Source organism: Myripristis murdjan, chromosome 10 (assembly GCF_902150065.1).
Source record: "Myripristis murdjan chromosome 10, fMyrMur1.1, whole genome shotgun sequence".
NCBI classification, from domain to species: Eukaryota; Metazoa; Chordata; class Actinopteri; order Holocentriformes; family Holocentridae; genus Myripristis; species Myripristis murdjan.
The window spans coordinates 10,715,213-10,770,648 of NC_043989.1; the positions used below are offsets into that span (position 1 = coordinate 10,715,213).

At 41.1% G+C, this 55,436-nt stretch overlaps 6 protein-coding genes and 1 non-coding gene across 9 annotated transcripts; 6 read left to right on the forward strand and 1 right to left on the reverse strand.

The window, feature by feature from the left end:
* The first annotated feature begins 276 nt into the window (after window positions 1–276).
* Window positions 277–11,157, forward strand: mcm7 (minichromosome maintenance complex component 7). Its single transcript, XM_030062571.1, has 15 exons — window positions 277–470; window positions 2,889–2,968; window positions 3,674–3,838; window positions 4,378–4,502; window positions 4,774–4,954; window positions 5,070–5,207; window positions 5,588–5,737; window positions 5,972–6,086; window positions 6,230–6,361; window positions 6,825–6,908; window positions 7,137–7,348; window positions 7,898–8,163; window positions 8,328–8,496; window positions 9,745–9,854; window positions 10,534–11,157. The coding sequence occupies exons 1-15, from the start codon at window positions 440–442 to the stop codon at window positions 10,757–10,759; spliced, it is 2,184 nt and encodes a 727-aa protein (XP_029918431.1). The 5' UTR covers window positions 277–439; the 3' UTR covers window positions 10,760–11,157.
* Window positions 11,158–12,164: 1,007 nt separating this feature from the next.
* and4 (actinodin4) lies at window positions 12,165–14,333 on the forward strand. Its single transcript, XM_030062502.1, has 5 exons — window positions 12,165–12,171; window positions 12,601–12,664; window positions 12,780–12,824; window positions 13,132–13,292; window positions 13,536–14,333. The coding sequence occupies exons 2-5, from the start codon at window positions 12,610–12,612 to the stop codon at window positions 14,331–14,333; spliced, it is 1,059 nt and encodes a 352-aa protein (XP_029918362.1). The 5' UTR covers window positions 12,165–12,171; window positions 12,601–12,609.
* Window positions 14,334–15,222: 889 nt separating this feature from the next.
* On the reverse strand, window positions 15,223–20,773 carry cops6 (COP9 signalosome subunit 6). The gene is made up of 10 exons (XM_030062064.1): window positions 20,665–20,773; window positions 19,976–20,101; window positions 18,884–19,015; window positions 18,262–18,350; window positions 18,006–18,068; window positions 17,851–17,898; window positions 17,416–17,530; window positions 16,279–16,371; window positions 15,937–16,037; window positions 15,223–15,715 (listed from the first exon to the last, which is right to left on the reverse strand). Exons 1-10 carry the CDS (start codon window positions 20,705–20,707, stop codon window positions 15,575–15,577), a joined length of 951 nt encoding a protein of 316 aa, XP_029917924.1. The 5' UTR covers window positions 20,708–20,773; the 3' UTR covers window positions 15,223–15,574.
* Window positions 20,774–20,826: 53 nt separating this feature from the next.
* Window positions 20,827–24,111, forward strand: LOC115366555 (F-box/LRR-repeat protein 12). The gene is made up of 3 exons (XM_030062063.1): window positions 20,827–21,168; window positions 21,300–21,375; window positions 22,338–24,111. The coding sequence occupies exons 1-3, from the start codon at window positions 21,068–21,070 to the stop codon at window positions 23,415–23,417; spliced, it is 1,257 nt and encodes a 418-aa protein (XP_029917923.1). The 5' UTR covers window positions 20,827–21,067; the 3' UTR covers window positions 23,418–24,111.
* A 1,052-nt stretch (window positions 24,112–25,163) lies between these two features.
* aurkb (aurora kinase B) lies at window positions 25,164–30,412 on the forward strand. The gene is made up of 9 exons (XM_030061267.1): window positions 25,164–25,297; window positions 25,816–25,854; window positions 26,667–26,751; window positions 26,847–26,895; window positions 27,169–27,357; window positions 27,818–27,956; window positions 28,202–28,350; window positions 28,712–28,886; window positions 29,629–30,412. The coding sequence occupies exons 1-9, from the start codon at window positions 25,289–25,291 to the stop codon at window positions 29,800–29,802; spliced, it is 1,008 nt and encodes a 335-aa protein (XP_029917127.1). The 5' UTR covers window positions 25,164–25,288; the 3' UTR covers window positions 29,803–30,412.
* Window positions 30,413–31,240: 828 nt separating this feature from the next.
* Window positions 31,241–31,322, forward strand: trnal-aag (transfer RNA leucine (anticodon AAG)). Its single transcript has one exon. It is a non-coding gene; the product is annotated as a tRNA-Leu (tRNA).
* Window positions 31,323–32,623: 1,301 nt separating this feature from the next.
* On the forward strand, window positions 32,624–47,735 carry bod1l1 (biorientation of chromosomes in cell division 1-like 1). 3 transcript variants are annotated; one of them, XM_030061952.1, is made up of 30 exons: window positions 32,624–32,854; window positions 33,216–33,340; window positions 33,494–33,684; window positions 33,828–34,316; window positions 35,052–35,201; window positions 35,730–35,890; window positions 36,314–36,410; window positions 36,600–36,726; window positions 36,831–36,891; window positions 37,004–38,873; window positions 38,978–39,048; window positions 39,257–39,380; window positions 39,614–39,727; window positions 39,813–39,856; window positions 39,974–40,031; window positions 40,223–40,287; window positions 40,474–40,555; window positions 40,906–40,964; window positions 41,205–41,280; window positions 41,766–41,812; window positions 42,014–42,182; window positions 42,698–42,783; window positions 42,945–43,071; window positions 43,575–43,627; window positions 43,803–43,881; window positions 44,109–44,188; window positions 44,394–44,493; window positions 45,110–45,242; window positions 45,928–45,999; window positions 46,563–47,735. In XM_030061952.1, exons 1-30 carry the CDS (start codon window positions 32,738–32,740, stop codon window positions 46,684–46,686), a joined length of 5,151 nt encoding a protein of 1,716 aa, XP_029917812.1. In that variant the 5' UTR covers window positions 32,624–32,737; the 3' UTR covers window positions 46,687–47,735. The 3 variants fall into 3 exon arrangements, with proteins under 3 accessions (XP_029917812.1, XP_029917813.1, XP_029917814.1); XM_030061953.1 differs by having other exon boundaries at window positions 39,977–40,031; XM_030061954.1 differs by having other exon boundaries at window positions 39,635–39,727.
* The last annotated feature ends 7,701 nt before the right edge of the window (window positions 47,736–55,436 follow it).

A 55,436-nucleotide genomic window follows, 5' to 3' on the forward strand; every position in this document is an offset into this window, starting at 1 on the left:
TGTATGGATTTAAATCATAACACATTTTACATGACAGATGGTTGAACTTCATGGTCAGCCTGTAAACTCCGGGTCTCTGCACTGTGTTTGGGTTCAGGTTCGGGTCACTCACTGATACGAAACCCAATCACAGCTTTTCGCGCCAGTCCTGCTAAACAGGGCGGAAGTTTCTTGGGTCACATGGCCACGCCATTGCCGCAACTTTCGCGCCACAGCGAAGGCCCGCCTCTCGCGGCAGCAGAACGGGCTGTGATTGGCTGCTGAAGACGTCAGACTCGCGCCAGTTTTTGCACCGGGACCGGAGATCTCCAGCAGTAAGTTTTCTCGTCTTCAGCGGTAGTGAGGGGACAAAAACGTCTATTTTAAAGTTGTATTTGACTCACAGTTCACCTGGGCTTTTGGATTCAGCTACTTGATCCGCCTGTCAACATTTGCGGCCATGGCTCCTAAGGATTATGCGGCTGAAAAAGGTAACGACTTGAGTTTCATAAAACACCTTAACTAACTGCATGGCAGCGGCAGTGAAACCTAAGTTACTACACTTAGCACCGGAATACGTGCTCGAAAATGTTCTGTGAAACACTAGTCAAGGTATATATTTACATGGCACAACATGGAGTGCATAAAGTCAAGCAGCTAAAACATAAATGAGAAACTGTGTCCTTTTTGCAGTGAAAGGTGGGTAATGTAACGTTACTCTGAAATGTCACTGGTACATCTCGTGTTCTTTTCTTCCTTTGCACCATTCATTTGACTTGGATCACAAGCTAAGTGAAACACCTAAAGTGTGCTGCGGTATTTTTGCTGTGTATATTCAACACTTTGTACCAGGGAGCCGATGCCCCGTGTGAGTTGCATGAACTTAGTGCAAACTAGTGGCAGCCCTGCAGCATTGTCGTGTGGACTTGTGACGACAAGTGACCCGGATGGATCTGCTTAAACAAAGGACAAGGCGCCAGTGTGCCAGCACATGGCCAATGCCCAAAACTAACTAGCATTTTAGTAGTGTTAGTAAACTGGAGCAGCTGTTTTCTGCAGACACATAGCCTTAGATTGCTCACTGCTTCTCCGCCAACAGTTGACACCGGCAGTTATAGCAGCAGGAGACAAGTCCTCGCCATTTAAACATTAACTTTACACACACTAGTCGTAAAGTAACTTTCTTAGTAATGGTAACCAAATGTGACTATGTGCATGGTTAGCAGGTTCCTGGGGCTCGATTCAGGACAAACTTCGCCATTAACTAACACGCCGAAATAAGCAATTGTGTGCTTGACAAAATAATGTACATTGATGTTAGCTCTAATAACAAGATACACGATAAGGCACCAGGAAGTTGTTTCCCCCAAATTTAAAACTCCGTTTGTAAAACCGAAAACGCTAACACTATATTAAATGCCCCATGCGTGTAAGGATATATATATTAGTCATTTTAGGACCTACAGACCACCCCTGCCATTTACTAACCTCTTTTGTCCATCTTTTGGCTGTTAACTTGCTGTCTCGCAAGCTAACGTTAGCCCGCTAGCTAGTTAGCCAACTGCCATGCTACTGTTCCGTTTTCATTGTAGTCGTCTGGCAGGTGTCGGCTCGGTGCCTTGCTCAAGGGCACTTCTAAAGCACACACGAAGCTGTTTACGGACTGGACGCCATCTGCGGCGGTCGAACCCGAAACCGCTCGTGTTGCAAAACAAGTCTGCCTCACCACTAGTTTGGTGGCCTGCAAGCCAGCAGACCGTTTTCAAACAGGCTTGATCCTGTTAACTTCACATCCTCAAATAAACGGCCACTTGTTCATTTAAATATCCATCGGCAGCCAACACCGAACAATTTAGGATGACTGTATTTTATAAACTTCACGTTATTGTTGTCTCGTCCAACAAAATTGTTATGATGTTCTTTTTACTTCGTTTTTGACATATTAACTTTACAAGGTTGATGTTTAAACCCATTTGACTTTAAGTGTACCAGCCGTTGGAACTATTGCTTTGTTAAATAATGTCTTTCCAGCACTTGGTTATTTGGTGGTGTTGTTATTTTTAATTATTACTAACAAAAGTATTATTTTTCGTGGTAGTGTAAAAACACAGCATAACTTGGGGTGGCTGGTTTTTATCTGAAAACAACAGCCGGGACTATTTTAACAGCGCAGGGATCGCGGAGGGTTCTCGGGAGTGTTGAGGCACAAAAGCCATGTGCTGCTTTGTTTACAATAACATCCTCGAACAGAGAAATAATCTACCAGGGATGCAGATTTTTTGGCGTACGGTCAAAGTAAGTCGCGGTCTTTTGTGTTTGTGCAAGGGCTATTTTCTTTTCAACTAGCGTGGAATTAAATATAGACAGTAGTTGTGGTTCTTTCGAGAAGTGGGGGATATTTTCTCTAAAAATGGACACTGAACTGAGCGCGCCTGTTGTGTATTTACATTCTCACCCCTTCGCTATATGCTGCATAACGCCACTTATTTCTGTACAAAACTACGGCATTTTTCCACTCCTGTCGAAGGAATCTGGATGCCTACAGCACATCAGCTGCAGTTAGTGCTTTACTGTAAGCTATAGTGACTCATCGAGATTACAGGATGCCATGTTACTCAACAAAGGGGGTCGTCGCAGGACAACAAATTAGCTCCCAGTCTCTAGGCCCACTGGTGGTGAAATTGTTGTTGTTAATCAACACTTTGAGCAGCTAATAAACTTGAAGAGGCTTTTCTGTTAGGATTAATAAATGGAAAGGTAAGATAGATTAACAAAGATTTCTTTATATATAGCTAACATAATGGAGAAACACTCTCCCACATAGTCTATGCTAGATGTGGCCTGTTGTTGTTTGTTTTTGGGTGTGCTGACTTAGTGCTTTTTTTTCCTTTCTTCATTTTTTTAAACAGAAAAATGCAAGAGGTTCCTGCAGGAGTTTTACACGGAAGATGACTTTGGGAAGAAAGTGTTCAAATATGGAGCTCAACTTGTGAGTATAAGAACCAAATAGTAAATAGGCTTAGGTCTCAGCTAGTTGCCACAAATAACATGTTCAACCTCAAGCCCTGACTTGAAGGTTGCCAGAGTGATAGATGATATCAACCTATTCTATTAAGAGAGTGAATGAATCACAGGAAACTGGGGTGATCTATGGAGGGACAATGAGTGGCAAGTACCAGTGTCATATTACTTAATTTAAAAAGATGGATCAACCAATTGAGAGATGGCAATTGTAGATTATGCCCTTTGGACAGTCATTTGTTCCTGTTACTTTTCCTCAACCAAGATGGATTTTGGCAAGTGGAATCATTTGATTAAGGACATGTTTTTAAAATATTGCAAAGGAATCCTCAGTGATATATGCAATACTTGAATTTATAAAATTTATTTATTGATTTATTTAATTTACCAGTTGAATGTTCTTATTTCTTTAGAATTCCAAAAAATAGAATATTGCTAAAATCTGCATTTTGGTTTATTTTGGACTTAAACATGAGAGAAAAGATCTTCCCTTGATAATAAATATTTTGCTCTGTTGCACAAGCTTTATATCACATTGATGCACTTCAGGAGCTTGCCAAGTATTACAGAGAAGTCTGAATGTGTCTTTGTTCTGTTGCTCAGCAGTGTCTGTAGAGACCCAATCCTGTAATTGTTCAATGGCCCAACTAATGGCTCATCTGGGTGTGTACAGGTGGCGCTGGCTCACAGGGAGCAGGTGGGTCTCCACGTGGACCTGGATGATGTGGCTGAAGAAGACCCAGAGTTGGTTGAAAGCATCTGTGAGAATGCCAAGCGCTACACAGGCCTGTTCGCTGATGCCATCCATGAGCTGCTGCCAGAGTACAGAGAGAGAGATGTATGTCGGGCACATTGTTATAATTTTAATTTCCACAGATAATGCAGTGTTGTCTATCAAACATTTACTTCATTTAGAATGTCCTCTGTTGTTCAGTGGTCAAGATGCTGATGTTGGATGCAATATATGAATTAAAATGTTATGAAATCAAGACTAATAATTGTGATGACAGCATTTAACAAAAAACTGGGATTATCATTTCATACATTCATCATTAAGTGGTAGCTGTAAAACATTATGTCATCTGTGTATTTGGATTCTGTTTTTGTTTCTTGTATGTCTGAGGACTCCACTATCTGCCCTTTTACCTCTCCTCCCAGTTGTGTATTTTGCCCTCTCTCAAATCATAACCGTTTTAGGTGAAGTTCTCATGGCATGGAAAAATTTATTTGCCTGTAATTTTGGAAATACTGAAATTGAATTATCCCATGGAAACTCAGTGCAAAATCTGAATAAGAATGTTGGCTATGTATCTGCAAAGAGGGGAAAAACAAGGTTTATGTACACTCCAAATAAACATACACTTCGGTCAAACTCAGGTTGTGGCCAAGGATTCCCTGGATGTGTACATTGAGCACAGGCTGATGATGGAACAGAGGGGTCGCGACCCAGCCGAGACCCGGGACCCTCGTAACCAGTACCCACCTGAACTCATGAGGAGATTGTAAGTTGAATCTGACTGCCTGTTGTATGCAGCTCTTACAGCTCACTGCTTCAGATACACTATTTTAATACTAATTGTACAATGTTTTATTTTCTGTACCATTCTGTTGGACTAAAGCATATCTTTATGAAAGTGTGTATTTTTTGTTAAGGTTACACATCACTCTTTTGCTAAAGAAAATAAAGATTTTCTTGATCACAAAAGAGTGTGAAATGGTCATGAAGCATTTGACCCCTGACAACTTACTCATAAATTTTGTTTTCCTTCACAGTGAGATCTACTTTAAATCTCCTACCACCTCTAAACCCAAAGTGGTGCGTGACGTGCGTGCCGACAGCATTGGGCAGCTGGTGGCAGTGAGGGGCATCGTAACTCGCGCCACTGAGGTCAAACCGATGATGGTTGTTGCTACTTATACCTGTGACCAGTGTGGTGCTGAGACATACCAGCCAGTAAGATTACTTAAACTCCTGTAAATAGCAAAGACATTTTTAGGCTGTCTTTGTCTTAAAGTTGTTGTTAAATACATAAGTTTAAAAAAATCACCTCCTCCGCTTTTTCTTTCAGATCCAGTCCCCATCTTTCATGCCCCTCATCATGTGTCCGAGCCAAGAGTGTGTCACCAACAAATCTGGAGGTCGCCTCTACCTGCAGACCAGAGGCTCCAAATTCATGAAATTCCAGGAGCTTCGTATTCAGGAACATGTATGCAGTCTTAGAATAAGATATCTCCTCAGTGTTGAAGTTGCCATATTTGACAAAAGACATTGTCCTTGCCAGTTGCACTTGCAGCCCTCTTATAAAAGTTGGGCATTGAAGAATGTTTTATTTGGTATGAAAAAGGCTGACACTTCATAGACAGTTGATTTTACCACTTTTAGTAATTCAGGCTCAGTTTGTAATTGTAAGTATATCTGGCATCAGACAAAACATTCAGTCCTTCATTAGGAAGGAATAGGAAGTTTGCATAATTTCATATCTTTCAGGGAATGAAACCGCTTGTCACCACACAAGTTGTGCCAAAATGTTTTGTTTCAAATGAAATACTACTTACTATTAATTAATCACTTTTCTGTCATCCACAGAGCGACCAGGTGCCCATTGGGAACATTCCAAGGAGTATGACTGTGTACGCCCGCGGAGAAAACACGCGTCTGGCCCAGCCGGGAGATCACGTAGCAATCACAGGAGTCTTCCTGCCTCTGCTGCGCACAGGCTTCAGACAGGCTGTCCAAGTAAGTGGCTGTTAGCTCATGACTGGCCGGTTGCAGGAATTGCTCTCATGGTGCTCTGCATCACCAGTGAAGAGCCCTTTAACTGGCCACTGAACCCAAACTCATCCAGTTCACTGCAGAAAACCCTGACTTCAGACAAATTCTGTTGTGTCAAGTTTAGAATTTTAATTACAACTTTGACCCATAGCACTTTGCTTTCTCTTGGAGTGTTCTAATTGGTTCTGGTCCCTCAAGGGTCTTCTGTCAGAGACTTACTTGGAAGCCCACTGCATCACACTCATGAACAAAACTGAGGATGACGAGCTCGGTGCTGAAGAGCTCAGTGAGGAGGAGCTGCGCAGCATCACAGGTAGGGTCTGAGTGAGTGACTGTTCAACATGAGGGCAGTGAAATTACATAACCTGGTATAGATGCCCACACCTGGCCATGCCATGGCGTACTTTATTCAATTTGTCAGCAAATTACTGTAAGTGATTGTGTCCTCTCTTACAGATGAAGGTTTTTATGAGAAACTAGCAGGCTCTATTGCACCGGAGATCTTTGGACACGAAGATGTGAAGAAGGCTCTGCTCCTGCTGCTGGTGGGAGGAGTACAGCAGGCCCCAAAGGGCATGAAAATCAGAGGTAAGCACCCTAGTAGCTCACCTGGTAGAGCGTTTACCACTTGTCACGTCCTTACAGCGGTAACTCGGGTTCGATTCTGAGCCAAGCCCTTTGGTGCATGTCACACTGTCCCCTGCCCTTCGTGTCTCTCTGCTGTCACTATCGAATAAAGCAGAAATGCAAAAGAAGCTAAGCTAAGTGCAGACAGATATCTGAGACTTAGTTTCTGTTTGTTTGTTTTTGCTTTTACCAGAGAATGGCAGTTGGGTGCTTTCTTCATCCCAAAGAGAATTTCAGTTTTCACAGCAGGAACACACTTGACTCAAACGAATAAACAAAATGCTACAATACCACTAAAAGTATGCTGTCTCTCATGGGACACACTTGGTTTCATATCAGTCATTTTAATTGTGTTGTGCTTCTCCAAACTGTAACTTTATTTATGGAAGTAACAGAAGATTCTTGCTGGCTCTTTCCTCTTCAGGCAACATAAACATCTGCCTGATGGGAGACCCAGGAGTGGCCAAATCTCAGCTGCTGTCATACATTGACCGCCTGGCTCCTCGAAGTGAGTATATTTCTGTAAATGCAAATAAACCCCCTGTATGTGGTTTAATATTGTATCACATTCTCTTTCCATGGACACAAATGCCAAAACATTGACTAGAAGTGAGCAGAATATCAGTTGTAATACTTGCTGTCTTTTGTTACTTGATAGAGATTGAAACAAAGGATCATCATTACTGTTTGATCCAGGTTGGATTAAAACTTTCCTTTTTTGCCCTGTTGTCCTCAGGCCAGTACACAACAGGCCGTGGCTCGTCTGGCGTCGGTCTCACTGCAGCAGTGATGCGCGACCCCCTGACTGGAGAAATGACCCTGGAAGGCGGTGCCTTGGTGTTGGCTGACCTGGGCGTCTGCTGCATTGATGAGTTTGACAAGATGGCCGAGGCCGACCGCACAGCCATCCATGAAGTGATGGAACAGCAGACCATCTCCATCGCCAAGGTACGAGAACCATGGTGGTGTATAAATGCAATCAGACACTGGGCTTTCATTGAAATGAAGTAAAATATCAAAAAGATTTGTAAGATGTCTAGATAACAAGGTGACAAGGGGGAAAAAACTGTCAAAACGTTTGTTATGCATTTGAACTGATGATTCCTCATCACACTGTAAATATTTACTGTTCTGACTGCAACATTAGAGTGGCAGCTAGTTGGCTAGAAAATGTAGCCCATTAGTGCAATCGGGGAGTCATGGATTTTTTTTTTTTTTTTTTAAGTCGGGTACAGGCAGGTAAAGTTAAGGATTTAAATATTTTTTAGGATAAATCATGGGATGTCTTGAAATTTTGTCAGGGGGATTTTTTTTATTTAATTGAGGCGAAGACATATGTAGAACTAGTTGATGTAGTTCAGTAATTCATGCATGGTGGAAGTGGAAAACGCAAGACAGGTTAACACTGTATACCTTTATCCAAACTGGCGGTAAAAGCATTGTTCCATTTGTCACCAAAGCGCATCCGTCCTAATCCCGGTTTCTGTTTCTCCCTAGGCGGGCATCATGACGTCACTCAACGCCCGTTGTTCTATTCTAGCAGCCGCCAACCCCGCCTATGGCCGCTACAACCCCCGGAAGAGCATTGAGCAGAATATTCAGCTTCCTGCCGCTCTGCTCTCCCGTTTCGACCTGCTGTGGCTGATCCAGGATAAACCGGATGCCGACGCTGACCTGCGGCTCGCCCAGCACATCACCTACGTCCACCAGCACTGCCGCCAGCCACCCACACACTTCACCCCGATTGACATGAAGCTCATGAGGTTTGCACTACATTTACTGGATTTTAATCGTTATTTTTTTAACTGTTGTTGAACCAGAATAATCCCAAGGCAGTTCAATGACATTTCCCCTCATGGTGACATATGTAATGGTACGCCTACTGATGGTTACTTACCTGTTGTGTGTCATACCCGATTCCCTCCAGACGTTACATCTCCCTGTGTAAGAAGCGGCAGCCTGTTGTGCCTGAGTCGCTGGCTGATTACATCACCGCCGCCTATGTCGAGATGAGGAAAGAAGCCCGTGTTAGCAAGGACACCACCTTTACCTCCGCTCGTACCCTCCTGTCCATCCTGCGCCTGTCCACTGCACTGGTGAGACTTGCATCACAAATCTGTTCAGCTGTAGAGCTGAGGCATTTATTGGAAATTTTCAGTGTCCCCTACTGTTACTAGAAACTCAATACTTGACCTCAGTAATTATGCTTAATGTTACTACTTCTAAATAGAATCTGACTACTGATTCCATACATTTCGAAGATGACAGATCAGTACAATATTGAAGTGAGAGTGTATTGTGAAGCTGTTAATGGAGTTTGGCTGTGGTATTGCTAAGACTTCCTGGTTCCTGCCTTGACTTGCCTTCGTTAGTGCAGTCCAGTGTGCGCTAAAGTGCTTACAGTGCAGGTAGTGGTGATTCCTGGCCTACCGCAGTGTGAGCACTTCTTTCACACGCTGGACACAAGCTCTTCAGTGTCTTAACAGTGGTATTGGAAATGCATAATTGTTTTTCTGCTTTTGAGTCTCAAAACTTCACACAGTTAGTTACAAATTATTTGTAAACACAGTTTTTTTTCCCCCACAAATAACACCTTGCCTTTCAATTGAATGTGTTGTGGTAGGTTGTCCCTCTGGCCTCTGGGTGTCAAAAGTGCTGTTTGTGCAGGTAGCAGTCATCTACCCTACTGCAAAACCAGCACTTCAGGCAGACAGGCAGGCAATGTGCTGCATGTGTATGCCCAGCAGGGGGCAGACTGTTGGCCAGTGCCAATACAGAAGAAATTCAAGACTACCAAAGAGTAAGGTGATAATGTTATGAGCACCCATCATGAAAGTATTAATTTTCCTCATAGTGACCATCAGCTGGATTTGTTGTGATGCTGCAAATACTATAAGACCTTCATAACCACACAACAGTGGACTGCCAGGGAAGGTTCTTCTGATCATGGCCAGCTTTGCAGGGTGGGCAGTCAGCCTGTGTGCGTAGGAGCAGCTGTGCAAACCCATGCAAAACTGACCACGGTTGGAGCCAGTCATCAGCATGCTCTATGTTAGAACTTAATCTGCATAGCATCCTTGTTCATTCTTGGTCTTTTGTTCAGTATTTCATCTCAACCTATAGAGACTAGCTGGTGTTGAGAGGCGGAGACTTGGGCAATTGCCGGCCATCCCAGAGGGCATTGCACTTGTCTCGGTCTGACAGTGCCGGCACAGCGCAGCCTGCTTCATCTAGTTGACACAATCTGCAGATTTGTTGTGAAACTAATTCTATCTGGTCTGAATGTAGTTTGACCAATCCTAACTTGGATCCATTTCCAACCCACCTCCTGTCCCCCTCTGCAGGCTCGCCTTCGCATGGTTGAGACTGTGGAGAAGGAGGATGTCAACGAGGCCATGAGACTGATGGAGATGTCGAAGGACTCCCTGCAAGCTGACAAGTCAAATACCACAAGGTTAGTGTTAACACCCGGACCAGCCATAATGATAGCATTGCATCAGGTCAAACTCCAAATAACATAAGTGACCGGATGTCTGTATGTACAGGTTTTATGTTATGACAAGTTGAGCATTTGGCCCAGCATCCCCTTTATGGGGCTTCTCATGCCCTATAATAGTAGTTGCCGCATAGCCTGGAGGAAGTTGTAAACCTCATGAATTTTTATAGTGCTGCTCTGTTCACACGGCAGTGTGTTCGCTGAAGCAGGCATCAGCAGTGGCAGTGTGTTAACTGTTAAGTGCTTCACCATATGCTGCTTCACTCTTAGCCCTGTCGCCGTCGACTTCCTGAAAGACCGGCTCTAACAATTGGCAGGGGTCATATTGTACAGAAAATTAAGCGTGGCACATAGTAACAAAATTGTATTTATACTGCAAATTTTCCTTCATGCCTATTTGGTTCAGAAAAAAATCACTGGCTCCCCACCACTCCCTTCCACAGCAGTTTAGTACATAAGGGCAACTGTAAAATAAGCTTAAATTTATAAATCACAAACATTTAAAGCTAATAATAATACCTGTTGGAGTAAATATTGGTCAAGAATATTGTGTCCCTAAGATAGAGAGTGTATGACAAATTGGCAGAGACGAAAGTTTGTACAAGTTCTCAATTTGTATTGAATATCCCTTATCCAGGACCCAGCGGCCGGCCGACGTGATCTTCTCCCTGCTGCGGGAGCTTGCCACAGAGGGCGTGGCGGGCCGCGGTGGAGCTGGCGGTGTGGTGCGCATGGCCGAGGCGGAGCAGCGCTGCATCTCGCGTGGCTTCACCCCCGCCCAGTTCCAGGAAGCCTTGGAGGAGTATGAGGAGCTGAACGTGTGGCAGATCAACCAGGCCCGCACCCGCATCACTTTTGTATGAGGGGGCGCTGGTACTAGCCTCACTCATGGGACACTTATTAATAAATGCTTTGTTGTAGCCACCTGAGGCGAACTCTTCATACAGGCTTCTGTCAGACTCTGTTTTTCCTCTTTCAGCCTATTACAACATTTATAAGTCAGGCAGAGTCTGGACATTTTTAGCATGACCATTTTGCAATTAGGAATAATGCCTGCTGTTGCAGATTCCTAGCTGTGCTTTTTTGTTAAAGGTTTATTTGATAAATGCTTGTAAATATGTATTTTGTAAGCAATCTGTTGGATGTGGTATTTGCAGTACCATCTGCAGTGTAGGCTTCCAGTTGAGTTTCTCTGACACTCTGAGCATTCCTGTACATTTTCTATATGCAGTTGCTAGTTAATAAACTGATGGTCCATCACTTCTTGCTTCTTTTTTGCCTCATTTATAAGAATTGGTGATAAAATTCTAGTATACCATACAGCGCTGTGAGTGTGTGTCACTGTTCAACAGCCTTTTTTTTTTTCTCTTTTTTAAGACTGGAAGTGTGTCACTATCATCAGAACACCTGGTTTGTTACTGCAGCAGCCTTGCTGTGTGGACAGTAATTGCTGCTTTCAATTGCACCGTTTTATATGTCTTGCTTGTAAAGGCTGCTAACATTTGTCAAACTACAGGGAAAACTGTTGCTTTAATGGTGAAGTTCCACAACACCAAAAACAGATACTTGTATAGTCTGAGGCTACTCCAATGTATAGACCAGGTATCATTACCACTTCAAATTATACCCCTATTAGAGATGTAGTTTTTTCTCCTGGTATGTCATCGGAATCCTAACATTTGGCTTGGGGAAAAATTAAATGACTTGTTGAGGCAAATGGTAACTCATTTTTTACACTTCTCACTTCTATAGTGAGCAAGCAAAGGCAAAAAGACCTTGCTATTTAGACAGTGTACTGCCTTGTGGTCACAGAACTGTCTTAGAAAAGCAGGTGTTCATGAGTAAAAACTGCCATCTGACCAGATTATTGTAGAAATTTGATATCTTAAAAAAACACTCAAAGGATTTTTTTAGGTGGGGCAGTTTTTCCTTATGTTTTTGGCTGTAATTCTGCGAGAAGGCTACATTTTCCCCACGGATGCAGTTCTATTCCTTATCTCAGCAGGTGATGCTTTCCTTCCAAAGTTAATGGGGACTTTCCATTTGAAGTCTGTGGTCTTTATGGCTTTTGCTCCTCAAGTCCAGGGGCTTTTATTCTTAATTGGCGCCAGAGGCCCCATATTAAAATGTATTAAAAGAGAGGAGGGGCCAAGATTATGGTCAGAATTTCTGAAATCCTATTGGTTAAGAGGTTACGTGTCGGAGTGCCTGACACACAGACCTGTATTTAAGCCACCTGACTGTTAGCAGGGTGAAGACAGCATCCCATGCCCAGGTGAGTAATGCATGTTATTTTGGTGCTTTTTGTTGATAAGGCATTCACAAGGCTAGATAATCTAAACTAGAAAAAAGGATTTTCTCAGCTACATTGTTGCTATTTTTGGTAGGCATCAGCACATATACATCTAGAACCAATGTAGCTGTTAGACATATTCATTTTAAATGGATATGTCTAACAGTGTAACTAGTGTCTAGTGTAACTAAAAGCATGGCACTAAATGATTTAGTGCCATGCTTTTAGTTACACTAAACAGACAAGCCAGAGTGTACAGGTCTTTTTTTTTTTTTTTTTTTTTTTTTTCTTTCAAACAAGATGTTACCTAATCATCCCTTGTTTGTTTTATCAGCTAAGAGCTGATGTCACTTCTTTCAAATGATGGGTGTCTAATTTTGCCTTGAAAACATTTTTTTATCTGGATTGCAGGAGGCCAAGATGACTTCTACCTTATGGTTGGCAGGGGCACTATGTTGTCTGACATGGGTCCCAGGTCAGCTCTGACTCTTTGATATACAATTGCAAAAATAGACACACAAAAAGAGGAAAAATCATAGAAATCACTGAAAAGATTGCTCACCAAATCATCTCATGGTCTAATTTTCTAGGTCTGCTGGAAGCCAAGTCATTGCTGAGTGTTATGAAGCAGGAAGGTAACTCAGCACACCTTATACATTGAAGCACCGCTGTCCTTTGGACCAGAACCAGAGCTTTATGGCGCTTGATGTTGTTGTTCTCTCCTTAATAGATCTTTGGTTTTGCTGTATAAAAAAATGTACCTCACTTTGGATAAAAGTGTGTGAATTGAATTGAATTATATAACACTTTTTTAGAAGAAATCTCTCTCCTACAGCTTCATATTGCCTTTAAGTAGCATTTCTCAAGGAAACGCACAGTACATTGAGTACAAGTATTTCAGGTTGCTGTCACAATTCTAATATCATTCTCTCATTTTAATAGAGATGGTTCCTGTCAGTGCTGTCAGTATCGACTCTGAGAAAGCCAATGACTTCCTGACTCACTCCAGACCAAAGCGCAATGTGGACCCCAAATGGTACAGGAACCAGCCAGACTTCCAGGCTTACTACCGCTACTACAGCAGCATCGGACACACTGAGGGGGTGAGAGAGAGAGGATGTGTCATAGAATAAGTCACACATTTGGGTGGATCCTTTTATTCACATCACAGTACCATGAGTACATGCATTTTAATATAGGTAGTCCCAGTGGGAATTGAAATCTTCTCTTGGTAATATGAAAACCATGATTAATCTTAACCCATGAGAGTTGAGTGTTGTTGTTTAATGCAGTTTTGAGTGCCTTCCCTTTAACCTCACTATCTTTATTTGTCCCTCATCTCTCAGCTGTATGAGATTGACAAACTGAGGATGCTGTACCAGCAGATGAGGTACCTGGAGCACACATATGGTCCCAATGCCTCTTACTTCCAAAGCAAATTGGGAGTGCCTGTCATCATGTGCGACCCAGCCACAGACAAGAAATGCAAACCGCCTCCCCCTCCTCCCCCTGCCCCGATGAAAGGGGCCCCAAAGCCCACAGAGCCCCCTCCCCCTCCTCCTCCGGCCATCTCCCAGGCTGACGTGCTATACCTCTGCAACAAGAAAGACCCCCTCTGCAAGCCCCATATTGTCTACCTCCCCAGCGGCGCCGTGCCCGTGCTCTGTGACCCCCGCTACCACCCTCACTGCACGCCCCAAAAGGCCCCCGCCCCGGTGGCTGTGCCCCAGCACCCTCCACCTCCTCCACCAAAGAAGGCCGCCCCACCTCCTCCACCAATCCTCATTAAAAAGTCTCACCCACCACCACCACCACCAGCCCCCATCCGCACCTTCAAGGGCATGGAGTACGACTGTGACCCCTACTGGGATCCTGACTGCCTGATCGACCACCCACCCAGGCCGGTCAAGGGGAAGGTGGTACTCCCCCCACCCCCTCCACCTCCAGTGGAAGAGGAGGAGGAGGAGGAGCCCGTGGAGGAGCCAGCTCCTCCTGCACCCATCGCCAAGAAAGTGTCTCTCTACCCCTACCCTTACTACTTCCCCATGCCCTACGACCCCAGGGATGATCTGTATGACCCAGTCCGCTTCCAGTACCCCCAGCCCGCAGCTGCTGCTGATGAACCAGTCCAGGACAGTGAGTAGGACACCCAGGCTGCATCTGGGGGACGAAATGGTTGCCTAATTGTTCTCTAAATCAAAGACTTTTTGACTACAGATAAATTGAAAACATCGAAGATGCACCTCTCCATATTTTGGGGGATTTTGATATGTAGCTTTGTTGCAAATGTGCTGTTAATGCTGATTTTCTAGCAGGTATTCTTACATGTCATTGAAAAAACTGCACCCACACATTGATATGCTTCATTACATGTCGTATATTACCACCAATGTCATAGGATCCAGTGTCTTTTTCATTCAGCATGTAAAAAGTTTTTTCCAACTCAAGCCTGTAATAAAAATGTTTGTAACTGATGGGGAAATAAAATGTCAAAAACAATTTGTCTCTCATCAATGCCTGAATACTTTCACCATTAAGTTTGACTACCCTTTTGAAAAAAAAAAAAAAAAAAAAAAAAAAAAAACAGCAGCATAAGACAATCCCTCATAAAGGAAAGGCAGGCTCCTCCTAGTGCCACATGGCAGGTAAACGCAGACTAGTAAAGTGGAGGTGCCAGCTCACAGGCTGGGGGTCATTAATGTCTAGTTCCGCTGTGTATTTAATAAAATGCTGACTCCTGTTAGACCTGAGACTGCAGCCATAACTTGCCCTTCCCCCTTTTCCTGTTACATACGCCTGTCTATACCTCCAAAGGCAATGAACAGCAGGAACGCAACTTCAAAAGATGAGCTAACTGCAAACATACTCAGCCCCAAACAATAAACCTCCAACTACAGTTTCTCCATGTAGCTGCTCCTCATGGGCTCATTTAAAGCTGCAGGTCTAAACTTTTTGTATTATGTGTATAGTTACTGTATGATCAATCTTTCACAGTATTTTCAGTTAGGCTTTGGAAAAAAAGACAATACCAAGTTCAACAAAAGAAAAATCAGATCATTTATTACATACAGAAACATGAAACAACAACAAAGGGGGTAAAATAACATAACGGTTCATGTACATTGGATTCATCGATGTGCATACCCATGACAAACTGTCAACTTGAGTGACTTTGTACATAGTTGTCCTTCCATTTACACTGTTGACTGGCTGGTGTAATGAATACACTCGTGGCTGAAAATGGTCATCTGGTTTGAAAAGCTATTGTTTGTTTGTATGCAAGACGAAGAATGATGTCTGAGCTAAAAAAAAAAAAAAATACAAGCAAAGAAAAATGTTTGCAGTGCTCGTGACCTTTGTCTCTTTTCTTCGGCTAACGGCCAGCTCAGAAGAACAGTCCTCTCATCCTCCGGCCGATGCCCTGTCTGTCATACAGGACGTTGAACTTGTTGATGAACTGGTTCATGCTGTTGCAGGTCTTGGTGATGGTGCCTAAGTAGGCCATTAGGCCCACATCATTGCATTGCTGCAGGGAAAACGAGAAGCAAAATTACAGAATGCACTTTATTTAGCAGCTCCGAGTGAAGTCCAAACACAGTTCATGGGTTATAATATAATTAGGGATTCTTATTTCTAACCTGACTTCGAAATCAGTTTAAAGCAATGAGCCATCAGCCATTGTTTATACTTTTATCATTTATCTAAGATTTTCATTTTGCCATGTCTAAAAGAAACAAGGAGGCTCACATCATAGAAGTCGGTCTTGAATTTTATGGTGCTGAGGACAGGCAGTCTGTGGCACAGGGCATTGGCTTCTCTAAGTATCTCATGGTTGAATGGCACCTCTCCTGTGACACATGAAGCCAGACAGAAAGGAGAAAAAACAACATGAGTCAAACACAGCATACTGAAGGATGAGGCCGTCAAGACACTAACAGGGGCGTGTTACTGTAGACCCGTGTTCAGGGAGTCCGCCCTTAAATGCGTCAAAGAAAGGAAACATCTAATTTCAGAACATCTGTTTTCCAGACTTATTTTCACATTCTTGCTCTTGCTTCCCCCCAAAAACAGCCCTGCCGGTTCTCTCACCTGCTTCCACCGCTTTGACGTACTCAAGGATGATCTTCACCCTGCTGTGGAGCATCTTTATTGCGCTATGCTGGGCTATGAGGTGTTCAGCCACTAAGAGAGAGACAAACCAAAAATACAAGTTAAGCCCTATTCAGACAGGATTCGTTTTCATGACAATGTCTGATGTCATTACAAGACATCTATAATGCAAATGGACAGTTTTATGGGATAAAAGCACTTAAAATCTGCCACAACATGACAATGATGGAAGAGGAGTGCCTCCTGCTCTCGTCATACAGACATTGCTTATGTGACAATTATATTTAGCATGAAGTCTGAAAGTTTGAAATGAAACAGCCATTCAGTATGAATATCAGGCACATGCCAGTCTGTCTACTTATTCTTTAATGCTGAGTATAAAGCATCCTTATAGTCCCACTCACAAAAACACAACACAAGCTAATGCAGAATTTAAAATACAACAGTAAGCAGACTTTGGCATACTAGCCACTGCATCTGCGTTACTCATAACTGAGTTAAGATATTTTCTAGGTTATTATACACTAAATGATAATTGTATGAGTTTAAGCCTTCAAAGCCCAGATCAATCAGGGTCTACAGGAGCCAGAGAATTTAATACTTTTAATACTTAATATTTTAATAAGATTGAAGACTTATTTTAGACAAATCCTTTCATTCGTATTCAAATAAGCACGGCAGGTAAACATCAAGGTAAGTAGTACACATTTGTTCTAACGCAGAGGTCAGTTTTAGGAAGGAACAGTTTCTTATAGATTAGAGAGCCCAGTGCTGCTGAAATAAATCTAGACATCACTTTGTTCCACATACCAGTTGGGACAGCGAAGTGAGAAGATTTTATTGGGTTTCTCTCTACAGGTAAATATGACAACTGGGTTAATATAGAATAGGTTTTTTAGAAACACGTACAGGTAGCCAGTTAGTATAAAGACAAAACAGATGCATGGGATTATAATGTTTATGTTGAAATTAAGACCTCAACAATTCAAATTAAGTCTAATTTTTAAGACTCATTAATGACTTCCAAAGCCTAATATTTATAAAATGGAATTTAAGACATTTTAAGGCTTTTCCAGGACCTGCAGACACCCTGTCAATAGCGACAGCCCGTCTTACCTGTCGAGTTTTCCCCTGTGCCGGTGGCTGTCATTCGAGCTACGTGATCAACCCCAATTCTTTCAGCCTCCTCTGTGGCCAGAGTGTACGTCAGCTCAGCAAACAACATGGTAGCCTGGGGCAAAACAAATGTAATCAGTTAAGATGAAATTTAATGATACTCGTGAGTAAATTGGGTCACTGCACCATCTAAGAATATAAATGACAATACAACATAATTCTAACAAAGAGGAAACTTTGAACATACAACTTACTGAAGATGAAGATATGGGCTGTTCTGCTAAAACATGACTCCTACTGGCCTGACAAAGTTACTACTATGTTCACTACTGACAGGTTTGCAGGTTAGCAGATGTTTGCAGTTTGCAGAGCTACCAATTCACAGCAAAGCAGGGTCTTCAAAGCTTACTGGTGTATATTCAAAATAAACAGTACCTCGCCATTGATGATGTCGATCACAGATTCGTATACACTAACAGGGAGCTAATGGAGAGAGGGACACATTGTTTGTTAATACCAGCAGACTTTGAGCATACAGCATAACCATGTGTTATACTTGTTCTTTCAAAGGAAAACCCTGAGAGACTCACATCTGTGTGTTTGGTCATTGGGTTGAGCTTGAGGAAGAGGGGGCTCTCAATGATCTCACACACCTGGCAGAGAACAGGGACAAGATAATTAGCAAATGTTCCCAAATGTTAACCAGTTAACCATCAGACGATAAGCTGATTTGACTCCTACAACCCAAACAAATGCAACTAAGTATACTATCCCCTTTCACTTATATTAAACCTGTAGGAAGGTTTGCCAAGTTGCTGTGCAGTTTGACCTTCAACCTTTGCCTACCTGCTTGTGAATGTGGATATCTGACTGGTCAGGGGGGCCGCCTGTGGTGTACCAGCCCAAAAACTCCATGTCTTTGAAGACCTGTTTGACTAAGAGACAAGATGAAATATTACAGAAAACCACAACAAGGATCCGGCCTCTTTCAGCGACCACCTTAGACTTCACCACCTGGGTAAACTGATAAACCTATGCCTATTCATTTACCAGTGCACAGGATTTAACATTATCATCCCTTAATTTACTAAACACAGTGGGGACTGGGAGGTGAGAGCAGGTACAGTAGACTGCTGGGGACGGTCATCAATTGCCCCCAACAACATATCAATTTGGCAAATTCAACAATGAAAATCACCAGATTAGACCGACATTTGCCTGTGCTTCAGTGCATCTATGTTTTGTGTCCAGACGACAATTTTCAAAGTCATGAGCACCTTTATAACTACTGGCTAGTGGGATAACAGCTAAACCTGCTCTTCTGACATGGCTTTGCTACAAAGAATCTCACAAAAGCCTATTTGTAAAAATTTGTTGGAATAACTGATATAAAATACATACTATCATTAAGGCACTTCTTCATGTACGGGCACAGTTCAATGTTCTTAACACCAACAAAGCCACTTACATTGTTCTTCCTTGGTGTAGTAGTATTCCTTGTCAATATGTGCTCGGTCGTCCACGGTGTGGGACAGCAATTCAAAGGAGTTCATCACCTCGATGTTTCTACCCTCTTGCTTCCCGATAAGGGCTCCAACCACTGAACAGAAGAAGCAATATGAATAATCTCCTATTATTACTGCTGTATTACATTTGTGTGCCAAAAAAAAACCTCACCTAAGTTGTTTAATCATGATATCAAATGCAAACCAAACATACTACTTCTTGTGAGCTACATTTTTTGTATATAGTTGTTGTAATAACAGCATGTATTATATGGCAGCACATCATCTGGACTAGTGCTCAATTTCTTGGCAGAAAAAACAATAGCTGGAATTACTGAGACCAAAAAGAGCTTTCCCAAAGTAACTTTCTGAGTTGCCTCATAATGAACAGAGATCACACTTGTTTGTGATTATTTTTTTTTTTTTTAAATCTCAAATCACAGGAGTCTGTTGATCCTACAAGGACGATATTAGGTTAAAAGGCATTATTGGTCGACTAGATATTTTGCATGTCTCCCAAGATGAGTCCCTTATGCAACAGGGGTGAGAAAAAATGATTCACGTAAGAACTGTGATTTTTTAAATCAATTTTTAAATTACTCAACAAATTAAAGTAAAAATACTGGCTTCATATGACAGTAGATGACCTATGGAATTGATGAACTAAATACGTGCTTCAAAGTTAGGTTAAATTTTGGTGAGGGAAAAACAGTCCCTTGACCTCTGACCTCCAGATATCTAAATGAAAATGGGTTCTATGAGCACCCAGGCTTCTCCTCTCTGCAGACATGTCCACCTTATGCTAATCCCATGCAGTTTGGGGCACAAACTATGCTCTTTTGACATGCAGTGCAAATGTGTTATTTGTACTGCATGTAAAAGTGTATAAATACTTGTAATACCAGTAGAATTGCAATACAAAGTGAATAGGTACATATCGAATCACCCAAGTAAGATGACAGTGTGGAATCAGGAGATGAGCACATCGTCCCAGCCCTGTTGTGCAGAGTCAGAATCAGGTTATTTAGGTGGACACCAGTTCTTGCACCACATACCCTGCATCGGCCGGCCCTCCTGGGAGCGGATACGGATCCAGTGGTCTGATATGTTGAGGATGACGAGGGGATGCAAGGCCACAGACACACTCCCAGTGACCCCCGAGGCCATAACACTGGGGCTGGCTGCGGGCAGACAGAAAAACAACAACACTATAAAACACATTATCAGCTATAACACACTTTTCAAAGCCTAACTGTACCACAAACAGAACATTTTTTTTTTTCATTGGGATGTAAAGTTTTGTGTTGTGGTGTGATGTTCACTCATGTAGACCCCAGGAGGAGCAGCTAGTTGCTACCTTGGTAGTGACTAATGGGGATTCAAATAAATAAATAAAATACACACTTGTGGTCGAGGTGTCATTAGAATAAGATTTTTTTTCTGAGGTATACTATGTTGGCAGTCTTGGTAAAACGTCGCAGATACAGTTTGTAGAGTAAAACACAGACAGGGACACTGACACAAACAAAACTAATGAATGTGTGTTGACAGTTGATAGCCTGCACTGCAACCCCGCTTGTTAACGCGTTAGCAAGCTCCTTAACTACTACCGCCGGGCGTAATAACACCGTAAAACACTTACACATGAGCGCTAACACTGACGCGACACAATACACGTTACCATTCAAATGTAAGTTCATAATCATATCGAGGAGAAATGGTAAGAATAGTGAGAAACACTCGCCTGCCCCGTCCACTTCCATTCCACCACCATTGCTCGTCGCCATCTTGCCCGATGAACCGCGCAGGCGCAGTGGGACGATATTAAAAAAAAAAAAAAAAAAAAAATTCAGGGAGCGGACACAAGGCGGCGCTGCGGGTGCACTAATATGACTGCAATTACACATTACCGCATATGTATAGAGGCAGGTATTCGCCAGTTGTTTGCAAAAAAAGCGAGATGGGCGCTTTTTCTTGAGATTTGAGTTTAGAGACAGTCGCCGGGTCGTGATATTTTATCATAAAGTCGCTAAAGCTCGCTAGGTACGACCTGTCTCATTATCAAGCGTTTCCTCAGGACCCCTGATCGGAGCGCAACGTGTGTCCGTCGAGAAATTTTGTCCGTGTTCAAGAGTTTTGTTTACAAAATGGATGAATTCAAAATCTGTAATCTAGATTACTTCCCCGAGAATATCTTAATCGACATTTTGTCCTATCTCGGTGTGCGGGAGCTCGTCCGAGCCGGAAGGTAAGGGGGAACTGAACTCTTTCCGCCAGTGTTTTTTTACTTGTTCTGCGTCGTGTGTAGGGAAAAGTCAGTGCCCTCCTTTGTTATATGACTGATGTCACATGAGTGTGTGTTTGACGGTGTCCTTCCAGAGTGTGTAAGAGATGGAGACGGCTTGTCAAAGACCAGAGACTGTGGAGACTTGTTGATCTCACTGCGTGGAAAGGGGTAAGAGTGTTTGGTGTCAGGTGTAATGTTTTAGTTGTGGGAAAAAAAACAAAACATTAAAGTAAACATAGTGGGATCATATGGAACTAGACGACCTGAGGAAATGATTGATGTCAGCTATGTCATGCTGGGTTGTTGGCATGGAGGAACAATATTTGCTTCAGAGTTTGGTTGCATTTTGGGAAAAACTAGCATGGCTATTTTCAGTGGGGTCCCTTGACCTCCGACCTCCAGATACATGAATGAAAATGGGTTCTCAGGGCACCCAGGGGTCTCCTCTTTGCAGACATGCCCACCTTATCCTGATCCCGTGCAGCTTGGACCAGAAACCATGCAGGTTTTTGCAAATGTGAAGTTTTGACCTGTGCTATAATGGTGTATTTGTGCAGAATGGGGCTTAAACAGTCCTGGAGTTGCAAAACATTGGGTTTGACTGGAAAGCTGAGACTCTTGTGGATTCATTGAGCCCATTTTTATTCCTGTGTGATGATGTTAGCCCCCATAGGAGCCATTTCATTGTAGTGAGACCATTTTTTGAAACTTGACATCACTCTATAATATGACCCACTGTGACCTTTAGGGTAATCAGAGCCTTGTGAAACTTTACAACCACACATTAGAGCATAATTTAAAGTATCGCAGTAAAGCTTAACATTTAATCACAGTAGTTAAATATTGCAATAAATATCGAATCTGCACCCAAGTATCGTGATAGTATCAAATTGGGAGAGAAGCAGCCCTATAATCTTTGGGAATGAAATAGATATTTTGATGTAAACACAAAACTGATGTTGAAAATGTTTAGATAAACACCTGCTCTAAAAGGTCACATGCTGCTGTAACTGTCTGTTGAAATAGATGTAGTTACAGACTAGTGTGTTTCTGTACTGACAAAAAAAATCTCTCTCTTTTTTTCCCCTCTGTGTGTCTCTTTCCCAACTGAACTCTCCATTGTGGGTCAGGTGACATCCCGCATACTCTGGGTTCTGCTGCGGCAGTACTTGGGCTGCGGGCTACGATGCCTGCGGCTGCGCGGTTTGCTGCTCTCTGCCCGCGGGGGCATCTTTCTGTCTGAGTCTTGGCTCAAAGCCTTGTCCACCAAGTGCCCACGTCTGCGCAAACTGTATCTTCTGCATGCAGACCTGAGAGGCTTGCCCAGCTGCCAGCTCCTGCCCCCAACCCTGCAGGTGCTAGAGCTGCGTGGCTGTGAGCTCCCTCCCGGCTTTTTCAGCCAGAGCCTCCCTAGTGAGCCCGCTTGTCCCCAAGGAGCCGGGGAGACCACATCAAATGTTGGTGCTCCGCAACAAGGACGGAACAAGACAGGGAAAGGGCTTACCTCCCCTTCAGGGATCGCAATTGAGAGGTTAGTCCTGAACAACGTGCCCTCTTTCACAGACCAGCACCTGCAGAGTCTGACATCGTGGCAGAGGCTCAGTCGATTGGAGCTACGCGACACCTTTCGCGTGACCGCTAACGGGCTCAGGAGCTGCGCCGCCAAGGACACCGGCTCTGGTGTGGAGGGGCTTTCCAGACTCAAGTTTCTGGAAATAGGCATCACGGGGCGACAGGGCTACCAGTTACAGATGGCCTCCCTGGGGCTAGGGGCAGGATGGCTCGGGCTCGAGGAGCTGAGTCTGGGTGGTAAGGAGGTTGGGCCAGGCTTGTTATGTGCCAGTCGTCTTAAAGACCTCCAGCGTCTGTGCCTGTGGGCCTGCACACTCAGTGAGATGCAGATCCTGCGAAGCTGCAGGATGCTCCGTGAGCTTCGCCTTCTGGAGTTTTCAGATGTCTTCTTCCAGCCTCGGCAGTGTCCTCCTGGGGTAGAGGGGGAGGCAGAGGGTGGTGGTGGTGGTGGTGGTGGTGGTGAGGAGGAGCAGCAGCAGCACAGTGGTGAGGCTGTAAGTGGAGACGCTGCCAATGAAGACGACAAGAAACTGGACGTGAACGACCCCATTCCGAGTCTGCGTCGCTCACTGGCTGTCCTGCTGCCGCGCTGTGCCCTTGTGTTCACCAACTGCTCTGTGCAGATAAATTCAGACTAAGTCAAAACAGCTGCAGATTAATTCGTATCATACTCTTCTAGGTAAAGCAGTAACATTTCCTTCTTGGTAGCCGAAACACTAGTGAAGTTGTATCCTCACTTTCCAAAGTATTGCTCACACATTAAAAAACACACCTGACACATGCATACAGAACACACTGTTGTGTTTTAAGCCTTCTGCTTGAAACTCAATTGTGGCACAAAACAAATGAAAGGAAATGTTGCTGCTAAACTGAACCCATAACCAGATGTGACCTACTACTGCAGATCACTGGAGCTTATTGTTGACAGTGTTATAAGCAGGTGTCTGTTACAAGCAGCTGTTTGAGTTTGGTTTTGGTGTTATAGAAGCACAGCAGATAATAATCTCACATACTGTTTGTCAGCACTCATCATGTTTTTTTTTTTTTTTGTTTGTTTCGTTTTCTCTAATTTGTTTTGTCCTATAGGCTTTGTAGAAGAGATGAAATAAGAGAAGGTTAAATGTGAGTGTCTATGTAATGATGAAACTATATTAGATGGTCATAAGTGGTTATTTTTGCAATATGTCTTGATGGTTAGAAGAAGGGCTACTATGGAAAATATGTGCTTTTAACAAGAATTGCATTTAAAGCACCAGTTCAAAAAAGGGTGGAAATTATGAATGGGAAACTGTCAATGCCTTTTTCTATTTTGAATAAACCAATCCGAAAGTATCCTGTTATGTGTGCCTCGTAGTTTCGTTGCATTATTCTCTAAAAGTTTCATTTGACATTTGAGTGTTTTTTCTGTTTGTTTGTTTTTGTCCAGAGACTGTTGGAGGTATATGAAAAAAAAAAATCCAAATAATAATAGCAAGTCAGTCATCTTTTCTAGACAGTCACCAAACTTCTCATAAAGATTTAGCCACTTTTACGTTACAACTGAATAGACAAACAGTGACACTATAATTTCCCATGGGATTGAATAACATGCTTATGAGAGGTTTCACTCTTCAATTGTATGTTTGCTGTAACAAATGTTTTTTTCTTATCCCTCCTGTTATCTTTGTGGTCACTTTAACCCCATTCAGTGTTTAATACCTCTAAATACATGATTAATATCACTTTTCCTAATTTAATTTAATTTAATTTTAAGGACAACCAGGCAAACATAAAATTATCATGAGGATACGTTTTCAATGTTTTGTACACATGTACAGGATATTGTACACAAGTTGACACCAGGCTTTTTTTTTTTTTTTTTTCTTTTTTTTTTGCTTCATGAAACATATAAGAAATATCAACATTTTACACAAATTTGATATAGGCGTTTTGGATGACACTGAGGAACTATAACATGACAAAACTTCTCTCTGCGTTAGGGCCCTAACAGAACATAACCACCACACCTGTTGTGGTTTGAGAAGAACTGATAGTGAATGACATTTGGGAGGGAAAAAAACATGATTCACCAAGTCAACAAGACACATCAAGTACTTGGGTAATAATTTTAATTGTAATAATTTTCTGGAGGTTTGAATTGATCTCAGCTGATCAAGAAAATCTTAGTAAATTTGGAGGTAAGGGGAGAGTTAAAAACCTTTAGGTCATTATTAGGTTTTGTTAGCAAGCCGTACTGGCAGCCCAGTTGTAAACAGGAACGGATCCACAGGCTTCACGGCGGGGGCGGGACCTCCTCTGACTGACATCAGCCCGCACCACTGACGCTCTTGCTGTTGCGGCTGATCTGACCAATGGGCATCGTCTGTCATGGCAGCAGCGACCAATCACGCACCAGTGTGACTGGCGAAGTGGCTTTTTGAAACCGTTGGCGGCCGGGGAAGCTGGACGAGTGGAAGACGATTGTACATATTCCTGTAACGAGACCATATTGTAGCTATATTTATCCACCATGATGCAGGTAACGTTCATATTTTACTTACTTGCTAGCAAAACCACATTGTCCGGCAGCTCAGACCAAAGTGTGATTTTGAATGAGCGACAATTTAACCGACTAAACAAATGTCAAGCTAGCAGGATCAGCTGGCTAACGTAACTCAGTGTTAACATTAGACTGAGTTGTGTTTCCTCTCGGCAACGTTAGCTATTTAACTGTTAATAACTGAGCTGATAGCTCTAAAACATAACGTTAACCTTTAAAACAGTGAATCAGCAAGTCATAGAACTAGCAAAAAGCGCTAACTAACCTAAAACATCCAGCATATTCTGCATGTCGTGGCATTGTATTAGCTTTGTCCAGCATTAGCTGTAGCTCGTTCGTAGCTACTTAGGCTAATTGTTAAAAACGACACATGCTGTGCATAGGTCATTGTCTATTCATTAGCCTTATAACTAGATTGCAGCTGATTATAAATGAGTATGATATATGGCAAGACATATATGTTTAATATAAGCTCATGTCAATCCCTTTTTTAACAGAATAAGGAAAATCAAGAGCCCAGAGCTTTCCAGAGACCAGTAAGTCTGATTTATCGCTATACGTAATTAGGTTGACAACTTTGCTAAACTCGCTGTGGTTAATTCTAGTTTTTGTGCAAGAACACTTAGAGGATTCGTCCAGATTCTGTCATCACACATAGTTAGCATGAATCATTTAAACAGCCTGTGGTTATCACTTTACACTTGAATCATGGTGTTGGGCGCATTTTAGCACCACCGGCGAGCAGTTCAAATCCTCAGTAAAAACTGCGTGGCTGCACTTTGAGTGCGTGGCGACAAGGTGTCCTGGTCGAAATTTGCCAAACTGGAAACTTATCCTACATCCTCAAACCATTTTCTGTTGCCTGACACACACTGCGTTAAAAAAACACTTGCAACACAGAATATAAACTCACTGTAATGTGATTTGTGCAGGTATGCGGTTATTACCAATGTGCAAAGGTGGACAGGTCCTCATGTCTGCCCCCTGGGTCCGCCAGTGGAAATACAGCCGTATAACCTGCAGGGTTTTACACTGGTGGACTTGACCTGCACTACTCTAGAGATCAATGTAATGATTAAAAAACAGAAGGAAGGAGCACATCTAATGGCTTTAGACACTAGATGTGCTCCTTTCATCGCTCTGCTTTTAAATCTAAATAAACTTTACTTTCTTTCTATTTCTGCACTACTGCTTGCCATTAGCACCACAGCTTGTGCTAGTCAACAAAGAGGTCAGGTGCATTTATACCTTGGTAGTGCCAAGAATGACCAACCTGAGTGAAGTTGCTTTGTTAGTAGTTACAAATTACTGAGGTGTGTTTTTGTTTTGTTTTTCTCCAAAACATCAGCTGACAACTCTGAGCACGTCTGTAGGCCCACAGCGTGTTCAGGTGAATCCACGTCCTGCGGCCTCAGACAAAAATGCGATCACAGGTACACACACACACACACAGACTCACAGATAGTAATTATGCCCAACTGTGAAACGTGCCTTTTTTGATTGTCTTTCTTGTATTTATTGTATTTAGGCCCTGGTAGAGAGTGTGCCAGCTCATCCTCCAATTCACTTCCAGTTAAGTAAGTGTATTTTCATCTACAAGACCATTACTCCGTCTGAGACTGTCTACTAGTGCTTTTTGTTTGTTTGTTTTTGGGGACAGCTCCAAAAAATACACACCAAGCTCAGAAACACATTCTAGTACTGAGTTTATTCAGTCATGTTCTGCTTTAGTTTTTTTTTTTTTTTTTAATTATGTGCTTTCAAACAGCTAAGTGATGACCTCCACTCTTTTTAAATATTTAATATGAATCTTCTCATTTATTATTTGTATCCTTTTAATTTTTCATCAGGAAATTCTCCCTCAATGACTTTGACATCGGTCGACCACTGGGGAAGGGCAAGTTTGGCAACGTCTACCTCGCAAGGTTTAAGGAGCTGGGAGCAATCGTGGCCCTCAAAGTGCTGTTCAAGTCACAGATGGAGAAAGAAGGTGTGGAGCACCAGCTGAGAAGAGAGATCGAGATTCAGTCCCATCTTAGGTTGGTATCCTGGAGGAAGATTTTTCATGTTGCTGGTGTTTTTTTTTTTGTTTTTTTTTTTTTGTTTTTTTTTTTTGTTTTTTTAGATGACAACAGGCTTCAGAGCTGTATTACAGCTGGTGTCTGTGTGTTACTGGTGCACTGGTTGTTAGTGCTATTCATGCTGTCCCTCCATTCACTACTATTGATATTAAGTTATTAAGTCAAGTTTCTTATAGTGTAATTCTGTCTAATTAAACAGTTTTTTTGTGCATCTGATTTTAAAAATAGATTTTCAGGTGGAGGGCAGATGCTAATATTCACACATACAGCTCACTGAAATGGTGACATGTCAGTGTTACTATCATAACCCTTATCGAGTTCCTCTTATCATAATTTGGAAGCATGAATGCTGATTATATCATGCCCACACTGTAAAACAAAACAAAACAAACAAACGATTGTTCTGCTTTCTTTGTAGACATCCCAACATCCTGTGCTTCTACAATTACTTCCATGACCGAACACGGGTTTTCCTTATCCTGGAGTATGCCCCGCGGGGTGAGATGTACAAGGAGCTGCAGAAGTATGGCAGATTTGATGAGCAACGCACTGCCACAGTAAGAGTCAACATTTCTCTCAAAAGACAGAGTTTTAATTTTTATTTTATTTGTCCTGTTAGTTGGCAGTCAGCAAATCTCCTTAGCTGAACAATAACTTTAACAGTGTTCTGTGTTTGAATGGCACCATAGGGAAGTCTTTGTCATTAGTTTGAATGTTGAGCTGGTTGATGTGAAGCTGATTTGCATTACTTTGAGCGTTTGAGTGATGGTGATGTGATCTAATTATCGGTTTATATTTTAAGTATATGGAGGAGTTGTCTGATGCTCTCATGTATTGCCATGAGAGAAAAGTGATTCATCGTGACATCAAGCCTGAAAATCTACTTCTCGGCTATCGTGGAGAGCTGAAAATCGCCGACTTTGGTTGGTCGGTCCATGCACCGTCTCTAAGGTGAGGCAACAGCAGTTAATAAGCTTAATTAATCATGATAATGAGCAACTTCATTGTTTTTCTGTTGGGAAAATTCGCTCTTTGGCGTGTGTGTGTGTGTGCTACAAATATTGTGATGTATCAGAGCTGATTATCTTACATCACACCACAGAACCTCCTGTATCGTGATAACATTATTATCATGGGTAAAATATCGTGATAGAATTGTATCGCCAGTTACTCAGTGATTCTCACTCCTGCATATGAGCACACCAGTATAATGTAGCTGACAGATACTCCACATCTATGTCTTGTCACAGCTGTCTACACTGTGCTGCCTGGCTGTTTTTTCATGCACTGTTTGTATGTTAAACCTCTCTAGGCGTCGTACAATGTGTGGGACTCTGGACTACCTGCCCCCAGAGATGATTGAGGGACATTCCCACGACGAGAAGGTGGATCTGTGGTGCATTGGGGTCCTGTGCTATGAATGCTTGGTCGGCAATCCACCTTTTGAAACAGCAAGCCACTCGGAGACATACAAAAGAATTACAAAGGTTAGGATCTTTTTTGCTTGAGTGTACAGTGCACACCACTGGTGATATTAAGCCGATGCAAACTGAACTCTGAATTAGGGCTGCCATGCAGTAACAACGTGCACAGTGTATTTGTAACCAGTTTGATTGGTCAAAATGCCGGTCAACATAAAGCATTCCTTGTGCCAAATGGGTTAGTGACTAGGGCTGCACAACACACTTTAGGTGTACCAACAGTGAAAATTAATCATTCTTCAAAAAACAGAATAATAATACAAAATGGATGTAGAAAATGAAGTTACCAACGTATTTTGTTGATCAGAACAGACCGATTTAGTGTCTTAGATTAACCCTAACCCTAAATTTGATATTGTCCATTTCATTTCTTTTTGAGATATTAATATCGCACATGTTCATATCTGGATAACTATGTAAAAATACATTGTTCAGCCCTAGTAGTTAACAGTCTTTCTTGCTCTCTGTTTTTTTCTGTTTTTCCATCTATGTACAGTAGAAATCAAGAATACTCTCTCAGGCACTGTTGCTTTGCCATTCAGTTTTACATTTCTCGGCCTTCTCTAGTAAGCTAAGGCAGAACTCAGTTGGCATCAGACCTTCCTCCCTGCCCCCTTTTCCATTTTTGCTTGCACCCCCTTCCCTACCGTCACATTGTTATTGTCAAACTGCAGAAATCTGAATTGTTGAACATCATAAATGGGACATGGTTCTCTTTTAATGAGAAGATGCCATTTTTCTATCATAGGTGGATTTGAAGTTCCCTAGTGTCGTCACGGACGGAGCACGCGACCTGATCTCCAAGCTGCTTCGCCATAGCCCCCTCAGCCGTCTCCCGCTGCAGAGTGTCATCGACCACCCCTGGGTGCGCGCCCACTCACGCCGAGTCCTGCCCCCAGTCTTTACTCCGAAGAAACCCTGAAGCCACAGTCTTTTAGCCAATCTGCTTTCCTCCTGAGAACATTTCTTTTACCTCTCAATCAGGAGAGAGGCCGTTGGCCAGAGTTTCCTCTTTCTCACTGCCGTGGGTGTGCTGCCATTATTTTGGCACTTTTAAACAAATGGCGGGTATAAGTACATACCCACTTGTTTTATACTGTACAGTTTGCTTTCCTTATCTATGTTTTGTGTGTCGCCTAGTGGGGTTTGTATTTTTAGGGACAGTAATTATCTGTAAGATTTTAAATTTGACTTGACAGCTCTGCTTGGATTTTGCCTATCTTGCAGTGCTGACACACACACTGCCTCAACTGAATGTATTCTCAAATAGTTCAGGATAAGGTGCTTTTGGGGAGGGCAGGGATGGGCACATCTTTCAGTTTTCTTTTCACCTTCATTTTATACCTTGAAGTCAATAAATATTGAAAAAAAATGTAAACTAGTTGTGTTTATCAATCATAATTTATTCTGCAGGTTTATGACTCCCCTGTAAAAAGAGACTTTCTTCCATGAAGCAGAATTAGAAACTGGAAAAGACCATGCTATATCCTGGGGGGTAATAGATCAAGGCATGCATTTACATGTTTAGTTTAAAAAAAAAAAGAAAAAAAAAGCAGAATTATAAATGCTTTATTGATTTCAGAGTGGAAATTGGGTCAGTTGCATTTGCTGAATTCTCAAGCAAAGAATTAAATGATAAGAAAAAGGAAATATAAAAAATAAGTACCTTAGAAATTTGTAAAAACAAAAAGTGCATTATGTATGACAATATGTGCATTAATCCTTCAAAATATTACAACAATAAATACAGATATAAAATGAACATAGGTAAATAAAGATATCTGTACACATCATACACATTATTTTGAAGTCCTGCAGATATAAATTATTGCACAGTTAAACGGTTAACAGTGGTGTCCAGTTAGGCAGTTCACTCTGACTCTGTGACCTTTCACCTGAGGCCTTAAAAAGTCTGATGGCCACGGGAAAGATGGTGTGTTGGACTTTTTTTTTGTTTAGTCATTATTCATCCAAATCACAGAAAGACACCATGCTTGTCTTATACATGTGACTGAAACTCACATGTAACGTTGAAGTTACAGAAGATTTTTTTCCTTAGCTTGGTCAAGTCTATCACAGTGAATGCGTCTTAATTTACGTTCAATCAAACGCGGCGCCACTGACTTCACTTGTGAGTTGAAAGCGCCCCCTGCTGGACATAAATTTATTTCCTTATTGCTCATAATATGAATGGGTTATGGGCTACAAAAAAACTCCTTCTGTTGGCTTGTGCCCCCATTACACTAATTTTATATTCTGCTCAGTGGGTTCCCCTCGGAGACAAAGGTATTATCTATATATAAATCTCAGATTATCGGAGTCCATGTCCAAAAACTGATCTGGCGTCAGTATAGGCCATCGGTAGCGTGGCCGAGCGGTCTAAGGCGCTGGATTAAGGCTCCAGTCTCTTCGGGGGCGTGGGTTCGAATCCCACCGCTGCCAGTAATCATTTATGTCACTGTTTTAAACACAAACTCTCGTTGTAGTTTGCTGCACCAAAGTACCAGTTAGCCATATAATCATTATGCATTATAAGACCATTATCCTCGACTGTTTCTGGTAATGACAAAGCACTTCGTGGGACAAACGACAGCTGTGATATTACTCGTAATAGGCTCACATTTTCTATAGTATTTCCCTGACATTAGCTCAGTTCAACTTTATTATGAATGCATGTGTAATGCCAATGTTTCCAAATGGGTGACAGGTGTCTTAAAACACTACAACTAGGATTTGACAGTATGACAGCATGTTAATGGCATTCTGATAAACATTCATCCGACAAATAAATATGCATAAGATTTCTCATACAGCCTGAGTGGAAAGTGCTGACTTGCAGTACAAAACACGTCGCTTGTACTACACTATCTCTTAAAAAAAAAAAAAAAAAAAAAAAAAAATCCGTGTACAGTCATTATTGGCAACGTAAAGCCGAGGTATGCTCGACTTTTTAAACTTGGTCCACAAGGGGGTAGTATATAGAGGAATAATATGTGCTCTAAACACACTTATCTTAATATTATCTGACCACATGTAGAATTTTATTGCCAACATGTGTGCTTGAGCATTTAATATACGGCATGCATTCAGCTGCTGTTGAAACTCAACACATCTAGGGGGAAAGACAGTCAGACCGTCGGCGTACATAAGGTGGTTTATTATTGTGTTCCCAGTCATGCAGCCAGTTTTGCAGCCTCTTAGCTGGTCAGATAAATTATTCATGTAACCCCAGCCAAGAAGCCATAACAGACTTACGCCTTAAACCTAACATAATCCTAACCCAAATCTTTACCAGTAGGCTAAGAAACACAAGAATGACAACCAACCATGGACTATATATTATATATTATATATTTAGATATAAAATTCATACACTTTATGACGACAAAACACTAGAGGTCGCCAAACGATCAACTACAGATCAACAAAGAGTAACAAACTCCAAACGTTCTCCTTTATCCGTCCTCGCTGAGACAGTAGGATACTGTTATTTTTGTTTTTCATGCTCATATTTGGTGGATATTTTTCCCAGTGAGCCATTCCATGTTGTTACACATTTACTTTCAAACGTATTATAATATATATTCTCATTATAATTGCGTATTTTAGGTGATTAATATGCTAGAGTGAACGATCTGCTCCGTCTACCGGACAACAGGAAGTGAACTATCTTGACTATCGTTTCTCCTCTTTGTCTGACGGCGACCAACGGCTCCTTGTTTCCTTCCGGGTCAAACCCTGCTTCGAAGTTTAGAAACCATAATAGCAGGCTGGTGGATTCAGGTCTGGTTTTTAACTGATGAATTGTTAGCATTGCCCTTTTAATGAATTAAAACTAGACTTAACTGTCGTTTGTCATGGCTGGTTTACCGCCGGGAGACCCTCAGCTGGTCTCTATGATCGTCAATCATTTGAAAACACAGGGGCTTTTCGACCAGTTCAGGAGGGACTGCCTGGCAGACGTTGATACAAAGGTAACGGCTGCCTGTTTCACACACTGTTTAAGCTAACTGTTCACCCTCATACGTTTATGTTTGTTGTGTTAGCTAGTGGAGTTTACTGTGTGTGGATAAGTGACGAAATAAAATCAAAACCCGAGATAATTTAACTGGAAGCAGGTGTCTCCATTGTTGGTGCAGTTTTGGCATTTCAAAACCTTGTGTCTACCAATGCTAAACGATATATAGGATCATACATAGGAATATTGTTCATTAGTTTACCATGGCTTGAAAAAAAAATTCCATTTACCAGATTGTTTAGGCCATTTGCTCCGTAATTATAGCAGTTGCTTGTGCATCTGATTGTGTTCATTATAGTGTTTAATCTCCATTACAGCCAGCATACCTGAACCTGAAACAAAGAGTGGATAACTTTGTTTCGAATCATCTCTCCAACCACACATGGAGTCCTCATCTGAACAAGAACCAGCTGAGGAACAACATCAGACAGCTGGTGCTACAGTAAGTGAGACCTGCACGCTGACCATAGCACGTTGACCAAGGCTCCCTCCCCCGCTGGCATGAGTTTTGCATTTCTAATTCTGCCTTGAATGTGCTTTGTCATGTTTGTGGTGCACCAATAACCCAAACGTAAACAGAGACTGTTCTCCCTAGATCTGGAATGCTGGAGCAGGGAGTTGACAGGATCGTGGCCCAGGTGGTAGATCCCAAAATCAACCACATCTTCAGGCCACAGGTGGAGCGGGTGGTCCGCGAATTTCTGTCCCCCGGCAGCTGTGTGGAGGAACCTCCTGCCCCGCTGGCCTCAACAGAGATGAAACTAGACAGCGCCGTTCTTGAGCAAGGTGCACAGCATTTGATACCCGTCATATATTATCTATTTATTCATTTCCATTATTTGTTTATGGTGATAATTTCCCTAATTAGGAGCTTCATGCAAACAATGATTAAATTCTGTGTTTTCTTCTACAATGTTATATGTTTCCAGCCTCGTCATCTGTCCCAGCTACCACTGCAGCCAGTGATGCCATGTCCATCTTGGACACTATAACCTCTCTAAACCAGGAGGCAAGCTCCAGGGCCAGCTCCAGTGGAGAGAAAGCACGCAAGGGCCAAGCTTCAGAGGAGCCCATGCAGGTGGTGGAGGAGGGGGGTGAGCAGGATATGAGTCTGGTCGAGGAAGGAGATGATGGGAAGACACTGGAAGAGGCAGAGGAGGCGAAGCTTGCATCAGATATCCAAGTCTTCGAGGTCAAGACAGAGGACAGTCGGGAACCAATGGACTCAGGAAAAGAGGGAATCACAGAGGAAATAAAGACTGAAGAGGACGAAATAGGAATTCAGGAGCAGACAGAAGAGGGGAAAGACAAAGCTGGCAGCAAAGCAACTGGAAAACCCACAGAGGAGAAGGTGGATGATGATGCACTGAAATCCCCAAGTCAAATCAAACAGAAAACAAGAGAGAGGCTAAAGGAAGGTGAGCTGCTCTACTCTCTGTATTGGATTTTAAACTCAGTGCAGTGTGACAGGCAGCACACTAAGCCTACATGCATGAATTATTCTTGATAAAGTCTGTGTCAGAAGATGGTACTTACATGCATCACAGATTAACAGAAAATTATAAATATAATACCATTAGGAACATGACAGTATACAGAGATACAGTATAATGTTGTACAAAAAAACTAACAACGTGCATTATGCAGATAAATACTGTACCTGTCACAGTTTATCTGATCTCTTATGAATATAGTTATAATGATCAGAATGCCAACTGAATACAACCATATACAAATTAGTGTCACAGTATTAAATGACATGTTGTCCTTTGATGTTTTATTCTTAAGTTGAAGCAAAAGACAAGTAACATTTATAATTTTGTGACAGTATCGAATTGTGAACCCAGTATCAAATAATTAACTGAGCATATTTTTACATCATGCAGACTACTAAACCTGAATATAGGGCCTACTTTATGCAGAAAATATTGGTTTATTCTCGCTAATATGTTCAGGTCTCCAAGGTCTGTCATAAATGTATTACAGTTATCTTGGTTGTTACAAACTCAGAATAAGAATACATTTAACAGAGGTAAGTGTTAGTTTGGTGAAGACATTGCTGACTGGTAATATGTTTTTCCTGTTATTTTAAAGAATCCTTTTAACATAAGCACTATATAATTAGTTGAAAATGATGTGTCTTTGCCCAACAGAATATTCACTGGAGGACTCTGACTTGGAAGGTCTGAGTGACATTACCGTGAGCTCCGTCCACACCAGCGATCTGTCATCATTTGAGGAGGAAAGTGATGATGAGCAGCCGCCAACTGATTCCTCTGATGAGGGGGAGATTTTATCTGATGGTCTGTCCTTACTTTCATGTCATTTTTTTTCTCTGCCATAACCGTGTAATACTGAATTATGAACAGTATTTCACAAAATGTTTATAAGGTGTTACTACTACAGATTCCAAAACACGGGACGAGATGTTAACATCCTTTGTGCAAGACATGCAAAGTTCATTGGTAAACAGTAAACATCAACTAGGATTGTGGGATGCATCTTCAGTAGTATTCCTTCAGATCATGGGGTGTTTCAGCGTTTAAAACTATACACCCTCACCAAAGGCGGACAGCTCCAGGGTGATCAAACCTGAGCTTGCATCCCATGCCCAATTAGCAGGGAAAATTGCCTTTTAGGCTTGACCTTTTGGAGCCCAGCAGGGATCCTTCCTTTTCAGCCAGAGCCATTGGCTCAGCTTTGATGTTTGGGCGCTGGCTCTGGCCCCTGAATCCCAGGTCCCTCAAGAGTTTGGTGGTAGATGTTGCCACGCTTTACAGAACTTGTTTGAAAATGTGTTTCTTTTCTCTGTGCCATTGTACAAACTGAAGGTGAGAAAGCAGAAAAAAAGCAAGCCGGTGCAGACACAGGAGAAGACGACAAGGAGCACAAGCCTCGCCGAAAGGCCTACGTCCACAAGCCTTTCCTGTACTCCCGTTACTATAGCGACTCGGATGACGAGATCACTGTAGAGGAGCGTCGGAGATCTGCAGTGAGTTAATATTTACTGGGCAACACATACAGAATTCCCTCTGTGTTTACTGGGTGTTGGGTTTTGCTGTTTTTGTTAAATTTTATAAGTGCTGTAAGTTTTCTCTATGCCATATCACAAAATGATCATGCTACCTGCATAGGCCTGTGGCTTAATTCGGAGCATTTCATAAGCAGACTGACATATAAAGGCAGATTAAACACACAGAAAAGAGTTTTCGTTTCTTGTTGCAGCTAGGAGGAGCTTTGCAGATAAGCACAGATGTTGGTTTCACATTGCACTGGTTATGGTACTTTCAAAACATATTAAGAGCTCATCTCTTTCTTAAAGAGACACATTTTTATACTTTTGTATTTTATGTCTGATTAGGATCCGGGGTGTTCTCTCTCTCCCCCCCTCTCTCTCACACCTCTCCTCTCTTAGGCCAAGGACAAAGAGGAGAGATTACTCAAGAGACAGCAGAACAGGGAACGCATGGAAGAGAAACGCAAGCAGAAAGCAGCACAAGCTGAAGAACAAGGTGCTTATGTTATCTGTGTGTGTTAACCTCCTTTTCTCTGATCGTTATTGTTTTATTCTCATCTCTTCCTCCCGTCTAGCATAATGAAAAGAGTAAAAGTGCCATGAAAGCAGTCTTGTGCAAAGTAAATTTTAGAAATTTTAAATTTTATTTTTGGCAGTTATTCACTTTGCACAATTCCTTACACAGATCAAAGAAAACAACAGAGGGGAGACTCACCCGGCTTGGAGGGACCCAGGGCCAAGGAGGCTCGCAAAGAAAGGAAAGTTCTGGAGAAAAAAATGGCTCTCAACAGGAAGAGGAAACTAGACTCAAGGTGAGTCAGCAGAAGCTTAGACTTGGCAGCTGCTGAACACACGCTAATGAATTTAAATTTGGTCATATGTATATTGAATTACATGTAAAATGTTCACCCTTCAGGAAAGAAGGTGATGTTTCAAGCAAGAGGAAAGACATGGAAGTTGAAGGCTCTAAGAAGGCAGTAAGTAAAAATCTTTATGATTGAATAAAATATATTTGACCACAGGTAACAATTTTGGCACTGGACTGATAAAGAGTTCTCACAAGTAGGTGTGTGTTTGTCTTATTATTAGGAACTAAAATCTGCAGCCCCAAAGACCCCACAACAGAAGTTGATCAGGAAAGTGTCAGACTCTGCATCATCTGATGAGAGACACAGAAGGAGGAGTGGCAGTGTGTCAGAGGATTCCAGTGACCCCAAAAAGCTGTGTGACAAAAACCGGACTCATTCCTTTATCTTGGAGTTAGAACAAGGCTCCCAAGAGGCACTCAAGCAACGCTCATTTGGAAAATTTGATCGTCCGTCACGCAAGGAGTTTCATTCTAAAGAACGCAAAGAGAAAGACCGCAGTCTGTCAGATGAACGTGCTAAACTCAAACAAAAACAGGAGAAAAAAACTGAATCTCAAGCAGATGAGTCTCAGCTGAAGGAAGGTGCTGCTATTAAAATGTCCTCTGAGGAAAAAGGTGAGAAGAAGGCCAAGGTAAAAAGTGACAAGAAAATTTCAGGAACCACTAAGGAAGGAAAGGCATCTATGTCAGAAGGTGTGGCTGATGAGGGGGGTCCAAAAGATAGTGTTTCCAAAAAGGGCAAGGTGCTGCCTGTGGATGCTGCCAAATCAGAGAAGGATAGGGAGAAAGAAAAGGACAAAATGAGAGAAAAGGAAAAAGACAAAGTCAAAGAAAAGGACAAGACCAAAGGAGAGAAGAATTTAGCTAAAAGCGACTCGAAGCAGCTGCTCCGCCCAGATTCTACTGGCTCTTCTGAGGACAGGTCTGACATGGAGCCTGGGACAGACAGCGGCAAGAAGAAGGATAAACACCCTAAGGAAGTCCTGAAAAGGTCAAAGAGTCACACAGAGGACCGACAAGGAGACAAGCCCAAATCTAAAACAGAAAATAAAGACAGTGAGAGGGAGAAGACCAAAGCTGATCAAGACAGCCAGAAACCAAACAAGCCCAGCACTGAAACCGACAAAGATCCAAGAAAGGCTAAACTGACAGAAAAAGGAAAAGTCATGGAAAAATCAAAATCAAAATCCAAAGAAGAAACAAAGAGTCCATCGTCATCAAAGACAGAAAAGAAAGCTCAGAGTTTAGAAGTCAAAAGCAAAGCACCTGTCAGCAAACATGAGACAGCAAAGGAGAAGAAAAAAGAGGGAAACACAAAGGAACACCGGAAGGCCTCAGAAGAAACTCCCCATGAGAAATCTGAGTCTAAGAGTATAAAGAAAAAGTTGGAAAAGAAGGACAGAGTCCCAGAAAGGAAGGATGACAGCCAGGAAGAGAAGAAAGCATACAGAGAAGACAAATATGACAAGTCTGAAAAGTCCTCGGTTTCTTCACAGAGTCTTGAGGCAGAAGAGATGCATAAGAAGCAAACTCTCCTCCAAGACACAAGCACAGACTCTGACCTCATCGCTACCACCGTTACCACCTCTTTCTCAGATGATACCTATGATGCACTGAGCGACATCACCCCCGAGCCAGATGAAGGTGAAACTGAGATGCGACTCAGCGAGCTGGAACCACGTCCTTTACCAACTGAGGCCGACGCTCTGTTGACTCTGATGGACATGTGCACATCAGCGGATGCAAGGCTTCCTCAGGATAGCAGTCAAGAAGCTGCTGCCCCTGAGATGACCCTTCAGGATGCTGACATGAAGATGAAAGAGGCAGCTCTGACTCTGCTTTCCATGGATCCTGACAGTACAGTATCCACCAGTTTCATTACACCAGATACCAGGGAAGGTCCAGAGGTGAAATCACCCAGGCCGCAACCAGTGGAAATGAGTGTAGCTGAAGAGGGAGAGCAACAGCTTTCCATAAATATACCAACTGAAACTGAAACTGAAACTGAAACTGAGCTTACAACTGCTGACTTGCCAACAGTTAAATCTGAAGAGGGTGCTGAGCTTGTTGAGAAAAAATCAAACTGTCCAGGTAAATGAAGCATTTTGATGGAGAAACAAAAGTTTAATCTTCAGTGGAATGCTTAATTATGAATGTTTTCATAAATTTAAAGCAAAACCTGTCTCTCTTCACAGAAGTGTCAGACATTTCAGAGAAAGAAACAGATGTTTCAAACGTACAAACATCAGTCTCACTCGCTCCACAGGTAACAATGAATGTCCCATTTACTGGATAAAGTTTTGTAAGATGAAAATGCCTTCATCTTGTTTAAAGACAAATTCTTCCCCTGGTCTGTCACCCCAGTGTATATAAATGTATATTTTATAATATGTGAAGATTAGTATTTATTTGAGAATACATGTTTTAAAGATGTTGCTCCATTGTGCCAAATTATTGTTCTGACTCCTGTGTAGGATGATGACGCTGCATCAAATGAATGTCAGGCTCCTTCAAATGTAGAAGAAGAGACCAAAGGTGAAGAGATTGCCCCAGAAACACAACCTGCTAACACATCAGTGCCACCAGTTGATGAAAAAGGTAAGTAAAACTTTTTGTCTCTTAGCTCAAGACTTAAGACTGAAACTGAGATTCAAAGCTTGTGTCTTATTTTATGGTCTTTATGACTGTTTTCTCTTGTGGGTTCCAGTGCCGAGTTAGTTAGCCAACTTCAATAAACGATACACACATTCTCATTGTTAACATTTTTTTTCTTTGTATGTATTTAATGTTTCTCATTTAAATAAGTTATTTTACATCCTGCGATATCTCAGATGCTGTTGTGTCTGAAACAGAGAAATTCAAAGGAAACACTGAAGAAAGCATGGTGGCTATTGTTGCTGATGCACCTAGCACTGAACAAGTTTCAGAGATTTCAAGTAAAGAAGGTGAGAATTTTTTAAAAAAGTAATTTGAGGGAATCAGTAGACGTTCCTTTATGACAGTCAACTTATTGTTTTATCATTAATTCAGATGAAACGCAGTCAGATGTTGGAGACACAGCAACGAGCAGCAAGGTGAGTTGCCATTCATATTGTACAAATGAATCAAACTTTGCTGAATTTATTATTACATTCTCATGTATTCTCTTTTATGCAAGGCTGAAATTCAAAGCGATCTGTTTTGAACAATAGGTGGTGGAAGTGGTGGAAGCTGAGGACAACCAGGACAAGATGGACATTGATACTAATAGTAAGTTTTAGCTTAGTCCATACTTAAAACGCTTAGAACTGTGCAAATTTTAAGCCATTTTAAGCTACACTCTCTCTTTGGAAAACAGTAGTCTTGTACAGAGTGGTGATATTTAAATGAATTGATCAACATGTTTAAAATAGGCCTAAAATCAGTTAGGCCATTTTTAATCTAATGATTTTCACCATTAGGTGAGGTTCAGAGTGTGACACAGCAAGAAGAGAATGTGGCACAAGAAGAGACTGATTCACAAACTGTAAGTGCTCATTATTAGGCCTGGTGGTGTCACTAACAAATGATTTATTAATATGTAAATCACATGTTGCTGCTGCACCTCATATGTTTATTGGTTTGTTTATTTGACCAGTCTATCTGTCTCATTTTTATGTATGAATGCATCTTATACTTCTGTTAATCTGTTTATCACATAAATTATTTTCAGATGGAGTCTGGTGTTCCTGGCAAGTCTGAGGAGGCCAGAGGAACTGGAGACGTGTGTCAGTCCAAACTAGTCAAACAAATCAGTGAGTCTTTTTTGTGTGTATGTTTGTTTTTTAAAGCTTGCTATGTATTGTTGTTTTTTTTGTTTTGTTTTTTGTTTTTTTTATCATATTTGACATATGCAGAATTTCAATCCAAAATCAGCAAATGATTATTAGGGAATCTATGCCATACTGTACTTTAACTAATGTTTGTTATTGGTTAAAGAATTGAAACGTTCTAGCAAGAAATTTTTACAGCATGATCACAATAAAATTAGAACAGACTATTGGACTTTGGAAAGGATTTTGGATAACTTATTATTATTAGTAGTATTTTTTAAATAGAGCTCTTCAATTATTTCTCAATGTTTTGTACTGTCGTAATGTTTCAGGTAATGTCTCCAGTTCAGACAGCCAGGAGGATGAGAAGGGATCAGACCTGTCAGAAAAGGTAACTTTTAACAGATTAATGTAACTGTGATGAAATCAGCTTTGACAAACTGGGTGAACTGCTGTGTCCTGTGTATGCCCTTAATTTTTTTAATGTGTAGTGATTTTCTTGATTTTATGCCTTTATCCCTGTTGTTAGTGTTTAGACTGTAAACACTAACATAACAGTTTTCCACCATGGTTGAACAATGACATGTTGTGTCATTTTACCGCCTGAATTGATATCACTTCTAATTTACAGGAGGAGAGAAAAGGGGGAAGAGTAACACGCAAACGAAGGCTGTCCAGTCAGAAAGCTGTGGCAACCAAAGACTCTGGTATGTAGCTAACAGTTTCATTTGTCCACAATGACTCAAGAGTTTTGGTCAGAAAATTGCAACACAAATGATATAATCAGCTGTGCTCACAAAAATGTATTTTTAATATCAGATACCTTTTTTTAAATTAATGTACCGTGTTGGAATGAACAGAATCTAATGAACAGATCCACTGCAGTAGCTTGAGGTCAGTTTTCTTGCTCCAGGCACCTCAGTGGTGGTTTTTGACAAAGAGGACAGTATTTTTTATTCATTTTCCCCTCATATTTTCCAAATGCTACAGTTACTTGAACACTGCAGTCACGAGCCTTATTCTCTAACCTTTAGATTACAGATTCTCCCAAACAAATATAGTTTTACATCCACATTCACTAGTATGGTATCTACATTCTTCAACTCTTAAGTCTGACAGGAGGGGACAATATCTGTCACATAAAATGATTATTTATATGGAAAGCCTAATTCATTTTTTTTAAATGGCTCAGGTGAGGAGAAGGATGAAAAGGACAGCCAAGAGCAACCATCTGCTGAGGTGAATTAAGTGGTTTTTGTTTGTTTGTTTGTTTGTTTTTTGCATTGCTTGTCGCATTTTTTTTCCCCCATCATCTATATATGATTTCAAAAGTACATTGTCAGTGAGAAAAACAATCCTCTGAAAAATGTATCTTTTGCAGTTGCATCACCAAAACCAACATTACTATATATTTCATGTCCACACTTTTTGCTTCTTCAGGAAACTGATCAGCCGAAGGTCCCGGAGGCCAAAATACCCCGCAGAGGACGATCATCCAAAACCACTGTGGAGGTGGAGGAGGACCATTCGAAGGAGCCTGAGAAGTCAGAGGAGTCTCCGAGCCACAGGGCAAGATGCTCAGGAGCCCAGCTCAAAGAGGCCACTGCTGGTAAGATGGATGACTTGGATGCCTTGTCATGTTTTACTCTTGTGGTAATCAGTCAGCTATAGTATTCATCCCAAATGACAGTAATATTATTATAATGTCAAACAGTTACAATAACCAGTTCTTCAACAAATAACAATTTCAGGGTATCTGCATGTTTCAGAAAGCCAAACTTGAGATTTTTTTAAAGACCTTTCTAATGTTACTTGGAACTGAATTCATGACTTTAAAAAAAGCCTATTTCTGTTTGAATACAGCTCATCAATTTTACCCTAAGTTCATCAGTCATAATGTTCTCCTGCTCTGCTGTGAATTCAGTTGTGTTACACATTATAGCTCACACTGTCTCCTTGTGTAAGAGCGCCAGTAAGACATAGCAAGCTGAGAAGTGTTGCTAAACCCCAAATAATCAAATATCACGGTAATGCAAGAGTGGAATAATGTACTACTAGATTCTGCTGTATGTTTACCAACTTGTAGCTTATATTGTCATTAATATTGCTCTTGTGTTATGTCAGCCTCAGGTAATCAAAAGAAAGATGAGATTAAGGATGAAGAGAAAGCTGAGAAATCCTCTACAGAGAAACCTGTGGAGAGAGAGGAGGTATGTTAAGAGAAGTGAACCATTTACATGTTACATGCTTTACATCATCAGGTTTATTACCACAACAACAATGCACATTAGTGTACATTTGTATTGTTACCTAGCAGTCAGATTTTGAACTTGAATATTGTCTCGTAATTTTCCAAACTATCAATCTGTAGGGAACCGAAGAGGACAGTGGACTTGAGAAAAGCAGTCAGCAAGAAAGCCAGACGAAGCCACCGTCCCCCCGGCCAGAAGCCAGTGAAGGCACAAGAGGCTCTGACTCCACTGAGACCACTGATATATGTCAGTCACTTTTTAATTAAATTCATATACATGGGAAGGTGGAGCTAAGTGTCTGGAGGAGCCCTGAACCCTGACTCCAGATCCAAATCACATGGTGTTGCATCATAAGTGAACTGAATTTCAAGAAGTCAATTCAGGTTATTGATGTAGCCATCCATCACAACATGACTTGAGGGATGTTGTAAGAATTAGAATACCAAAAAATGGAAGACATCTCGAGTGAGAATAGGTGCTGGGACAAAATAATGAAATAGAGATGTATAACACTGACAGTTAAAATGAAATTACAAAGCAACTAACCGAGAGAGAGAAACATGAGACATAAAGAAAATAGCTTGATATCTTAGTCGATGTCATGTCCACTGATTGAATGAACAGTTAATTTGTTTTCGTGGCTTATTATTTAACTATCTTCTATGTATTTTGCCGTCTCTGCCTGTTAATACTCAAGTTAATATCATAAATTCATATCTCAATTCTGTCCAATTAAATCTCTGTTTCAGGTAAACCCCCAATGAAGAGGAAGCGGTCTGAGGAAATGGAGGAAGCCATGAAGGTTACATTCATTCTGTTTATGGACCAAAATATTGACTGCATCTTGGCTGACTCTCACCCCTTTCCAACCTATATTTCCTTGTTTCCATCTCCTTTATGAAAAATATCGATACAGGTGTGAGTGTCCAAGTCTCGATATGTTTAATCCCATGCATTCAAATGATTTTATTCTGCAGGAGACAGAGGCTGAGGAGGAGAAGGAGAGCGACACCAGCCAACAGGAACAAAATGAGAATCAGCCTATCACAGAAAGTGGTGGGGAAGCACACAACCACACACACTTAAAACACTTTGTTCAGATCAACCACATTAAAATGATCATTTAGATAAGGACATAGAGCCTGGCTAAATACCACTGCAGATAGAAAACTTAATTTTGTATATACATTCAAAGCTTCAGTCAAAACATTTTCTGAATCAGGATGAGAATGAATTTACTTTCATTTTTATCAGGTCTTTATCTTTTCTTTATCTTTTCCCAGCTTGTTCTCCCTCAGTGGGCCAGTCAGAAGGTCAAGAGGAGGTAAAGGACGAGTGCTCCAGTGAGAACAAACCAGACGATGTATGTTGGCAATAAAGTACACAAAATGCATTCCTTAATGTAAAAATACTGTGCATCCATTACTTTGAAATCTTTATTTTCTAGGTGAGAACTTGCAGCCTTACCTGCAGTGTTATAAATCTTTTGTGCTGTTTTATCTAATCTCGTCTTATTTTAAATGTAATCTTTTTTTTTTTGTTTGTTTGTTTGTTTTTTACCTTTTTAGGGTGAGGAGGAGCAAACCCAAGAGGACCAAGGCATGGCTGCTAAGAAACCCGCTCGGAGGGGACGGTCCTCAAAGGCAGCAGCAGCCACTGAGGACTCAGGTCGGTCCTGGTCATACTGTGCAGTTAGAAGCTCCATTTACTGCAACCAAAAAATTATCTTGTCAAAGTTGTTAGTTCATGCGAGATTAGTGTAGAGGTACAGCCTCCTATCAATTGTTGATGTTAGGTGAAAGGTGAAATTTATATTTTTGGTTTTGAATTGCTCTTTACCTTTTTCTAGTGAGAGCAGCATGCACCTCTGTAGTTGCATGTCTGGGATTCTTTCAAAAATAACGCAGTGCATCACTGCTTGACACTTGAGCCTGTGTGATGAAGTCACTGGAAATGTACCTTGCTAATATCTTTGAGATGTGATCTAAACTGTGTGTGTGAAATAATATAGCTTCAATGAGTGTTACCGAGAAATAAATTGATTGTCATTTGGATACCAAACCAGATCAAAACACATTTTACAAATAACAGGATGATCCACAGGGAAATGGAAGTTAAATAGAAAGGCATAAAAACAGTGAAGCAAGTTCAGTTTTCAGTTTGGCTCACACATACCACACCATGATGTTACGAAATCTTCCCTCTTTTATCAGTTTTTCTTTCTTTTTTTTTTTTTTTTTTTTTTTTGGTTCCATAGACAGATTTCTTTTTCTCTTTCCAACAGATAAAAAGGACAAAAAGGCAGAAGAGAAAGAAAGCGAACAGAATGATGAGGAAGGGGACGATGATGAGAAGGAGGAAGAGGAGACCAAGACCAGAACTACAACACGCTCAGCATCTCGCCTAGAGGCTGAAAAGTAATTTGTAGTAATAATAATAATAATAATAATAACTACAGAACGATTACTACTACAAATAATAACAATGATGATGGAAATTTAATGGTACAAGTGCTGGAGGAAAAAGCTGGAGCTAATCAAATGGCAGAATCAAGACAGTATCCACATACTCATATCTATGCAAATAATTTATTTGCTGCAAGCTTTTGTCAGAGAACTTCTTCAAGGTGTCAAGTGGCAACAAGTGCAATGATACAAGTGTTAAGAGCAGAAGACTGGCCCTGCTCCTACAGCTGTCCACTCAAATTGAGACTACATTGCCTCTTCATGGAAATTATGCTTGCATTAAAAAAGCACATAATGAAAACATAATAAAATCAATTAACTCCTCACAACATTAATGCATAATAAAACACATCACAGACTGCAGAGCCTACAGACAGACCACACAAAGAGTCAAGAGCTGCTAATAAGTGCAAAATACAAACTTCTACAGAAATGAGACACGACCTCATCCTTTGTGCAGATCAAGCACTCCCAGTGCAGTGGGGATAAATGAATCCCTGCTTCTTTTACTTCTCAGTGCGGGCACTCCGAAGCACCCAGAAGGCATCATCACTGTCATATCCCATTAAATTAAGAAGGCGGAGATGTAGAACTAAAGTAACAACTGTTGTTTCATATTTGTTTTTGTTGCTCCTAGAAACAAGCCAAGTAAACCATCCACCCGGGCAAGTCGACAGAACGGTAAAGAGGAGACCGCAGCTGGCACGCGGTGAGTTTCTCTCATTGAGGTGCAGCAGACCCAACAGGCTTCAAGGAGAGTCTTACCAAACCTCGACTTTTAGATCGTGAAAGAAAATGTTTTACCAAAGTTTTGCAAAATGTCTTTGAGATGTTGTGAGTTACTAGCTCTCAAGGTGCTATTTGATTACATTGCATGAACTGGTTAAAAGAAATTCATATACTGAACACCTGGAATTATGTTAAAAAAAAAAAAAAAAATTAAAAAAAAAAGCTTTTCAATCTATAAAATCTTTTTCAATTACATTGTTGTCTTGAAAGTTGGGATAAAATTGATGAACCACATTCAAACAGAAATAGACTTTTTTAGAGTCATAAATTCAAGTAATATAAAAAAGGTCTTAAGTTTGGCTTTGTGAAACCTGCAGATATCCTGATATTGTTATTTATATGTGTTTTATTGGAAAAACTGGTTATTGTAGCTGTTTGTTTTAATTAATAACTCTTGAATGTAGCTGAGGTACATTTTTGCTGTACCTAAATATGACACTCAAAAAAACCGACTGACACTTGCTCCTTGTTTCCCTCCTGTAGCGGGACGAGGGGCCAGGTAGCAGCGGGGAAGGGGGGTCGTAAACCAGAGGCCAGCCCCCCTGTGGTGCGCACCCGGGGCGGACAGAAATCAGAGGAGCCCCCTTCCAAGAGAGCCAAACGCTGAAAACTTGGACTGCAATGAACTGCTTTGCCCAGGCACAGACTTTTAATGCGCTCCCGCACCAAAATGGATACCTACTTACATTCAAGTGTAAACCTCAGAGTTTTGTCATGCAAGTCAGAGAGAGCCTCTCCCCTCGGCCTGCAGTTGGTTAGCATGCAGAGCTAGTCGGGCTTCATTGACCAGCAATATTGAAAAGCTCTGGATTATATTATACACTTTCCTCTGATGGTAGGGCCTAAACCTAAGGATTTATAGAGGAATCCCTCTGAATACCGTCTACTACATGACACCCATATGGTTTTGATCAGACTTCATCATTCCTTCGTTTATTCAGTAAAGCCTAGTGAACTACAGCATTTTGGGCCAATCAGAGGCCTAATGTGTAGCCGAGTTGTGTTTTGAGATAGAGAGGGTGAATTGAAATGAGCTACTATTGAAGATAACTATCAGCCTGGTGATCGCCTGTGTCTCAGTGCCAGTCGAGACCAATTCACCCTCACAGGCATAACTGTTACACATTCAAACATTTTGTATGTCTGATTTGTAAATCCACACTCTTGTACATAGAAAGCAGTGTCAAGCATATAGCTGTTGTTGTGGACTTACATTTTGAATATTCATTCTGTGAATGTAATGGAGGCGTTTTTCTCCACACTATTTTTATGTGTTTGGTTTTTAAACTAAACACTCATACAGTGAGGATTATTTTTTGGTTATGTTGCTCCCTGGTAGAAAAGCAGAGCAGTATTAGTCATCCACAGAAAAAAAAATCGTGTACATAAATATAAAATTTGCTGTTTGTCTCCATAAACAGATTTCTAAAAGCTCCTTGTGCAAAGTACTGTTGCGTACCACCTGAGTGCTGAGTCTTCACAATGATTTGTATTGTTTTATCCATTTGTACAGTTTTATCCATTTGTTTAATGGTGTTTATCTTGACCTGTCAACATAAAGATGTGCATTCATACATTCATTCATACACAAATGTAAATGAACTGAACATTGTTTTTATACTGTGTTCACCATATAAAATAGTTTGTGGTTCTTTATAATTGTGGTCAACGTGGTGATTTCTATTTTTTGTGACAAACAAGTGAAAACACTGTAAACTATTGCTTGATGTCTGTTTCTCTTCAAGTTTGCTCCTAGTGTTTTTTAGTTTTCTCATTTCTGAATAGTTGTGGTTAAGTGTAAACAGAGTTAGTTACAGACCATAAAAACAAAATCTTTTTCATGTTCAGCATGCACTTAAAACAAATATTAGTTTCACAGATTTTCACCATAAAACCAACAACGGCTGGAAGAACCTCATACCATGTTGACTCTGTTGCTGCGTTTGGGTAGCTGAAACTTTTGTTTATGGAAAGATGAAATAGTGCACAGAACTGAATACACAGATTTTTATTAATTTACCCCTATGTGTCTCAAATGTTATCTCCACTGTGTTTCCTGAATGGATGTGCTGTCTGTAATGTGTAAATAGCCAAGACATTTAACCAATCACCTCAGAGCGGAGAAGAGGAGAGGACATTCCTGCCGGCTAATGGAGGATAAAACTGACAAACTAAGAATGAAATATTCCACCATCATTAACACGTTAGGAGGCCTTAATCGCTGCACCTGAACTGAAGGGATCCAGCAGCATGGAGAAAGGTTACGGAAAGCCGGAGTTCTCTGAGGGAGGTGGTTGAAGTTTTCCGACCATTCCTGCGGAGTGCTAAATTTGATTCCTTAAGGTGTTCCTCTCAGGTATTTCCTGGTGCTGGAATCCAAGTGCTAAATGTTAGCCCAACACCTCTCATTTAAAGGTTTGGATCAGCTTTCATGTAGCCACCAGGCCTGGCAGGCAAACAGCGCTCCTTTCAGTCACTGATGCCATTGGAGGGACTCGAGCCGTCATTTTGGTCATTTTAATGTGGCACTTTGTTTTGTTGTCCAAGGTAATTTTTCAGTTTTGCTGAGCAGGTTTCTGCAAGCCACAAGTATCAGCAGCCCCTGTGTTTGAGAGGCACTGGACAGGTTGTTATTTATGTGATTTAAAAAAAAAAAAAAAAAAGCTTGGTTATGATAATCATATACAACACAGCAGTGACCGCACAACAACAACAATGACAAAAAAAATACTTTTTATCGGCACATTTTAACTTGTAAAATATACATTTAACCTGCTTTGGGAGCATTTATTCCACACAGGACAGAAAAGGGAGTGTCAATGCTCTATCACTAAACTTTTTACCACTTATTGGGTGTGATTTTGGATGATGATCTTTACCTCCAGGAGTATGTATCTAATATCTCCCAGACTGCCTTTTATCATCTCAGAAATAAATCCAAAATTAGATGCTTTTTTTGATAGACAAAGAAAATCTGGTTCATGCATCTCTACAAACTACATTACTGGAATACACTTTTCTCTGGACTGACAAAGCAAGTGTATTACCTAAGTATTAGCTAAAATAAAAAAAATAAAAAATAATAAAAAAAAAAGTTTAACACATTACTCCTATTTTAGCTTCTCTAGACTGGCTCCCAAACAAAAACCTGATTTAAAATTCTTCTTACTTTTAACTTTTATTTCAGAATCAGCAGTAATGTTATTCCATTTTAATAATAATATTCTTTTCTCACTCTTTTTTTTTTTTTCTTTATCTTGAAGCACATTGAGTCTGCGCCTGTCATGTGAAATGTGCTATATAAATAAACTTGACTTAACTTGACTATCACAATGAGGAAGTCAAACTGTTTGTACTGATCAGAAAAGATCTGAGTGGTGACAAGACGATAAACTCCAACTTTTTAATACCCAATGCATATTAGAACAACCGGTATGGTCACATTATTTGAAAACACATCACAATGGCATTATCACAGTTTATTAACCTCTGTATTGTATTAAATTATGAAAAAAAAATAATGTTAGTACACTAGTTTAAAATGCATTGTTACACCTTTATACACACGTTATGTAGGCCGTTATCAAACACTGAGGAGGGCATCATAATGTGTCACCAGTTAATGTAAAAATACCTATTGTATTGAACATGCAATGCTTTCCCAGAGGTTAGTCCACATTGCTAATACACTGGAGTAAGCCCATTGTAGTCTAAAATATAAGCTAATACTTCTACATACAATCCATCTTTTAATGTGGGCTTTTCGGCTGTGATTTATAGGTGTGAAGCTGCTGAGCCGGTGCAGGTTTTCGGGGTTGTGCCCTGACCACACACCAGTGCTGACATCTCGACGTGACAATGGTAGGGAGAAACTGATCCTCCATAAATTATTTCAGGGTTTGATCACAAGTCATATCTCCTTCCCTGTCCTCTTAAGCAGGGCTGGTAGTGGGTAGCAGTGCAGTTTATCCTGGAGAGTGCCGTGGAAAGATGGTGGTTTCACACAACTGTCAACTGGAATAGAGGGACTGTTGGATTTGAGCAGGGTGGTGGGGGGGTCTAACCAGCACTGCTGGGATAAGGGTCTCACTCCCACTGCCTCTCTATATTGGGAGTGGTCTTTCCTCTACTGGGGATTTGGCCAAGGCGACTGGCACTGAATATAATGGTCTCCCATTCAGCCACTCCTCTCACAAGACATAAAAGTTAACAGGTGTTTAACGTCAGAAGTGTTTCATACGAGAGTCATAGAAATAGAGACAGGCAGCAGGGAGGGGCAGCGGCTTAACATTTTTTTTTCATTCTTTTGCAGTATTGAAATAATTCTGCGGCTGAGGCCGCTGACTCTGGATTGACATCTGGCATCTGAAGCTGCGAGAAATGCACGTCAGTGTGCAGAGAGAGGCCTGAGGTGTGTGTTTACTGACCAACATTTTGAACATCATTTGAGATCAAACTGGTTGTTGCATGTCCGCAGAGATTATCAAAACTGTGAAGCATTTCATGATGTATTTGTGCTTTTTATGATGCATTTGTGCTTATGTATGCAGAATATAAATGAGAGGTTCATTCCAAAATGTAATATACCTTCTCTGGAAAAGAACGTCTACATTGCTCAGTGTTTGAAAAAGTGGTTACAGCCACTGAAACTTTACTCTTTTGCAAGCAAAGGCCTTGACATACTTCATGACTTCATTAATATTCAATAGTAGGTTGTATTTTCATGCCACTATTAATTTAGTTAGAGTAGAAAGTATATTTTCCAAATAGTGGGTGTTATATGGATACTGTACTGTAAAGTATCCAGTCCATGTCATCCACTTCACAGTTTGAAAAGAACAGACCTACAATATCTTAAGAATTTCTAAATGGTGCTTGAAGTTTTCACAACTACATCAACTTGTATGTCTAAAAGTGGTATTTTACATCTGACATAAAGCCCCTGAAAGGGGTCCGCTCCTTTGAAGGACATCTTTATTTAGGCGTGAGAAGAGGAGACAGAGATGGTCACAGAGCCTTAAGGCAGCCAAGCCCTTCAAACCTGAGAAGCCTTTTATGATGTGCTTGAGCTGCATGCATTATGTATTGCGTGCCAAAGGCAGATGAAAGCTCATTTGTCAGCACAGCAGGCCAGAAAATAAACTATAAATCACGTCTGTACTATCTACACAAATTAATTGGACTGTAACAGCGGGCTATCCCCCCACTAAAAGTGCTTCTATGCTTGTGCTTCTGTGGCTCCAGTAATGTAGCTGGTACTGAGATGTTTTGAAAAGCTTCCAAGAGGAGGAGGAACTTCGGATGACTACTCTCTCCTTGTCTCTTGGTTCCATTTACTGTATTAAGAGTGCTGTCCCAAGGGTTCCTCCATTTAGTGGTCCATCGCATGCAAGGATAATTTTTCTTTTGGAGAAAGAGAGAGAGAGAAAAAAAGATTTGGGGGGTTCAGGCGTAACTTAGGCGACTAAAAGCATACTTAAAGCAGGCAGTGCCCCCCCTTCTTGCCTCCACTTTTCAATGTTGAGGTTGATTAAGGGTGCTATCACGGTGGATCTGATATTTGGTGAGAAATTCAGAGGACGTTTTGGGAGCATTTATTGCAAATGACTCTTGGCAGTGCCCTCTCATGTATTGCTCCATCTGAACACAATTTGGCAGCTATTCACGCATAAGAGGGGGAGAATGGCGTGCTGTGAGCCTCCTTCCTCATACCAGCACGCAAAAGGTTCAAGACCTGTCATAAACACACCCTGGAGAGGAGGGGAAACAGAGATGTTACCATGGCACTGGCATGTTGCTGCATCAAGCAAGATTTCTGTTTAAAATATAAGATTAAGGCTATGGGGCAGGAAAAGGGGCGGCGGGTGGGTGGAGGGAAACGTATTCCACTGTGTTGTTAGCGTAATGTGCCATTAACTTTATTTTTTACTGGAAGGAGGTGGGAAATTTCATCCTTGCATTACTCCACTGAGGAGCCCACAAGGAGGAATGCACAGAGCAGACAAGCAATCCGAGGATATTAATAAATGATGTCTCCTCGTAAAGTAAAAGAAGCTATTGTGGTTTTACTGTAAATGTACCTTTTCCCAGTATAAGAAATTAATATCTCATTTCTTTATAACTTCTTTTTTTTCCCATGACAGTACACTCCTCTTCCCAGCCAGCAGAGGGAGCCCTCTTGCTCAAACACACCAAACCATTTTCAGCCTCATGCTGACAATGAACAGACATAGCTTTGTATGTGAAACACCAAAGTTTCTTTTTCTGTTCTTTTTCCTTCTCTTTTTTCTGCTTTCCTTATTGTTATTATTATTATTCCTTCTTCATTTTTTGGGGCCTATCTACAAATGATTAAAACCTTCTCATCAGTATGCACTGGTGATATTTTGGGTTGAATTTTATACAGCCCAAACCCTAACGCACACTGACTCAAAAGACAAAGTACAAAAGAAAAATTGGTTTGGGAAAGATGAAATCTGGACTTTTTGTAATAATAGCTGCTGACTTTTCATGTGCTTACAAAATGTTTAGAGATTACAGCAAATTTTCTCAATTGATTTTAAACTCCCTGGAAGAAGAGACATTATGTCTCAATGGGACCTTCCTGGTAAAATAAAGGATAAATAAAATAAAATAAATTAAATTAAATTAATTTACTGATTTCCCTACATATGTGTTGCTTGGCAGATCATTTACTCTGCATTCATCTATGGATTTAAATGTGCAAATGCAACAAACCGGTTGTTTAATCATTTTTAGCCTTTTATTCGCTGGATATCAGGGTTTTATTTATGCTCAGCTGTCTCAGTTAAAACCAAACTGCTGTTGGTGCTGCTGTTTACATTTCCCTCCACTTACAGCTACTTACTGCTTATTACTCTTCATCCCAGTGTGGTTACCAAAACACAGCGTAACCCATGGAGCTCTGGTTGACATCACATTGATGGGCACACTGACTCACTTTGTTGGAGACCCCTGGCAGACAAAAAAAAAAAAAAAAAAAAAAAAATCCTAAACTCATTTTCCATCTTCCTAAAGTAAATTTATTGGTTAATCAAAGCTGCTTCTGTTGAAATAGGATCAATGGATGACAGCGTTGTGTGAGAAAATGGAAAAGCGTGAAGGAAAGGGGTGGATCACAAGAGAATCAAAAACAAAGCGATGCACCACAATTGTGGATCAACCTTGGGTGAAATTAGTAGTTTCTAAATGGAGCAACATGTTTTCAGAAGCTGCAAGTGCAAGGAGCTGTAGCCTATGTGTGAAAATATCCAGACAGTGTCGGTGGTTTTTGCTTTCCCCTTTTCCAGTTGTGTTTTCATTGCTTGTGGTGATACAGGCTTTCATCCCCAAGGTCACATCCAGCCCTGGGACAATGCCACATAATGCTTTCACCACCATTCAGTTCATTTTCACAGAGCAAAGACTCTCATTTGGTTAAATTTGGTTTAAAATTACTAATTCAATACTGTAAAAAGGCAAACACTCACAAGCAAAACAAGGAAGTTCAGCTGAAGCATTTTAACCTTGTCTTGCTGTAACAGAGTCGGGGTCAGCAGCTCTAAAATTCAATTTGCCAATTGGAAAATGATAAAAATACAAAGATAAAAACTGTAAATCCTTTGCAATAAAAGGTTTGTCACATACAGCACATAAAGAAATCAAAGAGAAAAGAGGCTGTGGCATTATTATGGGAATTGCAGTTTCAATTTACATTTTGAATAAATTGAAATCAAAGTGAACTGAGCCCAAGTGTCATATTGGACACAAAAAAAGTCACAAGATGTCAGAGGTCAATGACACAATGATATTTTCCGTGGCCACTAGATGGTATAGCAACTTCACCCACACATAACCGAGAAATTTAATTTTTGACGTTAGGTAGACCATAGTCAATAGGAATATTATGATCTACACTAGCCTATATTTTCCGCTTTTATTGTCCCTATGATTTAAAAATGCACAAACTCATTTAACTCATGCTGTGATACAACATTTTAAAATCTGTAGGCTGCAATGCGTTGGTATTAACTCCAGATATGAGCTGACATGGAGAGAGAAGCTTCAATGAACGGACCTGGATTTATTTTGCACAGGCTACACAGCCTCATTTTATTCTATTAATCTCCCACACCTTGACAGACAGAGGCGGTGCGGGAGCAGGTTTTCAGGGAGAAAACGCTTTAGACGTTTATTTGATCTGTTGAAAGTGATTTACATGAAGTTCAAGGTCAGGGAGTCCCTGCATCAGTCTCCTCAGAGACAACCAGCAGGCCTGGCGAGGGGGTTTCGGGTTAGACGCAGTGGGCTCATAATCTAGAAGATTTGGGGAAAAGGGACTGAAAGGGAAAGGGAAGGAATAAATTAAAAACAAATAAATAAATAAAAAATAACAGGATAAATCTTTTTTTTTTATTGGATGCAACAACTGATGTCTTCTGCATCACCTTCTGTATCTCTGGTACTGACAGCCTCTGCGATTTCTTGACTTTTCACTGTTCATGTAATTAGGACACATTTTAGTCCAAATTAAATTTCTAATTATTATTCCACAGACGCTAACATAGTTTTGCGTCTTAGAAATTCAACAAACCAGTGTAGTAACAAAAACAATATCGCACATTACTACTAATAATATAATAATAATAATAATAATAATAATAATAACAGCACGACAATTATACTCTAATACGGCATTAAAATGTTTAAGGCCTATGCACTGTTGGAGTTGCGACAGTGAAGTCATTCACCTACTTTTTGATATAATTTAAGGCTCTAAATTAGAGACACGTTCATACATCTAATTAACGGCCTATCGAAATTTTAAAGATTTCAAACAAATACGTTTTGATCCTACACAATACGTCCCGTCCCGTGCCTTGAAATCTTTTTTAAATCGACTAAATTTGCCTGACATTTGTGAAAATACTGCACTGTATATACTGAATTAAATCTGTGGACTTACCCATTTAAAGTAGCCTACAAGTGCAGATGTCAAGTAACAAAAGATGACTTTTTAAATGCATTTAGGTTTTTATTAGGCCTAGTTTGCAGATGAGCGTGGCAGGGAAGATGTGTGGGGGAAAGGCGATGTGAAATACGACGTAAGGTTAAGATCCGGACCTGGAGCCCTTCACGGCCCGCTGGTCCCCTTCAGCACTGACCCAAAGGGAACCCTGTGCACAGCGGCCGGTGGGGTGGCGCGCTTTGTGGTCCTGTGCTGTTTTCTGTCTTATTTCTGAAGAGGAACAACATCACGCGGAATAAAGCACAAATCTTTGCTCTTTACACAGCAAAATATAATATAAAGCAGCCCACTTCACTGTCATGTCCAGCCTCAAATAGCCTATTACTTCT

What these genes read in the sequence shown, in the direction of transcription:
- mcm7 (XM_030062571.1), top strand. Translation starts at nt 440, where the DNA reads ATGGCTCCTAAGGATTATGCGGCTGAAAAAG. An exon ending in GTGCTGAGACATACCAGCCA is followed by an intron (nt 4,955 to 5,069) that starts GTAAGATTACTT and finishes TTTTTCTTTCAG; the next exon opens with ATCCAGTCCCCATCTTTCAT. An exon ending in ATTGACATGAAGCTCATGAG is followed by an intron (nt 8,164 to 8,327) that starts GTTTGCACTACA and finishes GATTCCCTCCAG; the next exon opens with ACGTTACATCTCCCTGTGTA.
- and4 (XM_030062502.1), top strand. Translation starts at nt 12,610, where the DNA reads ATGACTTCTACCTTATGGTTGGCAGGGGCACTATGTTGTCTGACATGG. An exon ending in TTGTCTGACATGGGTCCCAG is followed by an intron (nt 12,665 to 12,779) that starts GTCAGCTCTGAC and finishes CTAATTTTCTAG; the next exon opens with GTCTGCTGGAAGCCAAGTCA. An exon ending in GAGTGTTATGAAGCAGGAAG is followed by an intron (nt 12,825 to 13,131) that starts GTAACTCAGCAC and finishes TCATTTTAATAG; the next exon opens with AGATGGTTCCTGTCAGTGCT.
- cops6 (XM_030062064.1), bottom strand. Translation starts at nt 20,707, where the DNA reads ATGGCGACGAGCAATGGTGGTGGAATGGAAGTGGACGGGGCAG. An exon ending in CAATGACCAAACACACAGAT is followed by an intron (nt 17,899 to 18,005) that starts GTGAGTCTCTCA and finishes TCTCTCCATTAG; the next exon opens with CTCCCTGTTAGTGTATACGA. An exon ending in CGTCAAAGCGGTGGAAGCAG is followed by an intron (nt 16,038 to 16,278) that starts GTGAGAGAACCG and finishes CATGTGTCACAG; the next exon opens with GAGAGGTGCCATTCAACCAT.
- LOC115366555 (XM_030062063.1), top strand. Translation starts at nt 21,068, where the DNA reads ATGGATGAATTCAAAATCTGTAATCTAGATTACTTCCCCGAGAATATC. An exon ending in GAGCTCGTCCGAGCCGGAAG is followed by an intron (nt 21,169 to 21,299) that starts GTAAGGGGGAAC and finishes GTGTCCTTCCAG; the next exon opens with AGTGTGTAAGAGATGGAGAC. An exon ending in ATCTCACTGCGTGGAAAGGG is followed by an intron (nt 21,376 to 22,337) that starts GTAAGAGTGTTT and finishes ATTGTGGGTCAG; the next exon opens with GTGACATCCCGCATACTCTG.
- aurkb (XM_030061267.1), top strand. An exon ending in CCAGAGCTTTCCAGAGACCA is followed by an intron (nt 25,855 to 26,666) that starts GTAAGTCTGATT and finishes CCAAAACATCAG; the next exon opens with CTGACAACTCTGAGCACGTC. An exon ending in TCCAATTCACTTCCAGTTAA is followed by an intron (nt 26,896 to 27,168) that starts GTAAGTGTATTT and finishes ATTTTTCATCAG; the next exon opens with GAAATTCTCCCTCAATGACT.
- bod1l1 (XM_030061952.1), top strand. Translation starts at nt 32,738, where the DNA reads ATGGCTGGTTTACCGCCGGGAGACCCTCAGCTGGTCTCTATGATCGTC. An exon ending in TGGCAGACGTTGATACAAAG is followed by an intron (nt 32,855 to 33,215) that starts GTAACGGCTGCC and finishes TCTCCATTACAG; the next exon opens with CCAGCATACCTGAACCTGAA. An exon ending in GATGGACATTGATACTAATA is followed by an intron (nt 40,032 to 40,222) that starts GTAAGTTTTAGC and finishes TTTCACCATTAG; the next exon opens with GTGAGGTTCAGAGTGTGACA.